This window comes from Prionailurus bengalensis, chromosome C2 (genome assembly GCF_016509475.1).
Source record: "Prionailurus bengalensis isolate Pbe53 chromosome C2, Fcat_Pben_1.1_paternal_pri, whole genome shotgun sequence".
Lineage (NCBI taxonomy): Eukaryota > Metazoa > Chordata > Mammalia > Carnivora > Felidae > Prionailurus > Prionailurus bengalensis.
Window position 1 is genome coordinate 40,087,625 of NC_057350.1, and position 72,089 is coordinate 40,159,713.

Consider the following 72,089-nt stretch of genomic DNA (forward strand, 5'->3'; position numbering starts at 1 on the left):
TTTTCGGGTGTGGAGTTTGGTGAGCTCTTTATAGATTTTGGATACTAGCCCTTTGTCCGATATGTCATTTGCAAATATCTTTTCCCATTCCGTTGGTTGCCTTTTAGTTTTGTTGGTTGTTTCCTTTGCTGTGCAGAAGCTTTTTATATTCATGAGGTCCCAGTAATTCACTTTTGCTTTTAATTCCCTTGCCTTTGGGGATGTGTCGAGTAAGAGATTGCTACGGCTGAGGTCAGAGAGGTCTTTTCCTGCTTTCTCCTCTAAGGTTTTGATGGTTTCCTGTCTCACATTCAGGTCCTTTATCCATTTTGAGTTTATTTTTGTGAATGGTGTGAGAAAGTGGTCTAGTTTCAACCTTCTGTATGTTGCTGTCCAGTTCTCCAAGCACCATTTGTTAAAGAGACTGTCTTTTTTCCATTGTATGTTCTTTCCTGCTTTGTCAAAGATGAGTTGGCCATACGTTTGTGGGTCTAGTTCTGGGGTTTCTATTCTATTCCATTGGTCTATGTGTCTGTTTTTGTGCCAGATCTGATCCACGTTTTAACAGGACCACTCTGTCTGCTAGGCTGTGACAAAAATGGAGTGACGTAAGGATAGATGCAAGGAAATAACATAGGCAGTAATGATCCAGATGAGAGATAGAGGTTACCTGAATTGGGATGATTCAAAATGATAAAATACTATGTCTTTTTGGCTTTAGCATAAGTTTAAAGGTGAAGCCAATAGGATTTGGTAGTTTGGTAGTATTATCTGCAGGGTGTGAAACATCATATGCCAAGGTACTTTGGCCCGAGCTATATGTTATTCAAATAAAATTCCAGATTTTAAAGAAACCTTAGAAACTTTCTAATCAAGACTTTGATTCTTTAAAGGAATCCTGTATACAACATGCTCCTGCTCCTTGAACACTTCCTTGACAAGGAATTTACTAACTCACACAGCACCCATTTTGGAATAGCTCTGGTTTTAAGCACTCTTTTTCTTACAAGGAGCCAAAGCCTACTTCTCCATGATGAACAAATGTGATAGTGTGTTTTATAATAAGAAATATATATATTTGATCTTCATCCTGTTTTTGGCATAGAGCTCCTAAAACCCTTGGATTTTTCTAAGGGATAAGAGTGAGATAAGGTATCTTGATATTCATGACAAAGCCTTTTCAAACCCACCTGACTTTATGTTAATGAGGTGACTTTTGGAAAGCACTTAAGGGTGGGGATGGTCACTAGGGAAACCAATATTGTGGTTTGGGTGTTGGAACTTTCAGTCCCATCCCTGCAACCTCTGGGGAGTAGAGAGGGGTTGGAGCTGGAGTTCAGTCACCACTGGCTGGTGATTTAATTAATCATGCAATGTAATGAAGCATCTGTGAAAACCCAAAAGGACAAGGTTGAGGGAGCTTCTGGGCTGGTGTATCAGAATGCCTCTATGTGCCGCTGTGCCCCGGGTTTCAAACTCCAAAGGGAACAGAAACTCCTGCATTCAGAGCCTTGCCCTGGTTATATCTTCTTCTGGCTGTTGATTTGTATCCTTTAATATATTTTGCAATAAACCAACAATCTAGTGAATAAACAGTGTTCCTGAGTTCTATGAGCCTATCTAGCAAATTAATCAAACCCAAGGAGGAGGGTGGGGAGGATGGGAATCTCTGATTTATAGCTTCTCAGTCAGGAGAACAAGTAACAACCTGGACTTATGGTTGCCATCTGAAGTGGGGGCAATCCACAAGACTGAACCTTTAACCTGTGGAATCTCCAAATAGTATCACTATCTCCAAATAGTATCAGAACTGAGTTGAATTATAGAACACCTATGTGGTGTCTGAGAATTGCTTGGTGTGGGGGAAAAATACACACACATCGGAATTAGTGTCAGAATTGTAACAACTGAATGAAAAAAGATGAAAAACCTGGTAGGAAGGTGGATAAAGAAAAGTGGGGAGGAACTGTATTTGTTTCTTCACTTCAAGCATGGTATGTGGCATTAGGTTTGTAATAAATATTCTTTGCTATCTGGGCAATTTGGAAGAAGAGCATTGGGTCATAATGATATGACCATAGGGTATTAGTTCATCATTTCTTAATGAGATTTCAAAAGAATCAAATTAAAATGTTTCCTCTATCCACTATGCTTATATATGTGTCTTATTGATTCAGTGAGTTTGTTTATGACAATGGTGTGTTTTTTCATGATAGTGGTTTTAAATAAATGGAAAATACCTATGTATTCTAGTTTTTTAGCTCCTTGGTATCTCAGCTTCTCAGCTATATTTAAGTGTACATTCCCTTTAAATAAGGAGCAAATACAAAACATACTGGTACAGTTTGGTCACCAACTAATCAGAATGGATGCCAGACAGTCTGGTGTGTATCAGCTAAATATCTGCCTGCTCAAACTATGGGAGAATCAAGCTATTAGAGTGGTGAGTTTAAATACTACATATTTTTATTTTGTCTTTATTGTAATGAACAAGCCCTGTCTTTAGCTCCTGCTGTGCACTTTTGGAGGATCTTCCATATGGTTGCTGCTAAGTATTTTGGCATTTTCCCAACTGTTACAATTGGGTCAGTGGGGGGGATTGTATAGGAGTAATAAAACAAGGGTGACTGCAGCAGGGAGGAGTACGATTACTACACACATAACAGCTTATTGCCTCATGCATTCAAGCACAGCTCAATGCCATTCATTACAACAGGCAGCCAGGGTAAACTGCCTTTTGCCACAGAGTTTACACCAGAAAGGCCAGGCTTTGGGCGCAGGGACTAAGTGTTCTTGTTTACATTTTTTCCCTGTTTCCTTACTTCTCCATTTTCCTATAAAATCTAGAATAATTTGAAGGAGTAAGACAATTACAGTTTGCATATTACCATGCCATTCTGAGAAAGTTTCTTGAGCAGTCTCTTAGCTAAATTTTAGCAACAACAGCAGGATTCTCAGTGGCACTGAGGATTTTGATATGAGAGAGAAAAAAATGGGGAAGTGAAGTCTGACTCCCACAAACACTTAAAAATCCTTGAGACATGATTCATAAATCCAGATATGACTAATAGTATTGACACTATTCCTGGAGTGTTTTCCCTGACAGAATTGACATGAAACAAAGGCTACTATCATTTTTATCCTATGAAAGGCAGTGTTGCTTAAAGCACTAACAGATTGGAAGGAAAAAAGTTCACAGCAAAATTAATATTCTAAACAGTAAAATAATATATTAAGTTGAAATATGCGCGCGCGCGCACACACACACACACACACACACTTAAGTAAAACAATGAATTTAAGGTCTTGATCCTAAGATTGTATTTTCCATATTTATGCTTATACACATAAGTATTCTTTGAATAATTTATTATGCTTTTCCTTTAGGGGCTCCTCCCCCCCCCCCACATTAAGCACTAATATGCAGCTATATAGCATTCTAATAGGTTCACAGTACAGCCATGATTTTTTTTCACGCAATGGCAAGAAATCGAGATTTTAAGAAATAGAATTGGAGACGTTTAAACCGGTAGGCAAACGTGTGGATTTATTATTTTTTTTAATGTTTCCAGCCAAGAATTGTAAATACCAAGTATTGCATTAAAAAAGTTGCTCCTTATTCCCTTCCTGCCCCGTCATCCTCAAGCTTAGGAACAGTGTACCCAGAGACACGCCGGGTGGTCAGATCCATGGGCCCAGGACTGCAGGTGAAACGCCTCGAGACCCATGGGGGGCGGCGCCGGCCAGCGCCACGGAGATCGCCGGCCCCTCAGGGCGGGAAAGAACGTGAACTTCGGGGACAAACACCGCTGGGGCACGGACCACAGCAGTGCAACCAGCCCCTGCACTTATGAGAGTGCTGATACTGACAGCAACGGGATGGTCGTAAACCAACTGGTTCCGGGACGACCCACACTTGTCCTAAAACGCTGGGGAGCCCCACTTCCAGCTTCCCCCGAAGCAGGGAGGAAAGGGCTAATTAAGGCTCATCTCTCTCTCTGTATTCGGCAGGGAACCCAGACACAGAAGCTTCCCGGCACCGCTCACGGTCTCCCGCGCTCTGATACCACCGCAAGCCCCCTCCTGACACGCCACGCGGCGACCCAGCCAGCGGGAAAAGCGGGCAGCAGCTGAGGTGAGGGCAGAGGCAGCAGCTTCAGGCGCCCCAGTGCGCAAGCGCGCGCGCCTAATGCGCAGGCGCCGCCTAGAAGTGACTTCTCCAAAAAGTGTCTTAGTTCTCGGTCACCTGAGCTCGGGGGTGACTCGACTGCGGTAGGCTTCGCAGCTACCCGCCCTCCGCGGGTCCTGCCTGGTGACCCCTCCCTCTTCTCCTGCCCATCGCTCCACCACCCCAAACCCTCCAAAGGCCTGTCCTTTCCGTTCTGCCTTTTCCCAGTCGCGGGTCGGACCGGGCCGAGCCGGGCAGCCTGGGCGCGGTCTCCGACCATGGCGTCTCTCTTCAAGAAGAAAACCGTGGATGGTGAGTTCAGGCCGGGCCGAAGGGGCCCAGCTCGGCGTTTCCCTGGCGTGTTTTGGGGGCTTCCGGCCACGATTCTTTCTGCTGTCCCTAGGGGCGGGGCTGGATCAAGTGGCCCCACAGGTGACCGCCCTCGTGCGTCACTTCTCTGCTTCCTCATCTCTTCTGACTCGCCACACCTCAACCTCACCTGGGCAGTCTGGCTTCTCTCTGATAACACGACACACACCACCTTCACCACCCCCACCCCCGCCCGGTTTTTCCTTTAGCGAGGTGTTGAGCATTTTAAGGAGACAGGATTCAGCTGGCCTTAACTGTTAGACTGTGATTTGGTCAGTTCCTTGTTGGTTTGATCTGTTGGTTTGTTGCTTCTTCAGTTTGTAGCTGTACTATTTACAGACGTATGAACAGGAAACCTGTACTGAGCTGGAGGATGGTGTAACAGGCTCCAGTTCCAAAATGAACCTGGGTCTGGGTCGTTTGGCCCTAAGAATATCCCATCAAAGAGATGTGAAACAAATGCTTTACTGGCTCCAGTAAAAATATAAAAGGAACCTAAGGAATGTGCCTTAGGTTTATTTTCCATAATGAATTTTTCCTTCCCTTTGCTTGTCTTTTACTGTCTAAAGTAAGAGATGTGATATGTATTATCTGCATAGAAGTTTCCATTTTAAGATACTCGCATTGTTTTGGACATTTAGCTCCACGTCATCTTAAGAGGAAAAAAGTGAATGTATAGAAACATACAAAGTGGTGTTTATTAGCAATTACTGTAATGTATATTTATATAACACTGATTAGTTACTCTTGATATTTTCATTGACTGCCACCAGGAATCAAATTCATTCAAGCTATTTAAAAATCGTGTTTCCTATTACATGTTGAGTCTAGGTTGCTGCTGGTTCAACTAAAGAATCACTTCTTTGTAAGGGTCTAACTCTGCCACAAAAGGAGCAGTGGTAGCTAGACAGTGATTGGTACAAACAGGGTGCTGGTCCAGACCTGGGGTAACTCCTTCTTTCCTTTGTATTGACTGTTCCAGTGCCAACAACATTATTTTGGTGAGGATAACAAAGACATCATTTTTACTTTGCCACTCTACCCATCACTTCAACACGTAATGTCATTTTAGCCCTCATTTAGCACACAGCATAATACATTTTTGCTTAACCTGAGTGGGTAAAAAAAAATTTTTTTTTCTTCAATTTATGGACTTTTTAGTAACTAAGAAGTACCATTTACAGTACCTGGAACACATTCCAAGTAGGTATAGGATGTAGTACAATTATGAAGGATGGATTTTATTTGAGAATGCTGTTTAATCTTTAATGGGGTACTTCCCACCGCCCCCCCCCCACACTGTTTCAGCACCAATATTGTGGTTTCCAGTTATTGTATAGTACTTCAGGGGAGAAAAGGTTTTTTGTTTCAGTTTTATACAGTGAGAATTGACTAAGCAGAGGAAAGGAGTTATACCTTTGTTACTGTGATGTTACCAATTATATTTTTAAAAAACATTTTAATGTTAAAGGCCAAACAGCTTTAATTGCCTAATACCTGTCAAATATTTTCAAAGACAAAAATATCAGTTCTGTATTCTCATTTCTGTGCTTCTTGGTGCTTTTGGCAGCCTAGTGACTATTGTGCTTGAAGTATATAGAGCAGAATAAAAAAAAAAAACACAGTGAGGATGTGCAGTGAGGGTATTTAACTGTATACTCATTTGCAGTTGGGTTAATTCATCCAAGAAATAATGTTTTTTGCTAAAGAGACTTATTTGTGAAAATAAAGTCTTAAGGACTTTAGCCAGGAGCTATACTACTGATTTAAAGATTTATGTGAAATTCTGAATGCAAATTTGCCCACCATGCACATTTACTATAACTACTGCTACTACTTACTATAACTGCATACTTGTTTTTTTTTTACATTATCACATCAATTCAAATCACTTAATGACTTTTTAATTATATATTTGTACTTTCATTACTTTGATATAGAGCTTTGTTGATATTTTTACTCCTTGTTTTATTAAAAAGGTGTTTTGTTTTGTTTAAAAGGTGACAGCATTCTTCTTAGCAGTAATGAGGCTATATATTATAAAATGTAATGTATTTTTATGCATTTCTCCCAGATCCTTGGACTCGTTGATTATTGATCATAAGATCTTTTGCTGTATGCTGCCTTTTTATCTGTTTCAGCAGTAATGAAATTCTGATATATAAGGGAAATATGTAACTGCTTATAGATCTGGAGAATAATTGAATCTTTTTGTCTCTTTGGATTGGCTGGAAGAGTTGCATACTATATCATTAAAGACTACTGCACTTGTAAATTAAAAAGGGAGACAACATTACAGCACTTATTACTATTCAGAGTTATGTTTAATTCATTTTTGACACAAAGATGAACAAGTCTCTGTAGTGTATACTTTGTTACAGAAATTAATGAGAATTGTACCTCAGTGCTATAGAAGAGAAAGATTCCTTTGAACTTGAAATTACAATTGAGTATTTGGTTTTCCTTTCACTGATTTTTAAGGTATATACATAGGGTAATGTGTGTACAGTGTTTTCCCCCCTATGTGGACTAATAGTGACCTATTTATTGAAACTAATTATGAACCTGTAAATCAGGATGCATTGAAGATTTGTCATAAATGGACAACTAAGTGTGTCTTTTAAAAAGTGAAATTCTTTAAGCCATATGTGTGTGTGAGTGTGGTGTGCATAATTTTTGTCTGTTACCTTCAATAAAGACAAATTTGAGGTCCTACTCTAAGCCAGCATTGTGTTGGCATTTCGTATAGAGCATCTTATTTGATTCTCCCAAAACTTTTAAGTATTATTCTCACTTTATAGGTGAGGAAACTGAGATACAAAAGACTAAGTAATTTGCCCATGGGCACACAACTTAGTGGCAAAACCAGGACCTAATCCCTTGAGTATTCTCATTGGTATTTTCTTATTAGAGATCCTATGGCACGATTTAATTTTGCTGTTCTTGCTAGTGTATGGAATTCTCAGCTTTTTAGTAGGCACCATGTAATGATAACCTTTTGTCTGGGAATCAGTCTCTTTTTCTCTTGGAATTACTGGTAGAACTCTATTTTTAACAGTGTTAGAACTAGAAACAACCTCCTTTTGCTGACTCTCCTTTGAGCCAGCATTTCTGAGGAAGTATTTTCCAATCTCTTTCTGCTCTACACATACACTTCTTGAAGGAGTAGTGTTGTCTCCACCCCTGTATTTCTCAGACACTCCCCCCCTCCCGCCCCGTTCTATAGCAGTTTGCTTTACATCTTAAGTGATAAGATCTTGCTAAGATCATCAATGACTCCTAGACTGCCAAATGACCATTTTTTAGTAATCATCTCTTGGGTCTACGTTTTGCATTTCTTTATTGAATAATTTCTTTATTGAATAATTTCTTTATTGAAATTCTCTTTTGGCTTCCATGAAACTCTTAATATTTTCCCCAAATTCCTCTGACCACTGTTTTTTCTTTTTTTTCTTACACATTTTTCTTTTCTTTTTTTTCCTTCTTCCTCCCTCCTTCTCTTCTTTCCTTTCTTCATTTTTTTTTTTTTTTTTAAACTTGGTCCTTAAATGTTAGTGTTCTTGTTGGTTCTATCTTGGGCTACCACTATGCTAATTGTACACTCTCTCCCTGCATGATATTATCCAAACTCCTATTATTTTAGTTATTACCTAAGTGCTGATGGATCACAAATTTGAATCTCTAGTTATATTTTTCTAAGTTTTAGACCAACGACTTACTGAATATCTCCACCTAGATGTCTCAAAGTACCTGAAATTAAAGGGACTCCAAACAATTCATCACCATCTCCTTGAAGTCAGTTCCTTTCCTGAGTCTCCTCCTCCAGTGTTGCCAGGTCCTGATTTTGCCTCCTACCTTTAATTATTACTAAGTTTTGCTCCTTTTGCCTCTTAAATATTTGACACACATGATTTTTCACTGTGTGCCTGCAACTTCTGCTCTAATTCAGATCCCATTTACCTTGTACTTTATTACATCACCTTTCTGCTTTTCTTCTCTATAACTTCATAGCTCTTTAATTGTTTATCTACAGAGTTGCCTTGTGATTTGATCCACCTGAAATCCGAATCAGACTATGCTACTCCCCAGTGTGAACTCCTTTTTTATATCACTGGTACCAACAGGATCAGTGAGAGCTCTTTGATAAGGCATATATGGTCCTCCTTGATTTGGCCCTTGTCTTTCTTGTCATAACTCTGAACATTTTACTGTCCAGTATTGTTCTTATATTTGTCAGAACATACCATAAATACTCTTTCTCACTCTGACGTATTTTTGCTTATGATGTCCTTATGCATAGGATCCTCTTTTTCCTTTCTCTGGCTAACCTGCACTGTCTTGGGTGTTTTTCTTCCCCGAGAACTTTTCTCTGATGCCATCTCAGACTACGTTAAGTACCTCACTCCTGTATTCTCATTTTTTTAATCTCTGCTTCCTGACCTGCATTCATTGGAACTAGAGTAGATCCTTATGTCCTTCCAAAGTTGGATTATGCTTTTTCTGAGTTTTTCCTACTTTCCATATATGCAAGGTAGCAGAGGCTTCAGAATACATGGAAGTATCTCTGTAGCAGATTAAATTTAGAGACACATTTTCAAAATAACAGTATTTACTAATCAAAAGTAGTGTTTCCAAAATCCAGAGCTTACTATAGTCTACATCCATTTACCATTGTCACCACCTACAAGTTCAGACGTAATTGAGGAACCCTACTGACAGAAGAGGAGGAAGCTTCTTGGTTTTTACCTTATTGGGATTGTATCCATGTACGCTAATAGTCCAGAGTTCAGAATCTGTGACATTTTGACTAACTTGGGATGAATCTCCTGTCAAAAGGTAGGTTGTGATGCCACATTTGTGATATCTTAAGAGAAAATAAAACCCACCATCTATATAAACTGAATTCTATCCAGAACTTTTCTCCTTTCTACCGAATAAGGTAGATCCTTCTGGTGCTGTCTACAATACCTAGATCTTTCCTAGTATGCTGTGTGTTCCCTTAGTGCTTGTTGTTCTGGATATTTAAAAACTCAAATTTTACTTTCTGTTTGGCCCCTATGTTCTTGGCACAACAAAGAAAAAATAACTGAACATGGGATTCAGGAGCACAGTACTCTCTTCTGAGCATTTTTCTCAGTAAATGTTCTCCATACTTGTAGTATGGTTATTTCTGTAGGAACATGTCTTCCTCTTGTATTTCTCCATCCCTAGCATGACCCCAAAGACTAGTATTTCTTTTCATGCTACTGTTTTCTACCTTCCAAGTCCATTAAGTCTGTAAAACTTCCCTTTCATAGGAGCTTTCCTATGAGGCAAGGTCATTCCCTCACTTGCCTAAAGCAAGAAAATGCTCTTTCACAATTTTCTGAACTGAAGCTGTTATTGATAATGGTACCGAAGCCTGTGTCTTTGAGGACCAATTGAGACCTAAAGATCTACTGACACATAGCCCATCTGAAAACCTTCCTTCAGCCCTTGAAAAACACTGATATTTTACTAATAATAAATTAATATGAATGAATTTCTTAGGGCTGAGTGAGTTGAGAGTTTACTGGGGGCGGGGGGTGGGGAAGCATTCCTTTTATGCTACCATAGGGCTAGACTTTCCTGTTTTCTCTTTAAGTTTATTTGTTCATTTATAGAGAGAGAGCATGCGTAGGAGAGGGGGGCAGAGAGAGAGAGAGAGAGAGAGAGAGAGAGAGAGAGAGAATCCCAAGTGGGCTGTCAACCAGATGCAGGGCTCAATCCCAGGAACCTTGAAATCATGACCTGACCCAAAATCAAGAGTTGATCATCCAACTGACTGAACCACCCAGGTACCCCTCCTATTTTCTCTTTAGTATTCCAACTCTTCCTTCCAAGAAAAACCTGCTGAGAGTTTCAACTTCAACCTAGTTTTTAAATAGATCCTTGGCTCCCTGGACCAAATGTAGAAGAAATCTGTTAGCACAATCCTCCACAGTCCTTTCTCTTTCCCATAGTTGTTTTCTGTTTTATTTTTTGTTCTTATTTTTTCTTTACTATGTATCAAAACTGGTTAATTAAACTGATACCATTCCTCCCTGATTTTTTTGGTTTACCATTTCCAAAGCCTAAGAAACAGATTTGCTTGCATGTCGAATTCTGATTCCTCCCTACCCAGTCCCTCATTGTCATTTTCCTTCTGCCTCCCAGTAAATTTGGTTCCCAGAGCCAGCATTTCCAGGAACTGACCTTTAACATTTCTTTCTTATCCCTTAACTTTTGAGTTTGTAGCATTTTTGCAGTTATTTTCTCCTCATCAACCCAAGAAGGTGGTACATCCCTGCATAGCCAGGACTACTTTCCTCTTTATTGTTGGGTGCGCTCCACCACACCTCCTTTACACTGGTGGTTCTTCTGTTCAGTCATGATCAGGGTGTATCTAATGCCCATTACCCTGCTATACCAGGGCCGCAGGCCCATCACCACTTCACTCACAGCTGCTGCAGAGATGGTAGATGAGATCTAAAGTGGACGTGCCCTCTCGTCTCAGCTCTTGATCTCCAGAGCAAGTTAGTTAAAATGGTAAAGCAGGATGTGGGAACATTTTGTGCTCCTATTTCAATCCATGTGATGGCTAAATTTAGGACGACTGATAGGCAATAAAATTGCTTAGATCAAAACTATTTTTTTTCTTTAAAGAAATACATTTAAAGCAGAAAATATGGTGTATTATATTAAGATTTTGTTATGACCTTATAGTAAATATGACCTTGTAGTAAAGCACAAGTCCTGTATACAGTAGGGAGGATGCTGTCCAGTAGACCAACTTGAATCCCACTGAATGGAAAACATCTGCATGTTGTGCCTCGGGGCTCCTAGGGCAATAATTCTCAACTACCCTGTAAACTTGAGATAGGCTCCCTTCTTCTCCCCAGAAGAAGGGCACTTTAAACATGTTTAAAATACAACTCACAAATTAATGAATGCCTGTATTTAAAGGTTTTTTTTTTTTTTTTGCTTTAATCCTGAAATGTATAAATTGTATATAAATAAGCAGGATCTGGAAGGACAGTCGTAATTCAAGTTGGGGCCTGGACTCAAATCCCAGTAGAGAATTCTAGTAAACTAGGCTGGACTACATTATGGAGACCCCTTTTGTTTTGTTTTTATTTTCGACTTTTTTTCTGTAAGCAGATACACCTTATTGACTCAGAACCGAGAAGAGCCAAATGACCTTTTCTGTCTGTATCTTGAGTCCAGAATTTAAGTCTGTGATCATTCTAGTGCATACATGTATATTTCATTCAGTAAAAAGAGCCTGAAAGGCTTGAGATAAGCTTTTAATACCTACAGTGGAATTGACTTGGGTGGCCTTCTCTAAGTGTTGTGCTGGGTATGGGTGGGTAAAAAGGGTGATGGGTGGGGTGGCTCCAGACCCTTTTTATCTCTCAGAACATACCACAAAGAGAACATACCGTAGTCACAGCCATGTAGCATTGCCATTTTAACAATGTGGAAGTTTTTATTACTACCTGTTAAGAAGTGCTTCACAACAACCCCACAAGGCAGATGAAGTGCTGGAATCTAAAAACTGGGACTGTTTGTTTGTTTTTGCCTGGAGAAGGAAGCACACTATGGACAGGAGTCCAGCGCTGCTCCATCTCCTAGATGTCAGCAACACCCAGTACATGTTTCTATTATTGTCTTGACTCAGAATGAAAAGAGGCAGTAGGAAATTGTAAGGGAAATATCTGGTTATGTCAGTGCTCTATTTTTCCACAGTACAAAGAGATCTATCATAGTTTGGTAAAAGAGATCTATCATAGTTTTGTTATTGTTAAATTATCAACCATCTTTCTTGGTAACAAATAGAGTTTATTATACATCTTAAAGGAATGTGTTAACTATGCCTATGAGGCACATTCTTTTACATTTCAAATATCTTTGTACTCCCTTAGGTCACTGCTAACTATACTATATTGGAACAGTAGTTGGCATAAAGTGCAGTCAGGATACAAATAGATAAATAAATAAAATACTTGTGTTCCTTGCTCTGAAAGAGCTTGGGAGGAAATTAGACCTACCAGAAAATAAATAGAATGGGAAATAAACTTGGCCTAAAAAAACATTATAAGTTTCTCAGAACCATATTCAAATTATTCCTTCTGAATTATCTAGAAGACCAAATCATTAAATGTGGGTTTAGGATAGGAGTTTTTTTTTTTTTTTTCTTTTTTAATTTTTCTTCTTTTTTTTTTTTTTCTAAAAGGTAAAGGATGTTTTATAGGATATGCCTATCATCTCATATGAAGAAAATGTTTTACTATCTTTTTCTCATGATAATATGGTTTAAAGTGTTATGACTATATTTTAGTATGCAACATTAGATGTTCTCAGTTTATAGCTTAGAACTGTTTAAATATTAATAGGTGTATTAACTATGATATGAGGCTATGGAATATGCAGTAGTTAATTTTCTTTATTTTTCTTTCTCTAATATACAGTGACAGTTATGGTACACATAGATACATAAAATTGAAGTAAAACTGTTTTGATTAAGTTATATGTTTTGGTAAAATTTCCTGTCATAATAATGTGTTTTGCCAACAGAGATAGCTATATCTATTTTCTACTCTGTGGTTCTCTGATACCAATGGGGGGTCTCCAAAAAGTTGATCAGTCTTAACACTCGCTGGAATTAGCACAGAGCCCACTGGTTCAAGGCTCAGTCCTACAAGACTGTCCTCATTTTAGATGCCAGTCACAAGTCCCAGGTTGCCACCAATACTTCTGACTAACCAGCTACAAATTCTAGAGTCCTCATAACTCTTTCCACAGTGTGATAATTTGCTAGAACAAGTCGTAGAACTCAGAAAAGTGCTTTACCTAGGAACAGCCAAATGGAAACAAAGTTTTGGGGACTTTAAGTGGCACAAGATCTTCCCTGCCCTTTTTTGGGGCATGCTGCCCTCCCAGCATATCAGTGTGTTCACCAACCCAGCAGCTCTCCTAATCTCTTTGTTCAAGAGTTTTTTATAACCTAGTCTTCAGCCCCACTCCCTTCTCCTGAGGTCAGAGGGCTGGGGCTGAACTTCTCATTCTCTAATCAAGTATTTGGTCTTTCTGGTGACCAGTCCCCTCCAGGAGCTATCTAGGGGTCCCCTTTCTTGAGTTAAAAGATATTGCTATCACTAAGGAAGCTCACTAAGGGTTTTAGGAGCTCTGTGCCAGGAACTCCAGACAAAGATCAAATATATGCTTTTTATTATATCACCCTAATAATGAAAAAGTATATATTGATAGAATTCTAGATCTTCTCCATCAAGGCTTTCAGCAATTGCTTTGCATCTGTGTCAGTTATCCGGCCACAATTTAATTTGTCAATATGGTGGCTTCTCTTTCATCTCTGTACTCTTGTGGCTTTAGAAGACTCTCATCACTATCTCAGTATTACCATTTCATTTTGTATTAGTTGAGTTTAGGGACTTTTCAGTACACAAAGATGTTACACTCCAAAAGTTTATTTGTAATTTCATAGTTTTAAATTTAGAACATATTTTCTGTTGAAACAGGGTAAGTGGTGAATGTTTTTATACCAATTTGTTGGCTTTGGCAAGATAGGGTGCTAAGTTCAAAAGAAGAAAATTAGGAATATTTGAGTGTTGGGGATGAAAAGGCTCATGATCGCTTTTAGAGATAGGGAAATAAGAGCTTTGCCACTTAGTGTCTGTCTGCACATGTCAGAGGAAAGATATTGTGTGCTGTGGACTGAATTGTATGCCCACAAAATTCATGTTTTTTTTTTTTAAGTTTATTCATTTTGAGAGGGAGAGAGAGAACACATGTGAGCTAGTAAGCTGGGGAAGGGTGGGGGGGAGGGTGGGGAGACAGAAAGAAAAAGTGCAAGTAGGGGAGGGGCAGAGAAAGAAGGAGAGAGAGAATTCTAAGCAGGCTTCAAGCAACACAGCATGGACTTGGGGCTTGATCCCATGAACCATGAGATCATGACCTGAGCTGAAATCAAGAGTTGGATGCTTAACTGACTGAGCCACCCAGGCACCCCTGCAAAATTCGTGCTAAGTCCTAACCCCTAATGTGACTGTATTTGGAGATAGGGTTGTAAAGAGGTAATTGAGGTTAAAAGGTTATGAAGATGTGGCCCTAATTCAGGACGAGGGTGACCTTATAAGAAGAGAAAGAGGTACCAGGGATGGGCACACACAGAGAAAAGGCCATATGAGAACACAGCAAAGAAGGCAGACATCTGCAGGCTAAAGAGAGAGACCTCAGGAAAAGTCACACCTGCCAGTACCTTGACCTTGGACTTTCAGCTTCCAGAACTGTGAGAAAATTAGTTTTCTGTTTTTTAAGCTACCCAGTCTGTGGTATTTGTTATAGCAGCCGTAGGAAACTAATAAATTGTGTTATTTTAGAACAGAATCCCAACCAGTGCTCCATGGAACATTAACATCTAGGAAATGTTAATAGAGATTCTTAAAAGGAATTCTTGACTTAACAAATGTAGGAAATAATCTATAATATGTTCTCCACTTAAGAATTGACTGCATATTCATATACTAAATAGTCTTAGAGGCCTTGGAGCAAAGAAACCTATTCAACTATTAGGGGCAGAGGGGCAGAGAGACGGGGAGAGAGAATCTCAAGCAAGCTGCACGCTATCAGCACAGAGCCTGATGTGAGGCTCAGCTCACAAACCATGAGACCATGACCTGAGCCGAGATCAAGAGCGGGCACTTAACCAACTGAGCCACCCAGGTGACTGTAGTTATTTTTATTATGAGTAAAGTTATACATTATACACAGAAATGTATAAGTTTGGTGTTCCATCAGTAAAAGGATAACGAGTGTTGGCTCTGTCGTTTTATTTGAGGTGAAATTCATATAACGTTAACCATTGTAAAGTGAACAGCAGTTCAGTGGCATTAGTACTTTCACAATGGTGTGTAACCACCATTTCTAGTTCTAAAACATTTCATCACCTCACACTAAAATCCTGTACATGATAAGCAGTCACTCTGCATTCTCTCTCCCCAACTCCTGGCAAATACCAGTCTGCTTTCTGTCTTTGTGATTTGTCTATTCTTTTTTCTTTTTTTTAAAATTTTTAACGTTTATTCATTTTTGAGACACAGAGACAGAGCATGAGCAGGGGAGGGGCAGAAAGAGAGGGAGACACAGAATCCAAAGCAGGCTCCAGGCTCTGAGCTGACAGCACAGAACCCGACACAGGGCTTGAACCCGGGAGCTGTGAGATCATGACCTGAAATGAAGTCGGACACTTAACCGACTGAGCCACCCAAGCGCCCCTATGATCAATCTATTCTGATATCTCATCTGAGTATAATCATAAAATGTTACCATTTGTATCTGGCATCTTTCACTTAGTATAATATATTAATGGTTTATTCATGTTGTAGTATGTATTAGGACTTCATTTCTTATTATACTCCAGCTCTCATACCTAGAAGTGGAGTTGGTAAGATATGGTAATTTTATGTTTAACTTTTTAAGGAACCACCAAATTTTTATCCACAGTGGCTGAAACAATTTACATTCTTACTACCAATATATAAGGGTACCAGTCTTCACATTCTCATTAACACTTGTTATTTTCCTTTTTTGTTTTTGATTATAGCCATTCTGGTGGATGTGAAATGTCTCTCATTTCCCTTATGACTAATGATGTTGAGCATCTTCTTTTTGTGTTTATTGTCCATTTCTGTATCTCCTTTGTATAAGTGTCTATTCAGGTCCTTCAACCATTTCTAATTAGATTGTCTTGTTTTTGAGTTTTAAGAGTTATTTATATATTCTGGATACTAGACTCTTGACATATGTGTGTGTGTGTGTGTAGTCTTGTTTTGGGATTTTAAGTTATTTATATATTCTGAATACTAGACTCTCTATATATTAATAATGTGTGTATATGTGTATATATATACATATATATGTACATATATATATGTATATATAGTTTGTATATATTTTTTCCTTTTCTGTGGGATGTCTTTCCTTTGGTGCACAGCCTTTAATTTTAACAAAGTCCAATTTATCTTTTTTTTTTCTTTTGTTGTTCATGCTTTTAGTGTCATATCTAAGAATCTATTGCTAAGTCCTAGATCATGCAGATTTACTCCTATGTATTCTTCTAAGAATTATGTAATTTCAGTTCTTACATTTGGGTCGTTAATCTTTTTTTAGTTAATTTTCATATACATTGTGAGGTAGGGGCCCAATTTCATTCTTTTTCATGTAGACATCCTATTGTCCCAATGCCATTTGATAAAGAGACTATTCTTTCTGTTACCATTGTTTTTAAATCTACTTCTTGACTAGAAAGGTACTCTAGTGAAGTGATTAAGATTACTGATTCAGGAGACAGAACACTTGGATCCAAATCTGGCATTACTGCATACTATCTTGTGACCTTGGGCAAGTTATTGAAACTTCCCAACTCTCAGTTTTCTTTAAATGTAAAATAAGGGGCCCCTAGGTGGCTCGGTCATTTAAGAGCCCGCGCGACTTCTGCTCAGGTCATGATCTCTCGGGTTTGTGAGTTCAAGCCCCGCGTCGGGCTGTGTGCTAACAGCTTGGAGCCTAGAGCCTGCTTTGGATGCTGTGTCTCCCTCTCTCTCCTCTGTTTGCCCCTCCCCCACTCACACTCTTCCTCTGTCTCTCAAAAATGAATAAATGTTAAAAAAAAATTTAAAATAATAGAAAAATCAACTCCATAGCATTATTGTCGATATTATATTGCATAATATATGTACAACACTTCGCAAGGTTCCTGGTAATGAAAGATCAGTTTTGGCAAGAATTATCATCAATATCTGTGATCTTTGAAGAAATTACTATTTAGTAACAGCTAACCCAAATTATAGTCCCTTGGACCTAGACTAGCCTTTAATTCTTCAAAAGATGGGACCTGATGGATCCAAATGAATAAATTAGAAAAACTCCAAGATTGAGTGGAACTTTAATAGTATATCAGGACATTGTGTGTTATTTACTCCTTAACAGTTATCCTTATTTTATGAATAAGCAACCTGAAGTTTAGAATATTAACTAACTTTCCCAAGATACCATCATATAATGATCAGGTGGCAGAGGGAGGATTCAAATCCAGGTCTGCCTCATTGGAAGGTCCACTATTTCTGTTATGATGATATGATGACTTAGTGACCTGTCTTCCTTCCTGGAATTTCATATAATACTGGGTAAGAAGAGATGAAGAATGTGTTTGTGACATATTTATGTGCTATATAAAACATTGTATAGTATCAGTTCTCTAAGGGAATCTTTTATTGTGATGTATATACACTTTTGGATACTATAGCATATCTGCAGTTATCTTTTGTAGTTCTTTAATATTTATAATTCAAGTTTTAATATATTTGACTTTATATATATATATATATGTACTATATTGAATAAAAAAATTAACATCTAGTAAAACATGGTTTCTTTTTTTTTTAATAAAGACTCCAAGTCTGATATTTTAAATGGTATTGAAGAAAATTACATTTAAGTTTCTTTTGTGATTCTCCTAGATGTAATAAAGGAACAGAATCGAGAATTACGAGGTACGCAGAGGGCTATAATCAGAGATCGAGCAGCTTTAGAGAAACAAGAAAAACAGCTGGTAAGTAGAACATTAAATTTCAGCTTAACTTTTCAAACAAATTTGGAAATTAGTGTTAGAATAATTAGCTAACTAAGAAAAAGACACATGGCAGGTGGTAAGTGATTTACTAAGAAATGGCATTTTATGTCTTCCTGAATTTTCTGCTTACCTTCGTTTATTGTGTCATTCTGCTGACTTTTATCAGGATTCTGTGTATTCTGCTGATTATAAAATCAAATTATTCTTCAGTTTGTAGAAGTTATGAATGCCCAGGAGGAAATATTTCTCAAAACACAGCTACTTTATTGTCAGTTAATAACAAAGATTAAATGGTCCTGAATAACAAAAAGTTACAGGAAATAATTATGTTAACTCAGAGATATCTTACTTGATGTTTTAGTGATCATTATGTCTGTGATAATGAATGTCCTTTTTTTTAAATAGACTGTCTTGCTTGTCTTTAAATATTTTTATGTTATGTTTTTATATGTTGCTTTAAATCTTTTAAACAAACAGCATGATTGAGGTATTATTGACATGCAGTAAACTCCATTATTTAAAGCATATAATTTGATACATTTCAGCATATATATATATATATATATATATATATATATGATGAAACCTTTACTACAATCAAGATAATAATGAACATCCCCACCATCCTGAAAAGTTTCCTTATTCCCTTCGCAATTACTTTTACCTATGCATCCCTCCCTGACACCCTCCTTTGCAGTAAATACTGATCTGTCACTGTAGGTTAGTTTACATTTTCTAGACTTTATATAAATGAAATCATATAATATAAATACTTTAAAAATTTTTTTTTTTAACATTTATTCATCTTTGAGAGACAGAGCACAGTGGGGGAGGGGCAGAGAGAAAGGGAGACAGAATCTGAAGCAGGCTCCACGCCCTGAGCTGGCAGCACAGAGCCCGATGGCAGGGCTCGGACCCACAAACCGTGAGATCATGACCTGAGCCGAAGTTGGATGCTTAACCAACTGAGTCACCCAGGCGCCCCTATGAATACTTTTTTTTAATGTGGCTTCCTTCAGTCATAATTATTTTGAGATTAATCAATATTATATTATCAGTATTAATTTTTTAATTGATGAATATTACTTTATTGTATGGGTGTTTTCATAGTTTATCTGTTCAGCAGCCAGTGGATATTTGGGTTATTTCCAGGTTTGGGCTATTTTGAACGAAGTTGCTATTAAGATACAATTGGAGTCTTTGTGTGAACATATATTTTCGTTTCTCTTGGGTATATCCCTAGGATTGGGATTGCTAGATTATGGGGTAAATGTATATTTAACTGTGTAAGAAACTACTAGACAATTTTTCAAATCAGCTGTAATGTTTTCTGTTCCCACCAGCTAGATGTGAAAGTAAAGTTGTTCCACAACCTGGCTAATAGTTGGAGTCAACAGTCTTTACATATTAGTCATTCTAGTGGTATATAGTAGATGGTCATTTTAAATTGCATTTCACTTATTGCTAATGACGTTCAGCATCTTTTCATGTGCCTGTTTGCCATTTACGTATCTTTTTGCCAAAAGTGTCTACTGAAATATTTTACCCATTTTTTTCATCATGTTGTTTCCTTTTGTTTATTTGTAAGAGCTTTTTATATATTTCAAATATAAGTACTTTATTAAATATATATTTGGTAAATATCTTCTCCAGTTATTGGCCTTGCCTCTTTTATTTTGCAAATAGTGTCTTTTGTGGAACAGAAGATTTTTATTTTAATCAAGTGAAATTTCTTCTTCTATGACTAGTACTTTTAGTGTCCTAAGAAATCTTTCTCTAACCCAAAGTCGCTAATATTTTCCCTTCTGTTTTTTCCTAGAAGAATTATAGTTTTAGTTGTTACATTTAGGACACTGAACCATATTGAATTAAGTTTCACTGTGTTATCAGGTGAACATGGAGGTTCACTTCTGCATCTTTTGAGATGATGGTCATGCAGTTTTTCTTCTTTAGTCTGTTAACCTAGTGAACTGCATTTATTGATTTATTAAAGTTAAAATCAGGCTTTTGCTCCTGGGATAAGTTACATTGGTAATGACGTGTTTTTTTGAGATACTATTTTCAGTAAGCTGAAATTTGTTAAGAATACAGTAAAACCTTGGTTTGCGAGCACAGTTCATTCCAGAAACATGCTTGTAATCCAAAGCACTTGTATATCAAAGCAAATTGCCTCATAAGAAATAATGGAAACTCACACAATTTGTTCCACAACCCCAAAATATTAATATAAAAATGATTACAATATTGTAATACAATACAAAATAATAAGGAAATACAAAATATAAAGGAAAATAAGCAAATTAGCCTGCACTTACCTTTGAAAACCTTTGTGGCTGGTATGTGAGAGACCAGAGAGAGAAGGGTTATTGTGTAGGACAACTTTCACTGTCACTAACAATCAATACTATCTATTGACTCAATAGAATCTTTTTCTTTTCATGCAGCTTTACAAAGAACCTATCCAATGATACTTGCTTTTGCTTCCTTTTGAGGATTTCACGTTAAGTGTGACATTGCACTGTCGTTAAACAGATTTGTTGTTTGCACTGCCACAGCCTTATTCAGGTGGTGCTTTTCTGCAAAATTTTGCGCTATATCTCACATTTTACACATCTCCCTAATCTCATTTGAAGTGAGGGATTCCTCTGCCTTTTCCTCCTCCTTCACTGCAGACAAGATGCAGACATAGACTTCTTATAAAATCTTGCTGTTTCAGCCACTTGCATACCTTGTTTGTACTTCTCGATAATTTCCTTAACTTTCACCATAATCACCTCCTTCATCTTACCGCCTTTCTTTTCAACCTTTTCCTGTGTGGGGGTACACTCACACAGATGTTGACTACAGTACAGTATTTATAAACTTTTGTCATATACTGTATTTAATGTAACTGACAATAAGGCAGCAGGGGAAAGGGTCTCTATATGAAGGCAGCCTGACTTGGAATGAAGCAGAACATTCCTAAGCTTACTCTTGTTTGGAAAAGCAAAAAACCATCCATTGGTGCTTTGAAGTGACAAAAAAATACACTAGTGCCAGTTGTGGGCACCTTCCAACATTCTGAAAAATCACCAATTTCTGCCAAACATCTCTGTCTAAGATCGAGCAGCTGAGCATGGGAGACGATCACTCACAATTCCACAGTGATATGGAGAGAGAGAGAGAGAACCATTGGCTCAGTTGTGATCATGTGATGTTCAGCATCACATACTACTCGTATTGCAAGACATCGCTTGTTTATCAAGTTAAAAATTATTAGAAATGTTTGCTTGTCTTGCAGAGCACTCGCAGTCCAAGGTTTTACTGTATTTGCATCTAGGGGTGCTGGGTGACTCAGTCAGTTAAGTGTCCAACTCTTCATTTTGACTCAGGTCGTGATATCATGGTTGTGGTATCAAACCTGTGTTGCATATGGAACCTGCTTGAGATTCTCTCTCTCCTACCCCTCTTCTGCCCCTCCTGTATGTGTTAGCCCTCTGTCTCTCACAAAGAAAAAGTAAAGAATATTTGTATCTGTGTTTGTGGAAGATACTGATTTGTAGTTATCTTTTCATGCAGTGTCTTTATTTGGTTTTGACGTCTGAGTGATGCTGACTTTAAAGCATGAGTTGGTTTCTCTTATTTCTTTACTGGAAGAATGTGTATTTCTTCCTTAAATATTTGAGAAGATTCATCAGTAAAGCTGTCTTTGTGGATAGGTTCTTAAACTACCAGTTCAGTTTTTAGAAAAAACAGCTACAGAATGGATCATCAGATAATCTTTTTATTTTATTTTATTTTAATTTGTTTTTTTACATTTATTTTTGAGAGACAGAGAGAGACAGAGCACAAGTGGGAGAGGGGCAGAGAGAGGAGACACAGAATCTGAAGCAGGCTCCAGGCTCCTAGCTGTCAGCACAGAGCCCGACGTGGGGCTCGAACTCACAAACCGTGAGATCATGACCTGAGCCGAAGTCGGATGCTCAACCGACTGAGCCACCCAGGTGCCCCAATAATCTGTCTTTTTAAATGAGCTTTGGTAGTTAGCATCTGTCAAGATCCATGTTTACTAAATGTTAAAATGTAATGACCTGTTATTCATAATGTTCCCATATTATCCTTTAACATCTTTAGGATATGAAGTGATGCCCCCCCTTTGCATTCCTCATCTTTGTAATTTTTATGCTCTCTTTGTATCACTTTTTCCCCTCATCTATCTGGCTAATGGTCTATCAATGCCAATCTCTTATAAAAAATGGCTTTTGATTTCATTAATTTTCTATATTGTTTTTCTTTCCTATTATCTAGATTTCTTTTATTGTTTGTATTTTTCCTTGTTTACTTAGTGTTTTACTTTTTTTTTACTTTCTCTATTTTGAAGCTTATGAGATATTCATTTTTTTCTAATATAAGCTTTAATGCTATAAAGTTCCCTCTAAGAACTGTTTTAACTATAGCCCACACATTTTGATATGTTGCATTTTCCTTTTTGTTCCAAGTTCAAAATATTATCTTATTTCTCCTGAGATCTTTCCAACCCATGACTTATTTAGAACCATGTTGTTTAATTTCTGCTTATTTATGATATTCCTTCCAGTTTTCCAGATTTCCAGTTTTATTTCATGTGGTTAGAGAACACACTTTGTATGATTTCAGTCCTTGTAAATTTATTGAGCCTTGTTTTCTGATACAAAATGTGGTATATTTTGGTGATTTTTCTTTAGTGTACACTTGTAAAAAGAGTGTTCTGCTGTTGTTATTTTAAAAATAAAAATGTTGTTTAGGTCAAGTTGGTGATAGTGTTCTTGTAAATCTATAGCATTACATAGTCTCTGTTCACATGTTCTAACAATTATAGCAGTGTACTTAAGAGAGAAGTTGTTGATATTCCTCATACTAATTGTGTATTTGTTTCTCTTTTCAGTTCTTTCAGTTGTGCTTCACATATTTTTTCTTAATGTTTATTTATTTTTGAGAGAGAGAGAGACAGAGCGTGAGCAGGGGGTAGGCAGAAAGAGAGGGAGACACAGAATCCGAAGCAGGCTCCAGGCTCTGAGCTGTCAGCACAGGGCCCGATGCGGGGCTTGAACTCACTCATGAACTGTGAGATCATGACCTGAGCTGAAGTTGGACACTTAACCGACTAAGCCACGCAGGTGCCCCTGTGCTTCAAGGTTGAAGCACTGTTCTTAGATGCATGCACATATAGGATTGTTTTAGTATCTTTATATTATGAAATATATCTTTATCATTATGAAATGCCCCTTTTTATTTCCTATGATATTCCTTTCTCAAGTTTTTTTGAATCTGATATTAATGTAGCCATTCCAGATTTTCAGAATTTAATAAATAATTATAGAGTATATTTCCTATCCTTTTACTTAGTTTTGTTTTTTGTAATTAAAGTTGGTTTCTTGATATAGCATATATTTGGGTTTATATTCTTATCTAAAATGACAACTTGCCTTTTATTAAGGTGTTGGATGAACCTTCTTACTTAATGTAATTGTCTATATAATTAGCCTTAAATCTACCCTTGTGCTTTTTTCTCTGTCCCACCAACTCTTTGTTTTTTGTTTTTTGTTTTTTGTTTTTCTTTATCCTACTGACTTTTGGGTTGAGCTTTTTCCTTTTCTTCTGGGGCTTTTTGTGAATACTATTTTGTAGACTTGCTTTGTATTTGTGGATGAAGGTACTAGTTCTGTCTTTCCCATGTAAACATATGGAAGAAATTGCCCTCTCCAATTACTCTTTTTCTCTGACCTTATGACCGCCTCTTCCTGTCTTCGTGATCAGGGAGAAAAGGGTATATGATGTGTGTTTGATTTTTCTTCTGAAATAAATCATTGGGAACGACCTATCAATGATTTTTTCCCCCTGTTTTTATTTCCTTTCTTAGGAATTAGAAATTAAGAAAATGGCTAAGATTGGTAATAAAGAAGCTTGCAGAGTTTTAGCGAAACAGCTTGTACATCTACGGAAACAGAAAACAAGAACTTTTGCTGTAAGTTCTAAAGTCACTTCTATGTCCACACAAACAAAAGTGATGAATTCCCAGATGAAGATGGCAGGAGCAATGTCTACTACAGCAAAAGTAAGTGGGGACCTTTATATCCATACATTTATAATTTTATCTAAGATATTTAAATGTCAGTATTCAAATCAGATTTACTTATTTATTTATTTATTTTTCAACGTTTATTTTTGGGACAGAGAGAGACAGAGCATGAACGGGGGAGGGCCAGAGAGAGAGGGAGACACAGAATCGGAAACAGGCTCCAGGCTCTGAGCCATCAGCCCAGAGCCTGATGCGGGGCTCGAGCTCACGGACCGTGAGATCGTGACCTGGCTGAAGTCGGACGCTTAACCGACTGCGCCACCCAGGCGCCCCTCAAATCAGATTTAAAAGTACCTCCTGATGTATATGGGGTACAGAATCTGTGTAATATTTAGTAAAAGAAGTTATAAGACTAGATAATCTAAATAAATACTTCTAGATTTTTTTCATTGAAATATAGTTAACTAACAATATTATATTAGATATTGTATATAATATGTATAATATTGTACATATGTACAATATTGTATATAATATGTACATAGATTCTTTACTGATTTGTTTTACTATAAAATTTCTTTGTTAGGACATGTTGATTGTCCCAGGGTCACATTTAGCTTCTAAATTTTTTAAATCGACTTAAAGTATTATTTGCTTTTTCCCTTAAATTGTCAGAAGATTTTTGGTCTTGTTATTTCATTAAGTTGTAAGTTTTGATTACTTCTGAGTAGTAATTTCCTCTTGATCCATTTTCATGTATATGTCAGAAGGACATGTGATTTCTGTCATAAGGATTTACCAGTTAATTTTGTCAGAAAATTATGTTTGACTTACACCCTTTGTATAAAAAAATAAATGTTTTCACTATGGAGTTTAAGGGACTTTGAGCTTTTTGATTTTTTAATAAATAATGAGCCCCTTGATGTGTATGAAGTACTGTGAAGAATAAGAAGACTTTTAAGACAAAGGTGCTGCTCTCACAGATTTTATTGTTCAGTTGAGGATGGGGTGGGAGTAAGGAGCAGGGAGGTTAAACTATTTCTAATGGGAAACTACCCACTATACATCAGTGTGTGCTAAATTTCAGTGAACTGTTCAGATCTTTGAATTGAGTGATCTGAAAGACTTTTAGAAGACCTAGGTGTGAAAAATATCACTAGTTGTTAAATATAAGGAAGGAGGAGTATTTGAATATGGAGACCAAAAGAAAAGAAAGCCACAGAGGAAGAGCAAGTATGAGGTTCATATTAGAAAAATGGTATGTACAGTGGATTCTTGTTACTTGAAGTAGTTAATGTTCTGTAGTTGGGAACACTGAGTTAGTGAATATCGAATCATTGCTCCTAGGGAAATACAAGGTTAGGTTTTTGTTTTTTGTTTTTTGTTTTTGGTGACAACATTTTTGTCAACCAACTTATACGCTAACATTGTTTAATGTGTGTTTCTGTTGAAGGACTCCATATTTAATAAGTATTATTGATTCATTAACATTGAATTCATGCCTAATCAGAGCTAATATGTATTTTTCCACAAACACATTATAGCTTCCTACACTTAGGAGCACTACACAACACTTTAGTACTATGGTTGGGGCCATTTTAAATGGCAAAGTCATCAACAAAAGTTACAAAAATGTGGCACTAAATAGACCACAATAAGGACACTTGTGTACAGTATGAGAGTTGAGACAAGAAAGCAGAGGTCTCCTTGTTTGACCTCAGCTGGAAACAACCATGTTGGATAACTCAATTTTTTTGCCATTCCCTGTGTGTCCACAAAGAACAGAAAAGCACTGTGAGTATTGGTCTGCAGTTACAAATAAATTTAGTGAGTAGGCATATCCACACATATGGAATCCAGAAATAATGAGGAGCAACTATAATTGTTTTTAGATTACAGAGCACACGAAAATAGAATTTGCCTTTCTCAGGTGCAGTAAGTATAGTGACACATTATGTTCTTAAAAAAAATGGAGGAAATTTCAATGTAAGTTTGTTTTGTTAATTTACTCTTGATGGATCTTTGTCATTTTACAGTAAAAAATACACAGTTAAGAGCAAAAACTTTCGTTTTCCTTTTTTGTTTTCACAAGTGGACAGGACTAAACATCTAATTTGGGAAAAGATCATATGTGATGATCACACAGTTGAGCTGGGTAACCTTTCAGTAATAAGGGGAAAACCATCTACTTTGCAGTTTTTTCTTTTACAGGTAGTAGGTTAGGAGAAGGTACTGAATATGGTCCTGTCATGCAGAGATGGCTGAACTGGAATTTTCACTTAATTATCTTAGAAATGTCTTAATTCCGCAAATACTTGTTTAGACCCTAGAGTAGGAACTATAACAAATGATGGGGATGAAGTAGACAGCAAAACCAGGCAGGGGCTTAAAATGGACAGTCTGTTCCCAAAACAGCTCACTCGAAGAGGTGGTTCAGTGTAGTGATTAGGAGCATACATTTTGAACCAGATTACTTGAGTTCAAATCTCACTTCTATTCAGTAGCTTTAGGACTTGTGGCAAGTGAATTTGCCTTTCTGTGCCTTCATTCTCCATTTATAGTGTAGGGAAAATGGTGGTGCCTAGTACATAAACATTTGTTAGGTCTAAATGTCTTTTAACTTTAAATGTTATATATAAATAATTATGCTTTAGGTACAGGGCCTGGCACATAGTTAAGGCTATATAGGCATTTACTGCTTTATCATCATCATCATCATTGTTGTTAGTATTATTAAGTTGCAAGTAATATAATTTACATCAATAAATAGAGAATTTCATTTATAACAAGTGAGATCAGTGTGGCTAGAGGGCAGCGGTACAAAATAAGACTAGCTTGTTCAGCAGAGTTCGGTGGTGTTTGGTCTCAGAGAATTCTAGAATTTGGCTTTTACTACTAAGAACAATGGGAAGCCACTTGAGAGGTATGCGCTGGAGGGGGATGGGGGAAATCCAGTGTTACTAGTTACTTTGGCTGCAGCATTACATACAGATTGAGAAAAGACTGCTTGGTATCTTTGAAACTGATGTGTTTTATATTGTATAGTATCTTTCAATACTGAACTAACTCTGTAATACATATGTAAATTTTGTATATAATATGTATAAAATATTTGCCCATACTAGATAGCATTAATCTCTTTTAATGAAATAACTTGTGAATATAAAATGTAAGAATTCTTTTCACATTTTTTTGCAAAACTCGTTCTGTTCATTTCTCCAAACTGTGATTTAAAATATGTTAACGGTTTAAGTATTCATGCTGTGTATCCTTTTTCATTTAGACATCAAAAGCTAAGTGACAAATTTTTAAAATTTAAATTACAATTATTTTCAATTTAGACATTAACTGCTTGGCACATAATAGGCAAATGTAGTTTTCCCATTTGAATAGCATTGGATTTTTTGTTGTTGCTGACAATGTTTTTTAATTACTTTATTTATTTATTTATTTAGCCTACTGTTCATATGAGTTTTTCACCTGGTCTTTATTATACAACAGTTAAGCAGATGGTATCCAAATATTTCATTTTTTTCTAGAATACTTGATACTCTTATATTTGATGATGACAGAATGTATATTTTTAGAAACCCTGTATCTAATTTGATGTGTTCCCTTTGAACTTATTTCATAGTAAAATTTTTCCAATTATGTAGCCAACACGAATCTTTTCATATATTTAAAGACAATGCAAGCAGTTAACAAGAAGATGGATCCACAAAAGACGTTACAAACAATGCAGAACTTCCAGAAGGAGAACATGAAAATGGAAATGACTGAAGAAATGAGTAAGTTTAATAACTTATAATGAAATTTGCAGTTTTTTCATCTTTGAGTTAGTCAAGTTTATTTACTAGCAACCTTATATTATAATCCATAAAAGGACAAATGTTGAAAAAAATGATACAGCACCCTTCCGAATAGATGTCTGTATTGTAACTCTAATAATTTTTATTTAATTAAAAAAAATTTTAAATGTTTGCTTTTGAGAGAGAGCAGGGGAGGAGCAAAAGAGTAAAACACAGAATCTGAAGCAGGCTCCAGGCTCTGAGCTGTCAGCACAAAGCTTGATGGGGGCTTGGGGGGCTCAAACTTAGCTCAAACTCACAAACCGTGAGATCATGACCTGAGCTGAAGTTGGACGCTTAACCGACTAAGCCACCCAGGCACTCCTAATGCATTTTTAAATTGGCAATGTATAAGGCTCAAAATTCTATCCAACTTTAGTGGAAGGAAAAATATAAAATATGATATGCCATATTTCTATGCCATATTGGCCACAGCAGTTTTACTTTATTGATTAGTGCAGCAAAACCAACTTGTGAATAAAATAACTCTTCCTGATATGAATTTGATAGTTTCAGAGTTGTGTTGATTCTTTCATACTGTAGAAGATGTGTGTTTTTATTGGAGGTAGAGATAATGGAGCTCTTCTGTTACTTTTTTCTTTTCCTTCCCAGAGTTACTTAATACTTAGTTTTCTTCTTTTTGACTATAAGCTAATTGCATGTTGTAGTAGAAATATAGGGAATACAAAGGAATGAAATTTATGAAAAATCTATTATCACATCTCACAGATATAGTTACTGTTAATATGGTATGTTTCTTTCCTATATTTTTCCATATCTTATAGTAGTTAATCCTATTATATGTGTAATTTTGAACCTTATTCTGCTTTTAAAAAACATACTAGTATGACATACGCATGTACTTATGACCTTAAGTCTTCTCTGAAGTCTTTTTTTTAAATGGTGTTAATACTGCATAACATTGGAGCTCCTGGGTGCCTCAATGGGTTGAGTGTCCAACTTCGGCCCAGGTCATGATCTCACAGCTTGTGAGTTCGAGCCCCGCGTCAGGCTCTGTGCTGACAGTTCAGAGCCTGGAGCCTGCTTCAGATTCTGTCTCCCTCTCTCTCTGTGTCTCTGTATCTCTCAAAAATAAACACTAAAAAAAAAAATACTGCATAACATCAATATTAAATAATATCCATCTTAATTTATTGAACCATTCTTACATTGGTCAATAAGACTGTTTTAAAATTTGTATTTGATAATCCTTTGATAAATGTTTCTATATTATTTTTGTCTACTTTTCTGAATCTCAGAGTATTAACGTTTATAAGGCTTTTGGTTTATACTACCAAATTCTTCTCAGAAAGACAATACCAATCTTTATTTTGCCAGTTACAGCATCTGGTCAACATTGAATAATTACCTGAAATGATATGTCAAACTGATATCATTATTTTGCAAAGATATTTCCTAATTGTTTTACAATTATGTACAGCTATGCCAGATTAGTTCTGCATAGTTACTAGCATTTTAATTTAATGGCATGTAGTGTATAAAATAGTGTCAGATTAAATTACCAGATTAAATTACTAAACTCACAACTGTTCAAGTATTCAATTTCAGAATATCTATTTTCCTTTTAAGAGATAATGAATCTTTAAAAATATGACTTTTTTGAATCATTAGTGAATTTTTAATGACTGTGAGAATTGTCATTTATATAATGATTGCAGTATCATGTTTATGTGGCTTCCAGTGATGGCACAGGTGTGAGATCTTAGAGGAATTAACTTTTCCATTAAGCTGTAATGAAGAGAATCAATAAGCTCATACTTACAACTCTTATCTATCATAGTTTTCATTTATGTTTTAGTACTTGGCAAATGAGTCTGAAAGAATAGTAATTGTTGGTGATTACTTATTTCTTCTATAACCTACTAAATTACATTAACAGTGTTTCATTTAAAGGTAAAGTCAAGGATTCAAGGTTTAAATTGATAGATCTTTTTCCAATTGATATTTATGTTGTGCACTGCTGCTCCAGATCTTGTTCACATTCAAGTTTTGGAAACAGGTTCTTTGAGAAGTCTGTATATATATATATATATATATATATATATATATATATACACACACACACACATATATTTTTATGTATATATATATATATACACACACACATGTACACACATATGTATATATTACATAACCATATTTTATATATATGTATGTATACATATATTTATAAATGGTTAATTACAGTTTTTCTGAAAGCATTCTTTTTAATCCCGGATTATACCTTTCTGTTCTTTCTCATCTATTCCCTTCTTTCATTTTTTTTCTGCACTACTTCTTGAGGCACTTACAGACTTTGACCTGGATTCCCCACCTCCATCATTACTTCACTAGCATTGGATTATTAGGGCTGCTAAATTATTTTTCCAGAAACTTATCTCTGAGCATGCCAGTGAGATTCCTTTAGTTGCTTCTTGCTGACATCAAAATAAAATTCTCAGATGTAAATCAAAAACAATTTTCAAGTCATGCCCCTTTATTTTGCCAGTGAGCAGAGGTAAAAGGACGGTCTCCACAAGTTGAATAGGTACTAAATGGAAGAATTGAGACTCTAATTGAAGTCTTGACATTTGCTTTATTTCTTCAGAGATGATATTTCATTTTTTGTCCTTAAATTTAATATAACCTTTTCCAAATTTACTTTTTGAGCTAACGCAAAAAATCAAATTGTCAAATCATGCTCATACCAACCAGAGAGCTTTATTAATATTGTCAAGGATACAAGCAATTAAGATGCACATGTGAAACAGGGAGAGGGGTGGGACATCTCAAATTATTCCCCAGATCTTTTTTTCCCATATCAGACATAAGCTCTTTGACCCAGAATAATAGATGATGTGGCTAATGAGGTTTGCATATCATCTCATGTTGAAGGAAACATTTAGGTTATGAAACATCTTAAATTTATCCCTCAGATGGTTATCTGTCTTAGCTGATATTTCCTAGGAAGTCATCACACATAAACTCCTACATTGTAGGTTTGTTTACTATAGTAGTCCTAAACCAAGGACATTCTGCTAACAACATTCCATAGACAAGGACACTCTTACTGGCAAATATTAGTCTGTTTACCAGGAGTACAATTAGCAGCGTACGTACAAGGAGACAGACTTTGTTACCTGTCTTTTTTCCTTTGGGGGCATCTCCCAGTGATCAGGAGAATGATTATGGTCCATCTGCTTTAATTCTTTCCCTCCTAAGCATTTTCCACTCATGCACACAACAGAAGGACTTAATCTTCCTTGAATATATCCCTATTGTCTTCCACCAAGTCTTTGCTCATCCTTTTCCACCTGTTTGATCAAATGCTTTGCAGTCTTCAAGGACCACCTCACATGTTACTTCCTCCCAGTTGGATGTAATCTCTTCCCTTTTTATAATCATTTTATCTTAGTTACCACAATCTGATTTTTTCTTTTCTAAGTGTAAACTACTTAAGGTCTTCATTTTTCTCCGTCTATCCATTAATTGTATTTGTACTACATGCTAAGCCCTTTGATTCAGGGATAATAAGGCATAATCCTAACATGATACCTTCTGTACAGAAGGCTTTCCATAAATAGTATATCGAACCTTAGATTTTGTTAGAATATTCTACCTACATGTTGAATATAAATTTAAGTTGAAAAATAATTATAGGTATAAACAGAGCAAATTGTCTCCCAAATATTTATAAGATACTTGATTCCTAAATATTCTTCCATGGTCAGATTTAACAGCTACTAGCTCAATGAATACAATTTGTGGAATCATATTTTAAAACTTTAGGGGTACCTGGGTGGCTAATTCGGTTGATCATCTGACTCTTGGTTTCGGCTCAGGTCATGATTTCATGGTTTGTGACATCAAGCCCCATTTCGGGCTCTTTGCTGACAGCATGGAGCCTGCTTGGAATTCTCTCTCCCCCCCTCTTTCTGCCCCTCCGTAACTTTTTCTCACTCAAACTTAAAACAAAAACAAAAACACTTTAAGCCTTTAGCTGTGAATTTCATATAGTTGTTATTAAATACACATTTAAAAAAATCAGGGTAGACTTGTTTTTTATTATAGGAAAATTTGTGTTGCAACGAAAATTACTCCAGATTTAGTAACTCAAAAATGTATAAGTGAAATTCACGAACATTTAAAAAGGACTTCTGTAGTTTGTTGGTTAAGTTTGCCCTTGTGTAATATACAAATATGTGCACATAGTTGGACCACCTTCTAAAACTGTAAATCTAACTTGAAATTGGTTTGAAAGTAATTGCTTTGTTTCTCCCCCTCCCAAGTCAATGACACACTTGATGACATCTTTGATGGCTCTGATGATGAAGAAGAAAGCCAAGATATTGTGAATCAAGTTCTTGATGAAATCGGAATTGAAATCTCTGGAAAGGTATGAATGTCTTCTTCTCTCAGTTAGAAATCGTTTCTACCACTTTTGTCACTGTAAGTTACCCTTTCCTGTTAGATGCGTGATTTTATATTTGTTTGAATGTAAACATCTTTGAAGCACATCCTTTGTGTCCTTGCCCCACATTTGGTAATGCACATTTTTTCCCCTTTACCTTTAATATAGATGGCCAAAGCTCCATCAGCTGCTCGAAGCTTACCATCTGCCTCTACTTCAAAGGCTACGATCTCCGATGAAGAGATTGAACGGCAACTCAAAGCTTTAGGAGTAGATTAGTCAGAAAAACCATGATATTTTGCTTACTTACAATTATTTAGTATAAATCAGGCACAGTGCAGATTCCTTTTACAAAACACATTTATTTGCAAAAATGAAGACCACGAGCAAACAGTTGTTTCCTAACCTATGGCTATTTTGAATCTTTTACCAAAGAATGACAAGGATGCAAAAATGGGAACAGTTGGATTTTAATGAGAACTATTTAGGAGCGAGGATGTGTAAAAAGTTGACTTCTTTTTTGCATGGCATAGAGAAATTATATTCATTACGTAGTGTTTACGTTCTATGTGTTTTTACACGGAATACAAAAATCTTGTTAAATGCCACTAGGCACCAACTAAAGAGACTTGTAAAAAATATTAAAAATATATCATTAATTCTGTATCTGTTGCTTGTCCTTTGTGAGTGATATGTGTTATGACCATAGGCGGTTCAGCTGCCAAATTATTTTTAAATGAGCCAAAAGAAGAGTGCTATATAAACATTTGTCTTAAAAACTGTCATGGGTTTTTCCTTTTTCCTTTTTTTTCCTTTGGGAGAACATTCTAGTTGGTAAGTTTATTACCTTTCAAAATGTGCTTGGCACCTGCCTTAAACAGAACAAATATATTGTGCACATCTTTATTTTAACTGACAGAAAAAATTACATTTTAAATTAATATTGAGGCCTCTTAGAAAAATTATCCTGGTTCTCTTTTGTAAAAGCTTATAAAAATGAAAATAATTAGCAAAAACAGACACTGAATTAGTAACATTTTATAGTAATAAAACTACATTTTGGTCTTTCTTCCAAGAACTAAGAAAATTTTCCCCATGTGAGATACTATTTAATATGTTTAATTTTGATCTTTATTGTGTATATTGAACACTCTAAATGGAAGCCATCTTTAGTTTAAGACTACTATGACAATACTTAACCTAAATTTTAAAATAAAAATTAGCATTTTTTCCTTGGTAAATAAACTACAACTTTGTCAGAAATTATTTCCTAAATGTGTATTAATGTATTAGCAGTATTTTTTAAGGTGAAGTTGCTATGGTATTTAATGTATGTATAGAAAGTGAGGAAAAAGTAAAGTGGCAGATTAGAGAATTTAGGATTAGGTTAGTTTGAAAAAGTTCTGTTGTAATATATGGGTTTTAGCACATCCCACCATAAACGTTGGAGGAGAGATCAGTTAGGTGTGACCAGATCAACATCTGACGATGGACATTTTGGTCTAATGTTGACAAGGTAAATCCATTTTAGGGCTAGTATCCATATGGTATATGGATTGGTGGGATGAATGAAAAGTTAAACTATTTAATTTATAATTCATGAAGCATTGTATGATGTTCATAGATAAGGTTGCATTGTTTACAGTATTAGTTTCCCTGGACATTGATGGGTCAAAACATTTTACTGGATTATGGAATGTTAACCCAGAATTTGTTTTGATTCTTGGATGTACATAATAATGCCAACTAACTTTATTTACTTTCTTGTTTACATGCGGGGGGCTTTTGTTTTTAAAAATTATTTTGTTAAAAAGATTCCAATAAAGATTTATTGCTATTATGCTTTTTTCCCCTTTTACTCTGTTTTTGGCTTCTGCTAAAGTTAACATTTTTATGCATATCTGGTAATTTTTCAAAAGAATGATTTTTATTATTTTTCTGGAAGGAAAATAGGTAACTCTGCTTCTTAAATTTTAAATGTCTTTCCTAAGAATTAGCAGTTGGTACAGGATTGATGTTTGTGAATGGAATAAGTCTAAGAATTGGTTTCACGTGTAATTCATCTGATGATTCCTTTTCTAGAACTTGTAGGGGATAAACATTTTTAAATACTATTTTTAAGCAGATAAGTCTTAGTGATTTCCTTTATTTTCAGGCAAACCTGGATACTACGGAAGGCTTTGGGACTCAAAGTAGAGAGAAGAGCCATTCTGATTTGGTTATATTTATAAAATGCTCTTGTAGCAATTTTCACAATCGTTGTTGTAAAATTATGTTACACTATCCTTGACTAAAAATGAAACTTATTCTCCACACTTAAGATTCGGAAACAAGGATTCTTATACATTGAGTTTAATGAAAATAGAGTTGATCTTTCAACAATGTGGGTATTGGGGCAGTGACCTCATGCAGTCACAAGTCTGCATATAACTTTTGACCTCCCCAAAACTTTACTAATAGCCAGTAGCCTTACCAATAACATATCAATTAACACACATTTTGTATGTTAACTGTATAATATATTGTATCCTATAGAGTAAGTTTAGGGACAATAAAATGTTAAGAAAATCATAAGAGAAAATACATTTATGGTACTGTACTGTATTTATTGAAAAAAATCCACATATAAATATGTGGACCCTGCACAGGGTAAACCCATGTTGTTCAATGGTCAACTGTATTTTTTGTTTGTTTCCCTAATTTCTCTTTTTTCGGTGAAAGGATTACTTTAACAACTGTATTCAGACAAGAGGTTGCCAATAGAGAATGGAAAAGTATAGCAATACCTGTTTTGCCAAGAAGGATGCAGTCCAATGTCGCATTCTGTTGGGATGTAAAAGTCACGGGTGGAAGAGATCTCAGAATACCAGAGAAGTAGAATGTGGTTAGAAAATAAAATCATTTGTCAGGTGACTGCGTTGCATAGATTATATTCCATGCTCGGAGAGGAGTACCTGGCTAAGGCAGGGGCCAGTGGAAAGGGGTTCAAGATTGTGTCTCTGTAGACACAGGGAATCTGGCAGCCTTGGGCTTTATTCAACCTGCACAGTGATGTATATTTTATTATTTGCATCTGATTGCCTTTAGGAGAAAAGTGCATTCTCCCCTCAGCCACAAGTACGTTCCTTACTACCCAGTGGCCACACTTCTAGCCTGATCCCTGTGGACCTAATTTAAATATGTGCACTCCTATTTTATTTTTTTTGTGCACTCCTATTTTAGATACTCTTACATTAAAACTAGGTGTGTGTCCAGATCTGAAGAGAGACTGATAATAACTTTCTCCTTTGATTACCATTATTCTGCAGGAATAGGTTTTTTGCAGCTGTAGAAAAACAGATCAACTTTCTAGTTTCCTCTCTGTAGAAATTGAGTCTCCCATAAAGGGACTTGACACCATTCTTCTAAACTTAGTTCCTTTGAGTCAACTGGATTGAATTTACCTTAGAGGAAGCCTGATGAATGTGACGGCTGATACAAGGGACTCTAATTGTTGGAACAACACACAACACACACTCCCCTTCCCCCACCCCCATCTCCCCCAGAAGTTGAGAGCGGGTGCACAAAGACACATTGCTCCCATCCCCAAAACACTGAAAATATTTTTTACTAGATCAATTATTCCACCATTAGAGATGGAAGGGTCAACGGATGAATGTCAACCATCTGTGCAAGGTAAAATTGAATGTACCAATTGGTATAAGTGACAGATCTTTCCATTTTAATGGACTATTCTGAATTCCTAAAGATTTACCACTGAAGAGTTCACAAGAACTTTAGATAGAAAGACTATTGCTAAAGTCAGGTTTTGCCATTTATTCCTGAATGTATGAACACATAGATAACTGCATAGCAAATTACATTTGTCATTTATTTAATTGCAGTTTAGGATTCTAAATAGCATTAACCGTTTTCTATTTTTATAAAAAGATCAATCTATATTAAAATATCTCTTTATATATATTTTTTTTTAACGTTTATTTTTGAGACAGGGAGAGACAGAGCATGAACAGGGGAGGGTCAGAGAGAGAGGGAGACACAGAATCCGAAACAGGCTCCAGGCTCTGAGCTGTCAGCACAGAGCCCAACGCGGGGCTCGAACTCACGGAGTGCAAGATCATGACCTGAGCCAAAGTCAGATGCTTAACCGACTGAGCCACCCAGGCGCCCCTAAAATATCTCAATGTAGTTAGAATAGTCTCAAAAACTTTTTAATACAAATAAATTAATTCTAAATACTAATGCATTTACAACTAATGTGAATAACTATAGATTTGTTATTTTGATATTAAGTATTGATTCAAAATAACTCCTTTTAGGGAGAAAAATTATTTCCCAATGCTAGCTGTATCTAAACCTGAATGACTTTATGGATGAATGTCTGATATTATCATATATATGTGAGGATGATATAAGCATTTATACATGCTTATTTTTGTTGTATAAAGTCAGATGAAACATTCTCAGATTTATATTTAAAGTGCAAAAAAGTCACTACTCTAGATTTATATTGCATTATTTTTTTTTTCTATTTGCAACTTTCAGACATGCATATATGCATTTTTGTGTATGTATCTAGTATATATGTATGTATATACATCCTATTCCTGCCTTTTACAAACTCAAGAATCCCTTCCCAATTAACGTATGTGGTAAGCAGGTGAATTATACAGAGAAGAACTTAAATATCTACATGGCTCAATAATATGGAATTTACTCTTGAAAAATAAAAGTCCTTGTATGTATATTTTGTTCAACACCTCCTGGGTGCTAGATGTGTACTTAAGCATAGATGATTAAGCCACTGAAAACAATCTCTTTTTGTTACTATATCCAAGTTTCTAGCAATCCAATTAATGGTGATTATGTGTGCATAAACATATATGATCTATAGAGATTATGAAATAATGTTTGATCTTTATTAGTATCACTAAAAGCAGACTGGACAGTGTAATTTATTAAGCATTCTAAATCATTAATAAAATTTGGTCTAATTGTTTCCATTTTTGTTATATAAAATAAACATTGCCAGCAGATTTATATTTTCAATGCAAAAAAAAAATCACTTAGATTGCTATTATGTTACCATTTGCTTCTATTTGCAAGTTTCAAATAAGTTCATTCTTATAAATTAACTATGTTCCTTAGATATAAATCACTAAATTAAAATACTCGATTGTCAAACTTTTTCATCAATAACAAATCATATTCTAGCCAATTAAAACAAAGTGATAGTCTTTTTCATAGGATCCTGATGATTTTCTGGGTTGTGAGACTTAAATAGTGTTATTAAATTACGCACCCTTCAAGTTAGTAGCAATTGTTAACAGCACACTCCTTCATTGGTAATATCACAACAGCACATTTCTTCATTTAACGAAGCTCGCGTGCCCACTACAAGCACTTTCCTAGGCACTGGACAAACAACAGTAAACAAGGCAGACATCATTCCTGCACTGTTGCAGCTTACAAAATAGTTTGGGTTCAGGATCCATAAAGCCTATTTTCTATAAATAAACATCAAAAAAGCTAAATCTTTGGGAAGAATAAAAAGATCAAAAGTATCACTTCTAATTAAGATTTATTCCTAAAAGCACTAATAAAATTCTAACACACCTCCAGCTCTTAAGTGCCAACAATTTAGTTCAAACAAACTATTAGTGCTGATGATAAACAGGACATTGGTCACAATTTTCTAATTGTATTTTCTATGGTGATATTCTTTATTTAGCATTATGAGTGAAATATTAAAAAGCTAATAAACAGCCTTGGGAAAAGGAATCTTGAAAGACCCATGTGCACACTCCATGTGTGCGTGTGTAGATAAAGAGGGAGTGAGAAAGACTTTGAAAGAATTATTGTTTTATTCCTATTGGTATCTTTGGCTTAAAAATATACAGTTTGGCTTCTGAGAATATTTTAAAGAAAATAAGTCACCAATATTTAAATTGTATTAATTTTTTAAAGTAGAAAAGTATCTGCAAAAGTTGTTGATATAAAATTTTTGAAGCCAACCAAATAACTAATTTCTATTTTTGTTGGGGAAGAGAAAGGAAGGAGAAACAGAAAAATTGGATGTTACACAATAGTAAATTTTATCTGCATTCAAGGTGCTCCTTAGAAATAGTAAATAAACTCTGATTCAGACTTGTTTTCACCCGTTTTTCTCTCTGCCTCCTATTGCAAAACCAAACTCTTACTACTTCTTTCTCAAGATTCAGTTCTTCAGCCATTCGCATGATCTCTTGAGAGGAAGGTTTATTCTGTTCTCCAAAGTGTCTCTCCAGAGCATCTTTAGCAGCGATACTGAGTAGGGAGGGGTATAGAGAAGGGTGAGATTAAGGTGTTTTAATGATGTTTTGGCAGATCAAAATTCAATAATGTTGAATTTCATAAATATCAACATGAAAATATTTAAAGACTTTGAAAACATTTCCAAAGCTTCAACAAAGATAAGTGTGTAGCCTGTAGAACATTTAGATGCTTGTGTTACACAGGGTACCGTAAGCAGAGTCACAGGAAGAAACAAGGGAATTTAGACTTTCTATGTTTATCCAACTTCGTGCCACTAGAGGGCACTGACTTCCTGAAAAGGAAATGAACACTTCTGTGGGCATTTCTAAATGTCCCTCAGAAATCATTTAAGTTATTTATAATAGGTGAGATATTTAGTGAATAACTCATCGACCAAAACAAAATGTATATTTTAGCATTTCCTCTGTAATTTTCACACAAATTACCAAAAGATGAGCCAACAGTCTTTCTAGCTTGAAATGCAAGGAATCATGTTGGACTTTAAGAGACTGAAATACTGATTGCTACTTTTGCTATTTTTAATAACATAGATACCATATTGCCAGAGCAAGACATATCTGAAAGGACAGCAGAAATAAACACTTTGTATAAGTAATTAATTCTTGTTTTAGCCAAAAACTTGTGGAGTGTTCTCGAATCAAATAACATACTTTTCCATCAAATGTTAAAAAATTACTAGCTCTAGGTTATTAAATTATGCTTTTCCACCAATCTTGTTTTTTCAATGGACTCTATTCACCATGCATTTGTGTTATGTTGCACCTATATTATCCTCAAATACTCTTCCATATATATATATATATATATATATATACACACACACACACACTATATATATATCTATATGAACATATACATAGATATATATATGTATATATTCCATTTCCTCTATACCTTTTAATGTCTCAAAAGAATACCTTATAGTTGTTCTTCGCTTCCTTTTCCTTTCATTTGCTCCCACTTTTTCATTGTATAAAGCTGTAATGGGGAAAAGAGAAACAATTGCAAAAACAAAGTAGGTTTTAAAAAACTGTCAGATTTGAGTTTCAAGTTTTCTTTATAAAACAATGCAAAATAAAGTCTATACATTTTTGTTTTACAGTTTTGCATTCTGTGTTATTTTATAGTACAAGACCCAACACAAAAATGTTAAGGCAGAAATACTAACTCTGCAAAGACAAACGTCTATAAATGATGACCCTACCATAGTTTCCTTAGAACATTTTATTGAAATGCTCTCAAACTTTGCTCTTTATCCAGCTTTGATGGTAGTATGAGTAGGTAATTTTATTACATTAGCAATTGCTTACGTACTTATTTGGAAGACTGGTGTGTACAAATTCTCTGCCTACGGTAATATTAGGTTATAAAAATTCCTGTACGATCACTATGGTATAGCACAGAGGCAAAAAATCTGGATGTGTTTAAAAAAAAAAAAAAAGTCATGTCACCACCTCGTGCCTGTGCCACGTTATCTAGAAACCTGTTCTTCTACAGCTTATCTTCTCACTCGGTTTACCCTTCTCAGTAAACTTATTCCTATGCTTTCATTATCCTTCCTTTTTTTAGTATTATGAAACATTTTTTGTAATATGAAATTTATTGTCACATTGGCTTCCATACAACACCCAGTGCTCATCCCAATAGGTGCCCTCCTCAATGCCCACCACCCACCCACCTCCCCTCCCTCCCACCCCCCATCAACCCTCAGCTCATTCTCCTTTTTAAGAGTCTCTTATGCTTTGGCTCCCTCCCTCTCTAACCTTTTTTTTTTTTTCCTTCCCCTCCCCCATGGTCTTCTGTTAAGTTTCTCAGGATCCACATAAGAGTGAAAACATATGGTATCTGTCTTTCCCTACCATTGTTTCTAGGTTAAAACATCACACAGCCCTCAGAGATCTAACTTCAGTACCTCCGACTTGCTCTGCTTCCTCCAGCCATTTTGATAATATTGCTTTTAGTTTGCATGCATTTTTAAAGCTGAGCTGCAGGTTTTCAAATCGGCAGATAGTCGTTTGACTGAATTCTGAGCCATGCACAGCTGCCAGGGCTTCCCCAACATTGGTTTGGGTGTATCCTGTGAGAGGGCAATAAAGACCCATTAGCTCCAGCTGTTCAAGAAAGATTCACTTTGGTCTTTCTTTTGGTCTTTAACTATGAAGTATTTCTTTTAAGCATACGCATTGGCAATTTAGAACTGTTTAGTAAGTTCCATGTAGAATTGTCAAGTACTTCAAAAAATACTCTTAGTTAATTTTTTCTAGAAGGCAAAACAATTCAGACAGGAATGTGTGCCATTCACAGTACTTAGTGACATTGGATAGAGGTGTCAAACATTTTATAAGACACTAAAACATTTTTGCTGTCTTTATTAAATGTCCGACGATATATGCTAAAAAATACAGTGCATTAAATATGATGCATAAAATGTATGATATATCACAAATATTTTTATCTCAACTATAAAATTTTCAACTATATTGCTAAAGGGTACCAAGTAAAACTAAGAATTATGTTTACTTTCCCTAAAAACATGTTTATTACAAGACCGTGATCACCCAGTATTTTACATGTATCTTCGAGGACATTTATTATATCATTTGGTAATGCTTCAGGCCAAAGATCCTCATCGATTGTCCCAAAACATTTTTAGAGTACAAGTTGATATCAACCATCAGCATTGAATTTGAAATATTAACAGCAATATAAATAGCTCATTGAAAATGGTTGTTGTAAAGATGCCTATTGCTGTGTTTATCATATATAGTCATTGCATATTAATTCAGGGCCTATAGCTATGTATCTGTATGCATAAAATGGTTACATACAATGCCCATCAATAAATATTACAAAATTACCTGTGGTTCATTCCACAGGTGCGGAGGGTGGAACTATCATTTTCAATCCATTTAAAAGATACACTACTTCATGAATTTAAATCAAGGTTAATTTTTATAGTTATTTTATGTTAAAAAAACACTATTGAATAGAAAGCATTCAAAGGCTATCTACAGTTCACAGAGAAAGAATTCCAAATGACTATAAAACACATGAAGTACCGCTTTTCAGTCTTCACTCAAATTTAAAATGAAAGTACCGTGAGGTACCACTTTGACCTATCTGATTTACCTGATTTGCAAAGACCCAAAAGATTAAACCACATTTTTCTTCAACAATTTTATTCTGTGTGCTGTCGGTCACTGTTCTAACTGCCAAGGATATGCTTTTAAGGAAAAATAAAAATAAAAAATTCCTGCCTTCATAAAGATTATATTCTGAGCAGTTTGCCAAGAGACACTCGTGGTGGTAAAATTTGGTACAACCTCTATACAGACCAATTTGACAACATCTATCAAAATTACAAATACACACACTTTAAGAAATTGTGTTTTTAACACTTGTCCTACATATAAATTTATGTAGGTACAAAATGGCATTTATGATGTGAATCATCATAGGATTTTTTAAAAATGAGTTTTAGAGAGAGACATAGCGTGAAAGCAGGGGAGGGGCAGAGAGAGAGAGAGAGAGAATCCCAAGTGGGCTCTGCATTGTCAGCATGGAGCCCAAAGTGGGGCTCAAACTCATGCACCACGAGATTGTGACTGGAGTCAAAATCAAGAGTCGGATGCTCAACCGAATGAGCCACTCAGATGCCCCTGTAGGAGGACTGTTTAACAATGTAAGATTGGAGATGACCTGAATTTACCATCAATAGGGACTGATTAAAAATAAATTCATGTGACGGAATTTGATAGACCCATTAAAAAAAAACTATTAGGAAAGCTCTCTAAAATAAACAGTTAAATAAAAAATATCTGGGGGCACCTGAGTGGTTCAGTTGGTTGAGCATCTGACTCTTGATTTTGGTTTAGATCATGATCTCATGGTTTATAGGTTCGAGTTCCATGTCAGGCTCTGCTGATCGTGGAGCCTGCTCGGGATTCTCTGTCTCCCTCTTTGTCCAGCCCTCTTCTAAATAAATAAACATAAAAAATATTTTGAAAAAAATCTATATTGAAAGGTCTCTATAGTTGCTTATATGTACATAAGGTATCTCTGGAAGGATGCAAAGAAACCTGATAAACAGGAAAGACAAACAGAAAGGATATATTTCACTTACGCCCCTTATGTCTTCGAATCATATGAATGACTTATCTATTCCTAAGTTCAAATAAAATAGAAAAACAAGTACTTCTAGACAAATTTTCAGGTAGGTAAGTGGGAAAAAATAACATTAATTTAAAAACCTATGTATTTAGGATATTAAGAATTAACAAGGAGATAAAGGTTTTTGTAGGATTTCCATAATTGGAGTAACTTATATCCACAGCAGAGATGTAGAATGAGAACTGTCTTAGACTTCTGAGTAGAGTATAAGAGACTGAACATTAATATAGTAAGGATTTGCAGACTAAGGTGTATGCCTGTTACTCTTAAAAAGTGCATACCTAACTTAATTCTTCTCACTTTAAATTCATTGGCAAATTTCTCAAGTTCTCGGATTTCCGGAGAATCCATGTCTATCGGCTCTTCAATCAGTTTACTTTTCCGCCTGAGTTCCTGCTTGAAATCAGTGACGGTGGGGTCTTCTGCCAGAAGAGGCTGGTGCATGGGAGGAAAGCCATGACTCAAGGTGTGGTCAGGAAACTTGTAAAGACAAGGGGTTAAGCTACCTGTGAATAAACAAAGAGAGGAAAGGAAAGGGATTTGTAATTGTCCGCCATTTCTATACAAGCAAAAGTTTTGCACCTTTGAAACCATTATTTCCCTACAGCTGTCAAAGTAAAAAAAGATTTTTTTTTCATATTTATTTGAGAAAGAGAGAGAGGGGGAGGAGCAGAGAGAGAGAGGGAGACAGGGAATCCCAACCACCTCCATGCTGTCAGCCCAGAGCCCAACATAGGGCTTGATCTCAGAAACTGTGAGATCATGACCTGAGCCGAAATCGAGTTGGATGCTTAACTGACTGAGCCAACGAGGCGCCCCTAGCTATCACAGTTCTGAAAGGTTAAGTAACATTCAGCCTTCTAAAATAGCAGTCAGAGTAGCTTAGTAAAAATGATGTTTCTTTTCCACCTTCCCCAGAGCAGCGAAAACAAAAATAATGCCAAAGGAAAAAAGCAGGGAATTGCAAATAATTAAAATAGAAATAAGCAAATACTCTCAGAAGTATGTTTCCCATTATTTCATTTTTCTCTTAAGACACCTGTTCCTGTGAATCTGAGGTTCAACTAAAACTGGAATGTAGATTTCAATCTCTGTTATTTTAATTCATTACGCAAATAATCTGTGATGTTTATTATAAACAAGGCATATGCTTAAAGTGCTGTGCTGGGAAGTTTTCTTAGTATTAGAAAATTAATTTTACAATATTAAGAAGCTCCCCTGTTTTATCAGTCAATGCTTAATTTCAAGGGAAAATAATCGTGTCTTTTTTTTTTTAACAAAGGCAGGTGAAAAGAAAATAATGAGAACATGAAATACATTAATATGGTTAAACAGATTCAAGGAGTGAAAGGAAAAAAGGTAATTTTTAAAGTCCTGTTAAAAGTCAGCATCAAGATTTCTTGAAAAGTATACAATATAATGGAATCATTTCTTGATTATTATTGAAGGAGCAAAACTAATGACAAGGAAGGGTGCAATTCTAGATATGATAGGCAATCGCCCATAAATGATGAAGCATTAGATCAACTGATTGAGCTAAAGAATAAATCACAAAAACACTAAAAGATGTGATTTTTTAAAAACTTCTTCCAGATCTCATTCTGTACTAGGAAAGGAGAGTCACTCTCAGTTGGGGAGCATGGGTGGATGACAGGTCAGCATCAGCCAAATTTCGACACATTTTATTTCTGTTTTCCTCATCAATACATTGTTTTTATTGGTAGAGATTTCACTTCAATTTATAGTTAATGACACTTGTATAAGCAAGACATTTTATACAAATAAAATACTTGGTAATTTATCATTTTTCTTATGAGTATAAATAAGTATTTAAGCTAAAAATAAATTACTATAGAATGTATGCAATAATCATTCTTGGAAACACTGAAAAAATATATCAAGTTTATGCTACCTATTATTTTTCTATAAATACATTCACAAATCAAAGACATGAGTAATAATGTAATTTTCTAGAATATATAAATCTTATATTAATATGTCAATATGTAATAACCAAAGAATAGTGTAAGTCAGCAAATGATCGACTTGCATTATTTATATGACAATATGTAATTATAAAGTGTGCCCCTTTCCATAGACTGTGTCCTTTTTGGGAACAAAGTAATATACAAGTGAGGAGTTAAACAAAAATAGCATAAAACAAATTTAGCTGCTGTGAAATATATTTGAAAGAAACTATTTCTGTCTCAAAAAATTCATGCTTCTTTTACAAACCCAAATTACCCAGTTTTACTTTTTAAAGTCAGTTAATTGTCCACTCTATGCTTTAGTGGGTGGTATATTGATCAGACAAGATAAAATTTTCAAAAGCAGTTCTATCAATTTTTAAAATATTAATTTCTTTTTTTTTTAATGTTTGTTTTTGAGAGAGAGAAAGAGACAGAGAGTGAGTGGTGGAGGGGCAGAGAGCTAGGGAGACACAGAATCTGAAGCAGCCTCCAGGCTCTGAGCGGTCAGAGGTCGATGTGGGGCTTTAACTCATGAACCATGAGATTATGACCTGAGCCGAAGTCGGACACTCAACTGACTGAGCCACCCAGGTGTCCCAATGTTTACTAATTTCTATTAGCTTTGCATTTCTGCTAGTGGAAGTAAAAGAAATTACATAAAAGGAAACCGATCATGTTTATTTTAGGATTTGCTTAATATTTATCTCAAGACTTTGCTTCCACTTAGGCTTTAAGAGTTGGTACTCAGATATATGAAAACAATCTTCACTTCTTGTATCATTCAGAAACACCAAATGTCACTCAAGACACTTAATGATGAAGTACTATGAGAAAGAGTAAAAGCAGCGAGAAAAAAATAAGCTGCTGAGGTTTTTTCTCTACCTTACTATTTTATTATTTTTTGTATTGAAGTATATTTGACAATGTTACGTTGGTTCAGGTATATGCCATAGTGATTGGACGACTCTGTTTGCTGTGCTTGCTCTAAGTATAGCTACTGCCATCTGTCACCAGATGATGCTGTTACAATATCATTGACCACAGGGGTGCCTGGGTGGCTCAGTCGGTTGAGCGTCTGACTTCGGCTCAGGTCATGATCTCACAGTCCGTGAGTTCGAGCCCCACGTCGGGCTCTGTGCTGACAGCTCAGAGCCTGGAGCCTGCTTCACATTCTGTGTCTCCCTCTCTCTCTGACCCTCCCCTGTTCATGCTCTCTGTCTCAAAAATAAACATTAAAAAAAAATTTTAAGCAATATCATTGACCACATTCCTTGTGCTCTACCTTTCATCCCTGTGGCTTACTCATTCCATACCTGGAAGCCTGTATCTCCTACTCCCCCTCACCCATTTTGCCCATGTCTCTCCCTTTTTCCTCTGGCAACCATCAGTTTTTTCTTTGTATATATGGGTCTGTTTCTGCTTTGTTCGTTCATTTGTTTTTTTAGATTCCACATATAAGTAAACTCATTTGGTATTTGTCTTTCTCTGACTTATTTCAGTTAGCATAATACTCTAGCTCCATCCATGACAAACGGCCACCTCATTCTTTAAGGCAGAGTAATATCCCACTGTGTATGTATATGTGCCGTCTGTTGTGTGATTTTACACATTTAATGTATTTTAAAGCACTTCAGATAACTCATTTTATCTAAGTCAAATTTTTATTTTCCATAAATAATTTGTTACATATCTTTTATATGCTATGCCATAAGGTCTGAATTTATTAGCCTTTGTGGTCATCGTTTTTGATTTTTCTTGCTGACCATAGTCACACACTGCTACAAATCTACGTGATACTTTGTGCTGTGTCCATTTCACACTTGTCATCTTGTCTTTATATAAGTGAAATAGAAACAAATTTTATTCACAATTTAAAAGTTAGAAAATTTAAGTAAAAGGAAGTTAAACAACCTCCATTGGATGCTACAATGAACCAACTATACAGCTAAAACCAGATCTAAAATCCAATGAGCACTGTAATAAACCACACTGAAATAATCACCTCATTCAATTTTTAGGCAACCTGTACTCAGGTAAGCCAAGTGTACTTTCCTTTAAAGACATCTGCAGTTTAAATATATTTGGCTACATTAAACATATACTTTCAGATGAAAATATAGCTTATCAAAATATTAGAAGAGAGCCACCTCTAATTCTGGAAAATTATAGAGGTAGTTTATACATTATAAATACCCTGGAAAGGGGTGCCTGAGTGGCTGAGTCCCTTAAGCATCTGACTCTTGATTTCGGCTCACGTCATGATCTCACAGTCCATGAGTTTGAGCCCTGCATCTGACAGTTCAGACCCTGCTTGGGATTCTCTCTCTGCCTCTCCCCTGCATTGTCTCTCACCCTCTCTCTCTCAAAATAAATAAATAAACTTAAAAAATACTCTGGGAAAATCAACATTTAAAATATAAATACGAACGTGAGTCCATGAAAAGTACACAGGAGATACTATGTTCAAAGGTTTGGCATCCAGAGCAAAGGAAAACACAATGTGTGATATGTTTGCATTTTTCATTAAGTGAATATATCCACAGTTATCTGCACAGACACATTTCTCCTGGAATTAAGTTTAAACAGAAATTCATGACAGTCATAAGCAAAGGCAAAGTGCTGTGTGTCTCATATGATCCTATATTTGGGGGAGAGTGGACAGTGACTGGCAGGGTATGTATGGAAAGATATTAAATCTTTCTGAAGCACTGATTAAAAACAAAAACAAAAACAGGGCACCTGGGTAAGTTGGCTAAGCATCCAACTTCGGCTCAGGTCATGATCTCACGGTTCGTGGGTTTGGGCCCGTGTGAGGCTCTGTCCTGACAGCTCAGAGCCTGGAGCCTGCTTCGGATTTTGTCTCCTCTCTCTCTGCCCCTGCCCTGCTCATGCTCTGTCTCTCTCAAAAGTAAATAAATGTTAAAAAAGAGATGTCATAAAAAAAATTTTTTTTTCAACGTTTATTTATTTTTGGGACAGAGAGAGACAGAGCATGAATGGGGGAGGGGCAGAGAGAGAGGGAGACACAGAATCGGAAACAGGCTCCAGGCTCTGAGCCATCAGCCCAGAGCCTGACGCGGGGCTCGAACTCATGGACTGCGAGATCGTGACCTGGCTGAAGTCGGACGCTTAACCGACTGCGCCACCCAGGCGCCCAAAAAAATTTTTAAAAATGGGAAGAAGATAAAAGAAGCAATGAATCCTCTGTAGCCAGAGTCTCATAAACAATTTCCAAAACACGGATAAAGCAGTGTGAGCCTAGAGAAGCACACAGCTAAACCTCTTGGAAGTGTTTGCACCTTCTTTACAGTCTGAAGTATATTTTCATGTTGTAGATTAATCCACCCAAACCTTTCTTTTATTTGTGTTGAGAGAGGGAGAGGGCACGAGCAGGGAAGGGGAAGAGAGGGAGGGAGAGAGAGAACCTTGTACCATCAGTGCTCAGCCAGATGTGGGGCTTGAACTCACAAACTGTGAGATCAAGACCTGAGCAGAATGCTTAATGGACAGAGCCACCCAGGTGCTCCTCACAAAAGCTTTCCTAAATTGCCGGGTCATAGATTTCCATGTGGCGGACGTGGGAGAAGAAAAGAGGTAAATCTTTTAAAGCTAGCAATGGGGAGGCCGAGGTGGCTGGTTCAACACACTATGGTATGGGGCGAATTGCTCTTCCGGAGCACGTGGCTCTGGATGCTGACAATGTCTCTGAGGGTCTGGACTTGAAGCCTTACAAGAACACACAGGGGAACCAGAGGGACACAGTAAAATTCACCATTTTGCTGGAGACATGCAAAGGAATGTGTATTTCAATGTTTCCATTCATTTTTTTTTTTCTCTTTTTTTGTTAATGTGATGTATCACGTTGATTGATTTGCGAATGTTGAACCAGCCCTGCATCCCAGGAGTGAATCCCACTTGATCATGGTGAATAATTCTTTTTATATGCCATTGAATTCGATTTGCTAGTATCTTATTGAGAATTTTTGCATCCACATTCATCAGGGATATTGGCCTGTAGTTCTCTTTTTTTACTGGGTCTCTGTCTGGTTTAGGTCCATTCATTTATTTATTTATTTGTTTGTTTTTCTTCACACCTGACCAAGTGAGGCAAACCAGAAGTGTGAATTGTGATCTTTTCTTTTTTTTTTTTTTTTTTTTTTTTTAATTTTTTTTTTCAACGTTTATTTATTTTTGGGACAGAGAGAGACAGAGCATGAACGGGGGAGGGGCAGAGAGAGAGGGAGACACAGAATCGGAAACAGGCTCCAGGCTCTGAGCCATCAGCCCAGAGCCTGACGCGGGGCTCGAACTCACGGACCACGAGATTGTGACCTGGCTGAAGTCGGACGCTTAACCGACTGCGCCACCCAGGCGCCCCAATTGTGATCTTTTCTATGCACAGGGAAAATCTTATCCATATACAGCAGGGATCCTCTGCATGGTTTTGTAATTTATTTGGAACACAGCCATGCCCATTTGTTTCCACGTGGCCTGGGAATGCTTTCCTGCTACAGTGATCAAATTGAGTAGTTGAGAGACTAAGAAAACTTAGGGAAAATGCCTCATGTTACTGCTATGAAACAGTTTTTTCTGATTCAGAGGTTAAAAAACAAACAAACAAACAAAAACCCCAAACCTTCAGAATTACTTCCTCCCTCAGAGTCAACACCACCAGAACAAGTTAGGGAGAAACAAAACAAAAAAGGAGAAGTAGAAAAAAGGAGGAGAAAGAAGGAAGAAGAGAAAGGAAGAGGAAGGAAGGAGTGGGGGAGGAACGAGGAACTGCAGAGGGGGAGACAAAGGAGGAGAAGAGGAAAGAAAACAACTTCAGAATGAGAGCTGGGCTCCAAAGTTGACTATTTCTCTATGTCAACCATCAAACTGATTTCTGTTGTCTATTGCATACGAGCAGTTAGAGAGGGCATTTTCGGTCATAATTATCTTTTCTTATTCACTTATTATTAAAAAGAAACAAAACAAAACAATGCGGGTGCCTGGATGGTTCAGTCAGTTACGCTTCCAACTTCAGCTCAGGTCATAATCTCACAGTTCGTGGGTTCTAGCCCCGTGTCAGGCTTTGTGCTGACAGCTCAGAGCCTGGAGCCTGCTTTGGATTCTGCATCTCCCTCTCTCTCTGCCCCTCCCCCATTTCCTTTCTTTCTCAAAAATAAACTTAAAAAAAATTCATCTTTCCAAACCTCAGCTATTTTACTTTTCTCTTGAAATTATTTTTTTTAATGTTTTATTTATTTTTGAGACAGGGAGAGACAGAGCATGAACAGGGGAGGGTCAGAGAGAGGGAGACACAGAATCTGAAACAGGCTCCAGGCTCCGAGCTGCCAGCACAGAGCCCGACGCGGGGCTCGAACTCACGAACTGTGAGATCATGACCTGAGCCGAAGTCAGACGCCCAACCGACTGAGCCACCCAGGAGCCCCCCTCTTTAAATTAATTTTTAAGTGAGGACTCTCATACCTCATTTTGGCTTGGCCGTTATATAATATGACCTTGCTGTGTTTAACACACATTACTGTGCCACTGATTTGCTCAGTTTCCCCAGGATGGTGGGCAGAGCGGACAGCCCACTGAGCGTGTTGCCTAGCTTTCACCCCCCTTCAGAAACTGGAGAAGAGAAACAATTTCAAATACTCAAGAATTAGCATTTGAGGTCTTTTTGTTGTTCTTTTGTGTTGTGTTGTGTTCATCTAGAAGAGACTTTGAAGAGCTTTTTAAAAATTTTTTAAATTGACATTGAAAAATTTTTTTATTTTAAATAAAGAGAGTAGGGGAGAGGGGCAGAGGAAGAGAGAGAGAATCTTAAGCAGGCTCTTTGCTTGTGCGGAATCCCACATAGGGCTCAATCCCATGATTCTGGGATCATGACTGGAGCCAAAGTCAAGAGTTGGACGCTCAACCTACTGAGCCACCAGCCTCCCCTTAAAGAGCAATTTTAATTCACTGTTTCCTGTTATCCATGTTGTAGGCTGTTGAATAATCTAAATTATCAGGGATGAAGGGACAGAAGAAGGCATTTAGCTGCAACAGTATCTAAAGAGAAGATCATGGGAAAGCCAGGTCAAGTTGGTACAAAATTGCCCCAATTCAACCTCAATAAAGTTGTAGCTCTCACCACAACTCAGATAGGAAGAGATTGAAACTCAGAGAGGCTAAGTGACTTGAACAGGTTTGTAATTAGCCCATGGTGTGGCTAATTCATCGTTCCCAATGAATCTTTCTCTTTGGTGTGCCCACATATGGATAAGGCATGGTGGATTCATTTCATAATTTAAAAAATCCTCCCTACTAACCTTAACAAATATTAGCTATAGCTCTTCCCTTCCAGTGGGTTATTAATTTAACAAAACATTCAAACTAAATGTAAGCATCAGAGTACGGGTATAAGAGTACCACAGTAAAATAAAGCAATTTCACATCCTTTGAAATATATGTCTTTCTCTAGATTCCTTTCATATCGCATACATGACAATAAACCTGTCTTTATTGTACATAATAAGACGCTTCTGCGGAGTGTGGGCAAGTGGCTGATTTGATGAATGCTCTGAGGCTTCTCAGAAAATTCCAATGACATAGCCAGGTTTCTCTGGTGTATTTTATATCTCTGTGCTCTTATTTTTGAATTCCTGTGTTTTATAACTCAATTTGTGTAGCTTCTCTGGGGATAAAGACAGAAGAGTTCAGATTTTCTGGGGTTTAATCTATGATGCAAAAACCAATACTAAATATATGTCAAAATAATGACATTCCAATAATAAAGCATATCACTCTCAAAAGATACTCAAATATAATCTCGATGCTTGCCACGGTGAGTTTTTCTTTCGGTGACTAAATATAAATACTTTTAAGACTCTAGTGATACATTCAAGTCTTAGCATGACCATGTTGCTGTTCATGTCACTAACGCAGGCTTTGGATCATTTTAAAGGGCTTTTCTGGAAACTCTCCTTTTCAACTGCAGTGAGGAAGAGGGTTTGCTGAGTGCCTGCCGAGGGGCTTGTCAGTACAGCCCCCACTGCCTGTGGACTCTCATTGTGAGCCTGGGCCTGGAAACTAGAAACGGGTTAGAATTCTCAGGCCAGCTGCAAACCCACTAGGGCAGTAGCCTCAAGGGGTAGGGAGGTGGTAGCAAAAACCATCTCAGTGTTTGGTCTGTGGTGAACCTCCATCCTCTGCCACCTGTTGCTAGTTTCGAAGGCATCTCAAGTTGGACCTGGCTTTGTGGTCAGCAAGGCTGCTCCTCCAAGAGACAGTCGCGTACAGCCATGTGCTGGTCACATCTGGTCTTCAAGATCCCAATGTGGTGTGGGCCATACAAAGCATTCTGCCTACACCTCTAGTGGCTCAATGCACATTCTACTATGTTTATAATGAGAGTAGCTTATCATCAACAAGGGCTGTTCTCATTAACCATGAATACTGACTAACTACTAAATATATGAATCATAAATAATCAGTCTTCCAAGGGGAAAAATATGGCCATCCCCATTTCATAATTACTAAAAAAAGATACTAGGACTTACAGGTCTTCATTAGTCTTCATCTTACCATAAAGGTGAGGATACTAGTTTATGTAGAATGCTCATTGACGGAATGTAAGTGGAGAACATTGTTTCTGGAATAGCTTTAAGTTTTAATGTTTTATTTAGTCTCAACATGAAAAAAATTGGAGAAATTAAATGTTGAACTAAAATACTTGTTAAATTTTATTTCAAATTTATAGCTGTAAATCCATGGGTTTCCCCCCCCCCCCCCATCACTTATTAGGGCTGATAACAAGACACAGCAGTTAGAAAAGATTTCCTCAAGAGTGCTTGGGTGGCTCGGTCAGTTAAGTGTCTGACTCTTGATTTCTGCTTAGATCATGATCTCATTTTTCCTGAGATCAAGCTCCACATGGGGCTCGAGCTGACAGCATGGAGCCTGCTTGGGATTCTCTCTCTTCCTATCAAAATAAGTAAACTAAAAAAAAAAAAAGATTTCCTTAATATAGGATTCATTTATCTAAAGCTTCTCCCTCAGTATCACACATACTCTCTCTCTTATTTTCTCACACAGAACTTCAGTAGTTTATTGTCACCCATAAGGTTTCTCTCCCTGTAGTAACCAATATAAAAGGTCAAAGAATACCCAAAAAATATGTATACAAAATTGTGTACTTTATTAAACCCTTAAAATCTTTTGTCTGGCCATATCTTAAAATTAAGTCATAAGGTTTGTTATGAATAGATTAGGTCAGATTTTCCTGTTAAGAAATGTGTTATCAGTGCTTTCATACAAGCATCAATAAATAATTAACCTTGGTCTAGTGATGCTTTTTTGTCCAGAGGAAAAACAAAAGTAACTTCAACTATTTCAATCTCATTTAAGACTAACAACAACTCAGAGCTGCCACAGCTTTAAACAACTATCACTAAAGCCGCTACGATTCACTCTTAGCTTTCAATGTCTTATTTACCTTCACGGGCCAAATGTCCAGAAGAAATACTGCAATGAGGGAGATGTTGTAGAAGTCTGTGCTGTCTGCTTTGGTAGCCACATGAGTTTATTAACACTTGAAATGTGGCTACTGCAACCGAGGAACTAAATTTTAAATTTGACCTTATTTTAGCTAGTTTATGTTTAAACTTAAATAAGCACGAGAGGCTAGTCACAACCATATTATAACTGGTGACATAAGTAACATCAATAACATCAAGTGGCAATCTGCAGTTTGGCAGTAATGAATTAGAGTAAAATTCATACAAAGCAAACAAAAGAGTGAAGCACAGAAGTTCAGGGTTATGTAGAATAAGGGCAATCAGGTGTAACCATTATGATCTCTGAAGGTATCACATATTAGGGAACATTTCAGTAAGTAGTGGTTTACCAGCAATTTCCAAGGTTAAGCGATAAGAATTTCATGACACATTCTGCTAAAGGTTCCCTCAGACCCTCCTGAAGCCAAGACTACGCTGTATGTTAACTAAGTTGAGAATAAAAAATAATAAATAAGATTCTCTCAGACCCAAGAAACCCACCTTAGTGTCCCCAGACTCAACCTCACAAATGCAGACAATTTTTCTTACCTGCCATCACTCCATAGGTCGATGGCTGGTTTCCATAATGACAGGAAGGAACAGAATAATGAAGTCCTGTTGCTGTGTTTCCCAACGATGTCACCAGGAAATATGCACGCAAACATTTAGGAGTTTGGATCAAAGACAAAATAGATGGGACTGGTAAGAAAATGTATGAGGATTCAAGACACAGTCATTTCATTGCAAAAAGACACATTTATGGGATTCTTAAAGTTATATGGCAATGATTTGTTTTCACTTGGGGGAAATTCTCTGCTGAGGAGGCTAAAAGCAGAAATCAAATTTTGTCTTAGGTAACCAGATCATAAATTATCAATGTGGATGATAACAATCTTTAATTATGTTGTACTCTATGAGGGGTGACTGACCGGCTTGGACATTGGCCAATTGGGAGTTGCAGAATTCTTGTAGGTTCCATCTCATATACACATTGCAATAAACTGGAGAAATAATCTCGTAAAATTCTTGTATAATATGGTTGTATATAGTGGTTTTCTCTAGAAGAATGGATACATAAACCAACTCTTGAACAGTCATTATCTCTATTCTCCTAACAATTTCTTCCATCAAAGAGAAAATGGCCAAGCAACTGGTCTCTATTTGGATACAATCATAAAAACCCCACTAAATGCAGATGTTGATGAAAAATCCATGACAGTGGATGATGTCTTTATGTTGATGTTGAAATCAAGAAGTTTTCTGGATGCCCACAATCAATGCAAAAATTCTAATAATAAAGCTGGTCAAAAAAAATTGTTGAGTGACTTGAGATCTATAAAGTTTGAAAACAGTATATAAATATTACCTCATTCATAGTTTTACTTGTCTTGTGGAATCAATGTGTATTATGAAAATAAATTTGAATTGCTAAACTTTAATCAAGCTTTAAGCATGAATCACCAAGTTGACTAAAAGTATGGGTATTGACAATAAAACCACTCCTTATGTATTTCCTCATTTTTCCTTCATATCCTGAACATAGTGATAGGTTTGCATAAATATGATTATAAATTCTTGAATAAATATAAGATATTATTAAGTATAGAATTAGAATCCTTTGAAAATTCTGAGATACAATCTAGTGATTAGAGATATGAGGTCACCAGAAAGCAACATTGCTCTTACTATTGATAAATCTTCAAATTTTCATTTTAAAATTGACATGTAGAAAGAACTGAAGTAATTTTATATTATAATATTTTATATTATAATGATCAAATATAAAAATCTCACTATGCAATCCAAAATTAAACAAACATGAAACCCATGTTATATCCAATGCTCTTTTCATTATAGGCATTATTTCTACTTCCTTACCTAGTATATTATAATTTGGTCTGATGGAAAAATTATAAAATCAAATGCTATAATCATGTAAATATTATTTAAATATATACTTAGAATAGATATATCTATTATTTAAAATATACAATTAACTGTGATAACTGCTTACATTTAATTATAGCACATATTTTTGGTTAAAATACTTTATTATATTTTCCAAAAAATATGTTTGGGAGACTTCCATTATTGCCTTTTTATTTAAATTATGAGAATCTTTGGTAGATGAAAAAAAAAACCCTCTACATTAATAATTTTACCACAATCCAGATACATACTCTCTAGATTTAAAAAAAAAATTCAGCTGCAGATTAATCCCAAACTTACTTATGAAAGAAATTTACTTAATTCAAAACTTTGTCCGCTTATAAATCTACTTTAAAAACTTTGTTACTGCATAAAGAAAGGGTGCATTAGCAACACATACCTATTTGTATTTGAGACAATATATTCAAATTTTCAAGTTTAATTTTTACATAAGAAAGTTCTGTAAGAAAATATTAAAATTTCGTTAGAGATTGAAGTCTCTTCAGAACTCAGTTTTGAGAGATTTTAACTCAGTTTTATGGGTTCTAAATGTTACATGTGTCTTCTAGTTTTGATTTTTGAATTTTGAATTATGCTAAAAATATGTTTGTTAAAATCATTTAATTATTTTATTCTTTGAAATCCGTAGTTTTGATATTGGGAATCATTCAGTTGTGTTTACTGTGAGGTATATGGCTGTTTTTGGACATGGTAAAACCAAATATATCTTTAAGATAAAGAAGTAACACCTTTTAAACACTATTTAGGCTATTGCTTTAGTTTGCTCTTGATCCATAAATGCTTACATAAAAATGCTTTTTGGATTAAAAACACCCAGACTCACTGTTATGTAGAAAATCCTCTTTATAATAAAACCAACAATTGAAATTACAACGCTTACTAATAGTTCTTTAACAATTTCTTAGGTACTTTGGCTTTCTAAATGTACTTAATATTTAACTTAAATTAAAGGAGAAAATAAAAGAAGCGAGGAGATTCTAAGCTAACAAGATCCAAAGGATCCATCCTGAAACCTTTAGGCCCAGCCGCACGGAGACCCGGATGGGAGTCAGTACCTGTAGACATCACATTGGTGGCGTGGTTGGAGACCGGGAGGCACTCGGCAGCGCTGTGATGCATTATCAGAGGCAGAGTTGCAGAAGACTCGGAATTCAGAGGTATAAAGGTATCAGCCGAAGTAAAAGGTTGGCAACTCATTCCCACAAGAGAGTAGAAAAAGGAGGAGAACTGCTGCTCCCCAAATCAGAGTTTGATTATATTACTGTTTCAAAGGGCCGTTTCAAATCTCACTACCTGCATATATACATCAGGAAGGCTCTGAAGCAACCAGGAGGGCGCGTGCTGGTATTTATACTGCAGGGAAATCCCTTTCTACATGTTAATCGTCTTTTTCCCAGGGGTATTGCTTTATCACTCTGAACCATCTTCCTCCTCACCCACACATAATCCGTGCCCAAGAGGGAACCTGGTTCTGGGGTATAGATGGACGGAAAGGGAGAAATCTGAAACTTTGACAACTTCAGTAATTCAGACATTTTAGAAAGGAATCAAGAACTTCAAAAATAAGTGTCCCTCAAAGAAATAATCCTAAAGTGAATTGAAAAATACTAGGTGTCTTTTTGCTACTAATACAGTAACAAATGTTTATATGTGACAGGTTTTTTTTTATGACTTCTCACTAGATCTTGAAAATAAAACATACTACAAAATTTTAAGAAACTATAAATATTAAAAGTTTAAATCAAAAGGTCTAGAGAAAACTAATGAACAAATATATTGCCAACTACTGATTCAGACTCAACAATGCAATTTTGAAAAGCTATGAAAACCATGCTGGGGATACTGTAGCAAACATAAGTAACCTGAGAGCCATAGATATTACTGATATAAGCGATGGCCATACTTCATAAGAATTTTTTTGAAATTTTGTATTATGGAATGTTTCAAGGTAACTTGGAATTGGTTGTTTTGTGCTAAACTTAACATTGACAAGATACTTTTTCAAAAATCTTGCAACTTGGACACTTTGGTACTAACCAACTGATATTTTATAGGAAAATATAAGGTTACTCAAATCGTTACTGACTGAAAAATATTTATTGTGTGACATATTTTTTCATTCTGAATTCTGCATCTTTGAAGCTTAGTTTTCTCCAAGGAGAGAAAGTCAGAAGTAATCAAAAGTATTTATTACACTCTTGCAGAGTTTAGTTTTTAATTTTTCAAACCACATAAACAAAAAAAATGGTTTTCAATGTGTTTATGAAGAGAATTTACTAGAAAAATTAAAATTATAGAGAAATTTAAATAAAAATAAGTTCCTTGGACAAAGAATATTTTAAAAAATAAGCTAAACGAAAGAGTCATTGGAATATGCTGGTAAGTATATTAACACAGTGGTAGATAGTGAGGAGCACTGGAAAACCTCCCTGGACAACAAGAAAAAGCTTTCTCAGCAGTTTGCCATGCTAAAATTCTACAGTTGCAATCTTAGACAGCATTTCTTCAATGAAGTTTAAAAATTTTTAACTGCAGTGTGAAATGCAAACCAGAATGCCCCCGTTAAAATTGTATAAAACCAGGGGCACCTGGGTGGATTAAGTGTCCAACATCAGCTTAGGTCATGATCTCAGAGTCCATGAGTTTGAGCCCTGTGTCGGGATCTGTGCTGACAGCTCAAAGCCTGGAGCCTGCTTCATATTCTGGGTCTCCCTCTGTCTCTCTGCCCCTTCCTGGCTTGTGCTCTCTCTCAAAAATAAAACAAAACCAAAAAATAGATGTTTGGTTTGTATAAAACTAAAAACTGGATGTTTTGGTTTGTATAAAACCAAAAAATAGATGTTTCCAACTGTAAATTTATCAGTTTTGTAAGCGGTTTTAATATTGTATTATATTGAGTTGTATAGATCTATTACAATTTGACCATTTCTTTATTGTTGGGTATTTATAATCACTTTCTGCTTTTTACTTTTATAAATAACAATGCAATGTTTTTATTCTAAACTTTTTTTTACACAAAGCATTTTCACAATATAATCTGTATTTTACAGCATTATCTAAATATCCTCCCATAGGACAGGTTTTCAGAAGTGGGATTATTGGGTTTATCTTATTTTTAAAGGGCTTATTTGAAGGGGCACATGCACCGCAATGTTTATAGCAGCACTATCAATAATAGCCAAATTATGGAAAGAGCTAAAATGTCCATAGACTGATGAATGGATAAAGAATGTGTGGCATGCACATATATATATTAATATATATATATCATATATATAATATATATATTATATATTGCATATATATATTATATGCAATATAATGGAATATTGCTTGGTGATCAAAAAGAATGAAACCTTGCCTTTTGCAACTACGTGGTTGGAACTAGAATATATTAAGTGAAATAAGTCAGTCAGAGACAAATATCATAGGATATCACTCCTATGTGGAATTTAAGAAAAAAAAACAGATGACATAGGGGAAGGGAAGGAAAAATAAGATTAAAAACAGAGACAGAGGAAAACCATAAGAGACTGTAGAGAACTGTAGAGAACAAACAGGGTTGCTGGAGGGGTATTGAGTGGTGGGATAGCTAAATGAGTGATGGGCATTAAGGAGGGCATTTGTTGGGATGAGGACTGGGTGTTATATGTAAGTGATGAATCACTAAATTCTACTCCACAAACCATTATTACACTATATATTAACTTGGATTTAAATAAAAAAGAAATACATTAAAAAAATAAAATCTCTGAAAACAAAAGATTTTTTTTTAATTTTTTTTTCAATGTTTATTTATTTTTGGGACAGAGAGAGACAGAGCATGAACGGGGGAGGGGCAGAGAGAGAGGGAGACACAGAATCAGAAACAGGCTCCAGGCTCTGAGCCATCAGCCCAGAGCCCGACGCGGGGCTCGAACTCACGGACCGCGAGATCGTGACCTGGCTGAAGTCGGACGCTTAACCGACTGCACCACCCAGGCGCCCCAAGAAAACAAAAGATTTTTAAAGTTCTTAAAAAACATTCCCAAATTGCTTAAAAAAAACAAAACTTAAGAGTAGTTTTAGGTTCACAGCATAATTGAGCAGAAAGTATGAGAGTTCCCATATACTCCCTGCCCTCAAATGTGCACAGTCCTCTCCACTATTAAAACCACCCACCAGAATGGTATATTTGTTACAATTGAATCCACATTGACACAGCATTATCACTGTTGTTAAATATTCTATGGGTTTTGACAAATGTATAATGACTTGTGTCTACCATTATAGTATCAAGAAAATACAGAGTAGTTTCACTGCCCAACACATCCTCTGTTCTCTATTCATTTCTCCCGTCTAACCTCTGGTACCACTTACCCTTTTTATTGTCTACGACGTTTTGCCTTTTCCAGAATGTCATAGTTTGAATTTCGTAGAATGTAGCCTTTTCAGATTGACATCTTTTGCTTAGTAATATGCATTTAAGATTCCTCCTGGTCTTTCATGGCTCGATAGCTCATTTCTTTTTAGCACTGAAAAATATTCCATTGTCTGGATGCACCAGTTGATTTATCCATTCACGTACTGAAGAATATTTTGTTGCTTCCAAGTCTTATGCATTATGGATAAGGATGCTAAAAACATTTGTCTGCAGATTTTCGTGTAGACATAAGTTTCCAACCCCTTTGGATAAATACGAAGGAACATGACTGTTGGATTGTATGGTTAATGTATGTTCAGTTTTGTAAGAAACTACCAAAATGCCATCCAAAGTGGTTGTACCATTTTGTATTCCCACTAGGAACGTATGAAAGAGAGAGTTTCTGTTGCTCCATATCCTTGTCAACATTTAGTGTTGTCACTATTTTGGGTCTTAGCCATTCAGGTAGGTGTGCAGTGGTATCTCACTGTGTTAATTTTTTAATTCCATGGTAGCATATGTCATTGAGCATCTTTTAATATGCTTATTTACTATCTATATATCTTCTTTAGTGAGGTGCTTATTCAGGTCATTTAATCATTTTTAATTGGGTGTTAGTATCCTTGTTGAGTTTTATGTGCTCTTTTTATATTTTGGGTAACAATCCATTATCAGATATGTCTTTTTCAAATATTTTCTTCCAGTCTTTGGCTTACATTCTGAATTAATTTTTCAAGCAATTTATTCTATTATTATTTGGTTTCAAATATCAAGAACAAGTTGAACGAAAAATAGTTGTTTGTTATTAAGAGACATGGGGTTTCCTGGAACTCATGGAAATCAGGCCATTGGGAGAGACTGAATAGAAATTAGAAAGCCATCTGCTAAATCTGACTCACCTATCTCCTTTTCCCTGTGTCTCTCACTTTTCTCAATCTCTGCAAAACAGTCTGGCTGATTCTCCATCTATGGCCACTTCACATATCTCCAGATCATATCATGCCTTAAGCTTTTTTTTTTTTAATGTTTATTTATTTTGAGAGAGAAAAATCACAAGTGCGGAGGGGCAGAGAGAAAGAGAGAGAATTCCAAGCAGATTCCATGCCGTCATCACAGAGCCCCATACAGGGCTCAAACCCACAAACTGTGAGATCATGACCTACGCAGAAATCAAGAGTCAGACGCCTAACCGACTGAGCCACCCAGTTGCCCCATGACTTAAGCTTTTAGCCAGGCAAAAAGATTACCTTGCTACTGCTCAGTTTACATTCTGATTGGCCACGGCTATGGATGTGTTCTAGAGGTAAAACACTGTTCCTGGTACCCACACTTATGAATGGATTGGTTTGCACTGGAAGCACTCAGGCATTCGTAGACAATAAGTGATAGATTGTTATCTGGGAAGACATTCATAAAATGCGACAGATGCTGTTCCACCATTTTACAAATGCACCAGTAGAGTAAAACTGACAATTCTCTTGCATTCCCAATGTCAATAATAAAACTAAATACTTAGGCTTTATTAGTCTGTTAAGACAATGACATCTTATTAATAGAAATTGCATTTTTGATTGCTAATATGCTATCTTTTCATATATATGCTATTTGTGTTTAGTTTTGTTAGCGGACGGTATATTTCACCTTTTATAAATTTATTTTTTAACTTTTAATGTGGATTTATTTTGAGAGTGAGAGATAGAGAAAGAGAGAATCCCAAGCAGGCTTCGAACTGTCAACACAAAGCCTGATGCAGGGCTCGAGCCCACAAACTGTAAGGTCATGTCCTGAGACAAAATCAAGAGTTGGATACCTGACTGAGCCACCAAGTGCCCCATTCACCCTCTTATTGAATATCCTTTTGTTTTATTATCAATTTATTTATTTTAAAGTATATTAATATTTTTGGTGTTTTTATTTTATGGTTAAAAATTTTCTAATTTCTTGTTTGTCTTTTAAATTTATGTTGGACACCGACATACATAATATTTTAGGTAGGAGCTAAATTAGTTGACCTTTTGTGCATTTCTTAATTTTAAGGTTTTAAATTTTCTCTTACTCAGAAATTATATTTATTTATTTTTGCTTTGTGTTTTGTTATTTTGGAGACTTAAAAATTCCCTTTGGGGCACCCAGGTGGCCCAGTCAGTTAAGCATCCAACTTCAGCTCAGGTTGTGATCTCGCAGTTTGTGGGTTTGAGCCCTGCATCGGGCTCTGTGCTGATGGCTCAGAGCCTAGAGCCTGGAGCCTGCTTCGGGTTCTGTCTCCCTCTCTCTCTGCCCCTCCCCTGCTCCTGCTGTGTCTTGGTCTCTCAAAAATAAACATACATTAAATTTTTTTTTTAAATTCCTCTTGACATAAGCTGCTATATTCATTATATTTCTAGAGTTTCTTTATAATTGTTTAGATACTAATGAATATTATAGCGCAATTTGAAAACTATCTGATAAATAAAAAGAAAAATCTAATCAGGTTAAGCTAATAAAGGAAAATATAGCAGAAGTCTTGGGCAAATTTAGTAGCCTCATTCATCGTATCTTGTCTTCAATTAAACCAAGGAGTTTTTCTTAAATACAGTATCTAAATTTTGACAGAATGATAATATTGTGCGAAAAACCTACAAATCTAGAAAACATGCTATTAAGAAATAATACTCAAATCTATCTCCAGGTAAGAGAATTGAGAACTTTTATTTTTTTCATATCTATGTTTTCTAATTTCTCCATGTGTTTGCTTGTGTTGAAAACAATAGTGTAGGGATGCTTAGGTGGCTCAGTTGGTGAAGCGTCTGACTTCAGCTCGGGTCATGATCTGACAGCTCAGAGCCTGGAGCCTACTAAGGATTCTGTGTCTCCCACTCTCTCTCTCTGCCCCTCCCCGACTCATGTTCTGTTTCTGTCTCAAAAGTAAACACTAAAAAAAATTAAAAAAAGAAAACTATAATGATTCAGCATGTAGATAGATTCTGGAGCCAAACTGTGTGATCTTTAACTCAAGTTTTACACCTTCGCAGCTATGGAATGATTGGCAATTAACTTCACCTTTCAGTGTCTCACTTTATCTTATCCCAAAAAATGGAGATAATAAAAATACTCATTTCATTTAGGACAATGCCTCAATAAACAAATGAACAAACTCTCAATAAATATTAGCAATTATTAAGTGCCCTTTTATATTAATGTTTATGTTTATTAAATCTACATTCTTTATGAGTATTCCATCTAATCCTGACATTAATCCAATGAGGTAGGCTCTACTGTACAGACTGGGAAACTGAGGCATGGAGAGGATAAAGACTTACCAAAAGTCATACAGTAAATAGTGGAGCTGGTATAGGAATTCAAGTAGTTTAAAGGCCAAGCAAGCCACATAATACTTACTGCCTTTTATTGTATAAGAAAAAAGTATGTTGATAGTGAGATTTATCTAACTCCATTCCATATCTCTATGCACCTCTATAGGTAGACTGTTTGTCACATGGCTTCAGAGAGAAAACATGGCAAAAAAGATAACTTTCCAAGATATGTAGTGTCCTATATTTTCAGCATCTGGATTGCTATATCCACCAATAAGGAATATGCAGGTATATTACATGAAAAACATAGACATTACCTCTCGTGGGGCAATGGACCGGCACTGCTGAATAATATAACCCTATCAAATAATTCATTCAATTGATGTTATTATTTCTTCACCAACTTGCAGTTCAAAGCATTTCATACTGATTCAAATTTGTGGGTATTTTAAATATATGGGGTACCTGGGTGGCTCAGTCGGTTAAGCATCTGACTTTGGCTCAGGTCATGATGTCACAGCTCATGAGCTCAAGCCCCGTGGTGGGCTCTGTGCTGACAACTCAGAGCTTGGAGCCTGCTTCAGATTCTGTCTCTCTCTCTGCCCCTCCCCTGCTCATGCACTGTCCCTCTCTCTCAAATTTAAGTAAACATTAAAAAAAATTTAAATATATGTGTGTGTGTATATATATATATTATTATTATATATACACACACATATATTTATATATGTTATAATATATATATAATATACATATTATTATATATATATACACACACATATACCTACATATATATATAAAGCTATCTACATCTGTAACTACATACTTATATTTACATATATATAGAAAGAGAAGGAGAGAAAAGGAATTAAGATGGGGGATTCCCATTAGGATATGAAAATGAATCTAAATTAATTTATTCAGATACTCTAAGTGGCAATAAAATGTAGTATTCCCACAACTCATAACTTTTGAAAAGATGATGAATTTTACTCAAAGCAGTTTTTTAGGGAAAAGATTATACAGCCATATGGCCTGAAAAGGAACTCTGTCACATTGGAAGCAGACATTATTTAAAGTGCGCATCAGTCATGCATGCCATGTTTGGCTCTTTATTGATTGTGAAAACAGCTTTGAATGTGTGCATTATTCAGTTCTTTCTTACGTAAATTCTTTCATATCCAGAAATCAAGGTTCTTTATTGCCCAAGGAAGAGATAATGTCAATGGCTTGCAACCTTCCTGAAGATGAATGCTGTCTTAAGGCTGTCTAAAGGGTAAACTCATTACTTATGGAAAATAAATGTCAAGGTGAGACACTGACTTAGGAATGATGCTCACCCATAAGGGCCATATCCCCATTGTACTATACAGTTCATGGATAGATTTATCATTTGTCTCACTCACTTAAATAGAATAAGTCTTGTCTAAACAATGGACTGCCGCGCCTGAGTTAATTTAGTTGGGAAACCTCTTTGCTCTGAATTTTATTAGACAGCATTAATATACGATGCATAGAGGTACATTCTGAAGTGTATAAATCTTTGACAAGAGATGTTTTCAATTTGAACCTGAATTAGAAGTTACATTTTTATTTCTTAACCTCATGATGAAAAAAAAATGATTACTCTTTAGTAGTCTTACTGAGTGACACAGGCATATCATATGGTGTAACAAGAAATAAATACAGAACACAGCAAATTAATTGATACTATGCTGGGTGAGTCTGCCTCCTTTTTTCATTTAGGCATCTCTGAAGATGAAAGAAGCAGAATGTTTTCCTTAGTTACTGCAATGAGGTTATTTAATTATAATCATCTGGCTATGGCTTAGTTCATGATACAAGATAATCTAATGTAGGGGGTTGTAGAAGGGAGACAAGGTAAACAGGGGTGCAAAGTGGGAGAAAGAAAGGTGTTTCATTTCCTCTGATAGAGATCAAAGGCTAAGTTTGATTATTTGGGATTGTCTCGGTGTTTTGTTGTTTTTGAGGGGGGCAGAATATGTCAACTAAAAAAATCAGTCATTTCTGTGTAATTCACAACGTTTTGTTAAAAAAAATTATAAAAGTGAATTTAAGCAAGACTTATTGCAGATTATAGTGAAGAAATAGAAAGCTTTCAGCAGACAGAGTCATACTATGTTCTGCTTTAACACTATCCACCCTAAAATGTTATCTATACCATTTATATCCTCTTCTACTTACTTTTTATTACCATGTTTAAAAGTATAATTTATGCTTTTATATTTCCTACTTATATTGCAGGAATGTCATGAGCAGATGAAATCTTTGTAAATTTCTGTGTCATCATTTGAGGAACAGAAGATCTAATAACCTAAATTTTCACAAGTCCTTACTACCCTGAATCAGATATGGCTAAATCTCTCTCAATAATTCAAATGGAGAAAATGAATGGCTTGATGGATGTGGGAGAACTAAGTGCCAGTAGACTAAATGTATTGAAAAATTCCAGTGATTGAGAGACATTATTCAAAAATAATGCTGAGGCCAATTCTTGGCACATAGGCACATGTAGTGCACTATGTAGCTCTATGTAGTGCTCAATTATTAGAAAAGAACGTTTTTATTTTTAATAAGACATTTCTTTCTAACATATGAATTCATATTCAATTAACTGTTTACTGAACATCTACTCTGTGACCCACTTGCCCTAAGTGCTTTGAAATATGTTATTTCATCATTTTATTTAAATGAATGTAATTCTAATGATCTCCAAGGGGTTTTATGCTAATCTCTGTCCTTTATTTTCTCAACGTTGTTAGATATGTTTCATTAAATATTATCATGCATTTTTTACATTTTGTAAATATCAGTATTTGTATCTTTACTTGAAATTGCTTCTTTTATATTTCTTGTAGTGTTACTATCACAGAAATATCCAAACATTCGCACTTTACTTTGAAAATAGTAATCTCTCCAAGTACTAGAAGTCTTTTGAAGTAGTAACTGGACAAGTCTATGGAGAAAAATTCAAGCTTAGTCATTTAAGAAGCAAGTAGATCCGGTTTGTCTCTGCAAGGAAAAATGGAGAGAATAGAGAAAGACAACTTAAGGAGAATACTTCCTCATGCCCTGAATAACAGCAATTAACATATAAATATGTTGTAAGAGTGTGTGTGTGTCTGTCTGTATACACACACATATTTATATATATTTGTAATTAATCAACTGTCTAGATCTTAGGTCTCTGAATAAAAACAAACATAATTACATTATTCTTGACAGAAACCCAGAAGTTTAATAAAAAATGAAGGGTTCAATAAAGGGTAAATAAAATTAGAATTTCTTTCACTGAGACACCTGCCTTGCACTAGATTGAGTCTGCAAATCAAAACCACTCTGTTTTACCCTGAAGAAAGGAACTATCTCTGAGGATAAAGCTCTTCTTCCCACGGTTCTCAGAGAACATGTAGGCTGTAAACAAAGTGTCTTGACACAATTTTTAAAAAACTAGGTAAGCTAAATTTTGAATTATAAAGGATGATCGTCTAAGTAAAACAATGAGCTCAACTGGACGTGTTTATGACAAAACTGAACACATAAAAGAAATAAAACCAGTAAGTGTCATAAAACCAATGGCATTGATATTAAGAAACATGGATACATGAAAATTAAAATGTGAGTTTTAATAAAGTCATCTAATGAAACATAAAGTTGAATCTGACCAGAATCACTTAATCACTTCACACTATGAAATAAGATGACTTAAGAGTACATTATGTATTAAATTGAATATAATGTTTCTAACGAAAAATTGAATCAGTGATTCAGAAGTCATAAATGATGAATTAAAATACTGATATTTACAAAATGTAAAAAATGCATGACAATTACTTTTCCAAATAGATTTCCCTTTAATAAATATATGTATTGACTTGTTGATATACAGTGAAATGAACATGTTTCTTACTTGTATTTACTTTAACTCTCTGTATTTTCCAAGAGGTCAAATAGATTGGAAAGGGTAAGGGGAGAAGGAAAGAGGGCAACTTAGAGGGAGACGGGGGAAGGGAGTCAGAGGAAGTGAGATGGAGGGACTGAAGAGGATTAATCATATACGACTTATTTCAAGACCCTTGAGAATCCTGTTTTATGGTAGGTAGGAACAGGTGCATGGAACATATATAGCAGAGAATGCTACCTATGTTTCACATATGACAGAAAAGCAAATTATACCATCATATGATTCAGTTCATTATGATAGAGGTAGTATGCACAATATAAAATATGAAGAATTTTGTCTTCTTAAATTATTATTCTCAGTAGTTCCTCTACTGGTACTTGATGCCCATAATTTGGAGAGAAAATTTAGGGAAATAAGGATGAAAATAGGAGTAGAACAAGTTCCTAGAATTAGTCAATTACGCAAGTTTGTAAAGCTAACTACAGAATTTCAGTTTACAAATGGTTAGTAATGAGAACAAAAGTTCTTTGGAGTTCATAGGGGCTTTGTAATATTTTAATTGCTTCTTTTATATTGAAGAGCAAAGTACAAATCATAATGGTATTGAGAAATAATGACCTAATGGAGATTAACATGTAAGCACCCAGAAAAGCCATTTCATTTTTATTCATACCTGAACTTTGGACACATACTTCTGTTTAATGAATATTGGTGTATTAAGCAGAAAAACATCATCTGTTCAAACACACTTGGTAGTTTAAGGTTTCATTTTTCTATCAAACATCTTGCAAGCCAAGTGATTTCATCAGCATATTCAAATCAATGCCCAGCACCTGTAAAAGGTCACTTGTAACACTTTGAAACAGAAGATACAGAAGACTTGAACCTAAAAACATTACAGTGGAATTGTTTTCTAACAAAATAGTTTTTAATATTTCATATTTACAACTTGTCAAATTCTAATAATTTCAAAATCATTTATACAAATGTCAATGTGAGAATTTTGTTTCTGGTGAAAATGTTTTTAATAATCAGTGAGAAAAGAAAGTGTTATTTAATAAGTGGTCCTGTGACACTTGGCTTATTTTTGAAAAACACTGGAATAAGACGTTTGCTTCTGAGCATATTTCAAATAAGTACACATGGATTGAAGTGTGTTACTTAAAAAAAAGCAATCTTCCAAACAAAATTTATAGGTGATTAACTTATGATATAAATTGACTTAAAAACATTTCTTTTAATGTTTATTTTTGAGAGAGAGAGAGAGAGAGAGAGAGAGAGAGAGGGAGGGAGGGAGGGAGGGAGGGAGAGAGAGATGGAGTGTGAGAGGGGAAGGGGCAGATAGAGAGGGAGACACAGAATCCAAGGCAGGCTCCAGGCTCTGAGCTGTCAGCACAGAGCCCCATGTGGGGCTTGAACTCATGAACCGCAAGATCATGACCTGAGCTGAAGTTGGACGCTCAACCAACTGAACCACCCAGGCACCCCAACTTTAAATTTTTTTTTAATTTAAGGAAAAGGCATGCAGATTTGGCTACATATATACATATTTTAAAAGGTCTTTATATCAAAATCACCATAAACACACTAAGTTGATACTTTGAAATCTGGAACAATGGCACTCCTATAACCTAGAAAACTTTCTGTCACAATAGAAATGCTGCATGAAATCATTTTTTAGTATGTGTAGCTGAGCTATACATGGAAGGAAAGGAAGGAAGGAAGGAGACAGGGAGGGAGGGAGTACAGGAAGGAGGGAAGGAAGGGAATCTCTAGATAATAGAAACAAATAGGGGTAAATATATTAGTGAATCAATACCACATCTGGGTTGCTGGTATGGTCACTTCAAACCATGATTTTTATGTTTCTGCCATGTTTGAGACACAGAAATCTCTGGCACAGACGTCTGCACAAGGATCGAACCTTTTCAAGCACTCGTGTCCACCCTGAGTTCCTTGGGTCCTGCCAGGGAGTAGTTTGCATGTCCCCTGTCTCCCTGTGCCAACAGCACTCTGTTCTCAGCCTGGAGAGTTTGAGGGCACACATCTCCCTTTCCTCAGGTCTTTAGACTTCTGGAAATATAGTCCAGGAAGCCTTGCCCCAAAAGTCATGGAAACACTTTAAGAGATGGAAAGAAAAGACGGGGAACGAAAAGAGAAAATATAAATGAACGTTTCCAGAAAGTATTTTACCCGACATTCTAAGACTTATTTCAAGGAGATTGCAAATAGAAAATACTGTGCCAGTGGAAGTCATCATGAAAATTATTTATGGAGAGCTTGAGGCTGGAATCCAGCTGTGAAGAATGAGTAGTAATTCAACTGAAGGAAAGACATTCTAGGCTGGCACAACCATAAGACATAATTAGAAAAGCTGCAGAGAGGTGTTGGAGGAAACGGTAAGCAACTGGACCGTTTTCTTGGCCAGTTTTCATGGCCACCAGGACAATATCCTAATTACACCACCATTTTCAAACACTGACTTTAAATCTAAAAAATCCAAATCTCACTTTATCCAAATAAATAAATAATCTTGGATGTGGAGAGGAGCTGGAACTTGTTGAATAATAATAATTAAAAGGAACAAAAAGAATATACCATAAAACCTCGCCAAATCTCTTCATATGTGGGTCTCTCCAGTATAATGATCTTTACTACATTTTAAAAAATTACATATTTGAGATGAGTAAGAATCATGTATGTGTCCTGGCCTCATCCACCACTATTGGGGAAACTAGATTTTGGAATACGTACATCTGTTGATTTTAAATGATGATTTGCAGTGCTGTATTATCTCACTTACTGAAATCATAGCCTTGGAGACAGAGCATCAGTGCCTTCTTCAATTAACATTGAGTATTAAAATCTAAAAGATGATTTTTGAAAATGAAATGAATACTTTCATGGGAAGTTTAAAAAAAATCAGGGGTGCCTGTGTGGCTTAGTCTGGTAAGCACCCGAATTTGGCTCAGGTCATGATCTTGTGGTTTGTGAGTTCAATCCCCAAGTCCAGCTCTGTGCAGACAAATCAATGTTTATTTATTTTTGAGAGACAAGGATAGCATGAGTGGGGAGGGGCAGAGAGAGAGGGAGACACAGAATCTGAAGCAGGCTCCAGGCTCTGAAATGTCAGCACAGAGCCCCACATGGGGCCCGCACCTATGAACCATGAGATAATAACCTGAGCTGAAGTTGGATGCTTAACCAAATGAGCCACCCCGGTGCCCCTGTGCTGACAGATCAGAGCCTGGAGCCTGCTTTGGATTCTGTATCTGTGTCTCTCCCTCTGCCCCTCCTCCACTAGTTTGTTCTCTCTCTCTCTCTCTCTCTCTCTCTCTCTCTCTCTCTCTCTCTCTCTCTCAAAAACAAACAAACATTAAAAAAAAAATAAATCAAACTTAACCCCTTTGGCTAGAAGGAATCAGGCTTCTTATGAGGATATGGAATAAGTTATGATACCTTACGAAAGTACACATAAATGAGACACATTAATTAAAAAACAGAAGTAACCAAAATAGATGTGACAAAAAAGATGCAGATCTTTGTAAAATAATGTGGCATATATTTTTTCCAGTGAATTTAAGATAGTTTTATTAAATTGTGCAATCCATTTTTGCAATTAGTATGGTAGATACCAGTTTACAATGAGGGAATCAAGTTTCCAAAAATTAATCAGTGGCAAAAATAGAATTAATAAATGATTGTAAAGCACTGAGAAAATTCATTTCTGACACTAAGTCAAGAACAGGACTAGTCCTACATTAAGGCTAATTCACAGATGCGCACATGGTATGTGAGAGCGGGAGAGGCAGAGTGAGTGAGTGAGAGAATCCTAAGCAAACAGGGCTCAATCCCATAAACCATGAGACCATGACCTGAGCCATAATCAAGAGTCAGAGGCTTAACTGACTGAGCCACCCAGTGACCCCTGAACATGCCCTTCTTACTCCCTAGATATCTTCACTCACAGGTCTTTGATGATGACCACCGGTTATCGCTTTACTAGACTAGTCCCCTTCTCTTATGATTAGGGTGACCATATAGTTTATTATCCAAATATGGACAGCTTTTAGAAGAAACGTGTTATTTTAAAAGTTGTACTGTGGAACAGTTTTTACTGTGTGAACTGAGTAACTGGATATAGATAGGGCTCCATATGATGTGTGTCTGGCATGGTTGAGGAAGCAGTTATGGCTCATCATGACCGTTACTTGTAAGATTTATATAGCCCAAAACAGAAACCCAAATGGACATATAAGGAGTATATTTTGGGGGTGCCTGGTTGGCTCAGTCAGTCAGGCAGCTAACTTTATCTCAGGGCATAACTTCACGGTTTGTGAGTTCAAGCCCCACACAGGGTTTTCTGCCGTCAGCACAGAACCCACTTCGGATCTTCTTTCTTCCTCTTTCTTTGCCCCTCCCCCAACTCGCACACACACACTCTCAAAAAATAAACAAACATTAAAAAAAAAAAGGAAGTATATTTTGATAGGGGGTTTAGAAACAGATGGTGGGAATATTTAATTTGGGCAACCTGGCAGGATAGCTTGTAACTGAGGGGCCAAAAATATATATAAAATATAGTAGAGGGCAAGGACATTCACTTTCCATAGATTAATGGGAATAAAATAAAAACCAACTATCCACTATCCAGATTTGCTACAGTGACTTAGGGAGTATTTTTTAAATATTGTTAAAAATATTGATTAAAAATAATATGACTTTCTTCCTTTTATCAACTAGATTATGACTGCTATCTAAAATGTTATTGAATTTAATATTTGAGCTCTAATTTAAGGCCTACAATTAATTTTTAATTGATTTTTTCATCGGATGGACCTCAAAAGCATTATGCTAAGTGGAATAAATCAAAGACAAATATTGTATGACCTCACTTATATGTCTAATTAAAAAAGAAAAAAAACATGTTCATAGACACAGAGAACAGATTAATGGTTGTCACAAGGTGGGGGTGCAGGTGGGCAAAACGGGTGAAGGGGGTAAAAAAAAAGTACAAACTTTCAGTTATAAAATAAATAAATCAGAGGAAGTAAGGTAAATCATGGTGGT

The 72,089-nt window shown here is 36.0% G+C and overlaps 2 protein-coding genes across 2 annotated transcripts; one reads left to right on the top strand and one right to left on the bottom strand.

Annotated features, from left to right (window-relative positions):
- Positions 1-4,166: 4,166 nt before the first annotated feature.
- Positions 4,167-33,126, top strand: CHMP2B (charged multivesicular body protein 2B). Its single transcript, XM_043593891.1, has 6 exons — positions 4,167-4,459; positions 18,052-18,143; positions 24,043-24,237; positions 27,887-27,989; positions 32,339-32,445; positions 32,629-33,126. The coding sequence occupies exons 1-6, from the start codon at positions 4,426-4,428 to the stop codon at positions 32,737-32,739; spliced, it is 642 nt and encodes a 213-aa protein (XP_043449826.1). The 5' UTR covers positions 4,167-4,425; the 3' UTR covers positions 32,740-33,126.
- Positions 33,127-38,185: 5,059 nt separating this feature from the next.
- Positions 38,186-56,731, bottom strand: POU1F1 (POU class 1 homeobox 1). Its single transcript, XM_043593893.1, has 6 exons — positions 56,455-56,731; positions 53,999-54,148; positions 43,227-43,451; positions 40,688-40,852; positions 39,693-39,753; positions 38,186-38,766 (listed from the first exon to the last, which is right to left on the bottom strand). The coding sequence occupies exons 1-6, from the start codon at positions 56,594-56,596 to the stop codon at positions 38,556-38,558; spliced, it is 954 nt and encodes a 317-aa protein (XP_043449828.1). The 5' UTR covers positions 56,597-56,731; the 3' UTR covers positions 38,186-38,555.
- Between the last annotated feature and the right edge of the window lie 15,358 nt (positions 56,732-72,089).

What these genes read in the sequence shown, in the direction of transcription:
- CHMP2B (XM_043593891.1), top strand. Translation starts at nt 4,426, where the DNA reads ATGGCGTCTCTCTTCAAGAAGAAAACCGTGGATG. An exon ending in CAAGAAGAAAACCGTGGATG is followed by an intron (nt 4,460 to 18,051) that starts GTGAGTTCAGGC and finishes TGATTCTCCTAG; the next exon opens with ATGTAATAAAGGAACAGAAT. An exon ending in GAATTGAAATCTCTGGAAAG is followed by an intron (nt 32,446 to 32,628) that starts GTATGAATGTCT and finishes CCTTTAATATAG; the next exon opens with ATGGCCAAAGCTCCATCAGC.
- POU1F1 (XM_043593893.1), bottom strand. Translation starts at nt 56,596, where the DNA reads ATGAGTTGCCAACCTTTTACTTCGGCTGATACCTTTATACCTCTGAAT. An exon ending in AGTGAGAAGAATTAAGTTAG is followed by an intron (nt 40,853 to 43,226) that starts GTATGCACTTTT and finishes GCCCTCTCACAG; the next exon opens with GATACACCCAAACCAATGTT. An exon ending in AAGCGAAGAACAACTATAAG is followed by an intron (nt 38,767 to 39,692) that starts GTATTCTTTTGA and finishes CTCCCTACTCAG; the next exon opens with TATCGCTGCTAAAGATGCTC.